General features: G+C 49.6%; 1 protein-coding gene across 1 annotated transcript; it reads right to left on the bottom strand.

The window, feature by feature from the left end:
* Positions 1-24,120: 24,120 nt before the first annotated feature.
* On the bottom strand, positions 24,121-49,535 carry Meox1 (mesenchyme homeobox 1). Its single transcript, XM_052756860.1, has 3 exons — positions 49,073-49,535; positions 26,756-26,928; positions 24,121-25,281 (listed from the first exon to the last, which is right to left on the bottom strand). The coding sequence occupies exons 1-3, from the start codon at positions 49,533-49,535 to the stop codon at positions 25,159-25,161; spliced, it is 759 nt and encodes a 252-aa protein (XP_052612820.1). The 3' UTR covers positions 24,121-25,158.
* Positions 49,536-71,376: the final 21,841 nt, after the last annotated feature.

The raw sequence follows: 71,376 nt of genomic DNA, 5'->3' as shown, positions 1-71,376 counted from the left end.
TTTCCCCATTTCCTTCCTAATCTAGCTGCAGGATAATATGGTAAGTGATGAGCATTTGGTCAGAGACACAAGAAGACAGAGGGATCAAATGGGAGGGGCCTCAGGTGACCCGGGAAGAGGTGATAAAGGGGATGAAGGGCTCTGCTTCAGCAAAGGACTTGGGATCCCAAGCATGAAGCCTCCCTTTCACACTGTGCTTTCTGGAAACACCCACATCCCCTCATGAGATGAGCTCACCCGTCTTTGGCTCTGACTGCCTTTCAGCTCAGTCCTGGCCGGGCCAAGCTACCATTTCTACAGGAGGAATATAGCAATAACAGCGATCTCATTTTTCTCCTTAAAATAATACCTGTGTGTTCTGCCAGCAAGCAGGGAGCGGTCCTGTGGGAAGCCTGTTCCCAGCCCGCTAGGATTAGGCTTTGCAGGAGCCAACAAAGGCAGCCCTCAGACGACCTGGACTCCTGGCTACAGATCTCCCCTGTCTTTCCTGTCCCCGCGGAAGGAGAGTCACCTTCAAGTCCCCATCAGGCCTCTCCAGGGCAAAGGGATGCTGTTGTCACGGCTCTACTCTCTGCCCACTGGTAACCCTGCCTCCCTTTGCATCTCTCTAGAAGCTGGGGCGATCTGCTATGAGAAAAGGATCAGTGGAAACCACCATTTTGAACAGGAAGAGTTTAATTTTTCTTTTCTTTTCTTTCCTCTCATCCTTCCTTCCTTCCTTCCTTCCTTCCTTCCTCCCTCCCTCCCTCCCTCCCTCCCCTCCCTCTCTCTCTCTCTCTTTCTTTCTTTCTTTTTTGTTCTTCCTTCCTTTCTCTCTCTCTCTCTCTCTCTCTCTCTCTCTCTCTCTCTCTCTCTCTCTTCCTCCCCCAGCAAGCCCCCCCCAACCTTTTAAAGAAGGAAAAAAAAAAAGCCCTCATTTGCGTAAAGGTCTAAGTGCCTGGAAATTTCTTCCCTGTGTGCACATTACCCCACTTCCTGGCTGGAGAGACGGAAGGACTCAGAGAATTCGAAGGATATTAACCAGATTCATAATGGACTCAGCAGTATAAACATGTCTCAAGTGCAGACAGAAATGCCACAAGCCCCTATTCGGCTTAATGTAAAACATACACCCATTGCGTCTGTGTTCCCCACTTCACAAATAAGCAAGGTGGAGAGATGGAGTCAGCAATTGTCCCTGGAGAGCCAGGTGCCTCCGTTCATGGCAATTTGGAGACTTCTACTGCCCCACAAGCAAGCCAGAAAAGAATCCTTAATGTAGCATTGCAGACCCCTGCCAAGAGGCAGCAAACAGGAGCCCCGAGTGAATGGTGCAGCCAGTCCCAGCACTCCCAGTGATGGCCCAAGTGGCAGAGGTGGGCCTGGGGACCCCTCAGAGGGTGTTGTTGATGAAATGGGTCCAAGTAAGCAGGGTCTATGGGGATGATGAACGTAGATTCAAGCCCCGATTTTGTCTCCTTGACCACAGGCTGTGGGTTCCAGGGGTGCTCCATCCGTCCGTCGCGTAGTTCTCATCTGTGAAATGGGACAGCCATCCTCATCCAGTGGACGTCACTGCAGGATTATGAGGGTGCGTCAGTGTCCTAGGAGAGAAGGAAAATGACCTCAGGAATGGTCACTTTCCTGATTGATTTATCTTTGTTTCCTCCCATGAATTCCTGCAAATCTAGACCCAGAGGGACTGTGTCCCTGTCACAAAGTCTAATCCTGTTGAGACAGGTCAACAAAGGCAGGGAGCACCAAAGCGGGCTGTGAGCTGCTCACGTGAACCAGCAGCTGTCTGGTCACCGCTGCAGGGGTGCATAAGAGTGAGGAATAGAAAGAGGTTCACAGTGGAAGGACAGGCTTTGTCCAGACTGCCCGTGTCCTGCTGTGTGACGTGAGCCAAATTCCCGAACCCTCCTGAGACCCAGGTTTTTAGTAACTGGAATAGGGAGCGACAGAGTCCCTCTTGGAAAGGATTTGAAGGCTGAGGAGATGGTCTAGTTAGTAAAATGCCTGCAGGGCAAACATGAAGACCTCAGTGCAGATCCCCAGAACCCACATTAGGAACTGGGTTTGAGGGTGGCGTCTATAACCACCTCCTACGGGTGAGGAGGATGGAGCCAGGCAGATCTGTGAAGGTCTTTGGCCAGCCAGCCTAGATGAATCAGTGAGCTCCAGGTTGATAGAGGCTGCTTTGAAAATAAAGGTGGAGAATGGGGGAAGAGGATACCCAGTGACAGTCTCTGGCCTCCATGGGCACACACGTGCACACATACATAAAACACACACCCACACACACATACACCACCACCACCACCACGCCACCCCCCCCACCGCCACACCACACCACACACATACACACACACCACACCATCACCACCACCACCACCACCACGCCACACCATACACAAACACACACACACACACATACCCCACCATGCCACACTACACACACATCACACACACACACACCCCACCACCACCACGCCACACTACATACACACACACACCACCATGCCACACTACACACACATCACACACACACACACACACCCCACCACCACCACGCCACACTACACACACACACACACCACCACCATGCCACACCACACACACATCACACACACACACACACACCCCATCACCACCACCATGCCACACCACACACACATCACACACACACACACATCACACACCCCACCACCACCACGCCACACTACACACACACACACACACCACCACCATGCCACACCACACACACATCACACACACACACACACACACACACACACACACACACACACACACAGAGGATTTAACAGGATTTGAACTTCCGATGGTGTCGTCTTTCTATGTGCTTTGGGCTGTGTTGGGCAGCAGGTATCCAGCCACGTCTATTGCTGTGTGTCAGGCAAACTCTGCGTGTTGACGGCAAGAGAACAGGAGAGATGCCCAGAGGAAGACCACGAGCCTCATGCGTGGGACACAATCTGACAAAAACCACCCGTACTTAACTAGTCTTTCTTTCTTTCTTTCTTTCTTTTTTTTTTTCCTTTTTTTTTTTAACATTTATCTTCATTCATTTGTGTGTGTGTGTGTGTGTGTGTGTGTGTGTGTGTGTGTGTGTGTGTGTGTGTGTAGTGGGGGAGGGATGCACAAGTGTTTTACGGTGTGCCTGTGGATGTCAGAAGACAACTTTCAGGGGTTGCTCTTGCCTTCCACCTTGTTGAGTGAGGGCTCTCTTGGTTTTGCCTCCCCAGGTTAGCTGGCTTGTACAATGTACTCCAGGCTAGCTGGTCTGTGCAGTGTACTCCAGGCTAACTGACCAGAAAGTTTCCTGATGACTCTCCTCCCTCTGCCTGCCATGTGGGTAACAGAGCTGGGATTACAGATGGATGCCAACACATCCTTTTTTTTTAAATGTGAGTTCCAGGGATTGAACTCGGGTCATCAGGCTTACGTGATGTTGTTGTTTGAATGAGAAATGTTCCCAGTAGGCTTGAGTATTTGAACTCTTGGTTCCCAGTTGGTGGCGCTGTCTGGGAAGGTTGTGCGGCCTGGTTGGGAGAAGCATTGTCAATGGAGTGTATAGCCTTGCCCCGTGTATGAGTCAGGGTTCCTGAAAGAACGGAACTGAGAGAATGAGCTGAATGTATTTATTAGATTTATTAGATATATTAGAGGGAGCTTACAGGCTGTGGTCTGTGTAGTTCAACAATGGCTGTCCCCTGACAGAAAGATGAAGGGTCTCGTAGTTGCTCAGTCCACAAAACCGGATGTCTCGGCAGTCCCAAACTGGTGCTGGAGTCCAGAGAGGTCCTGGAGAGCTGCCAGTAGTGGGTCCACACTGGAATCCTGAAGACGTGGGTTCTAACACCAGTGAGGGAATGCCTCAGCATAGACGAACTTGCCAGTGAGAGTGAGGGCAAGCAGGCAAAGCTTCCTCCTTCCATGTCCTTTTCTGTGGCCTGCCACCGGAAGGCCTGGCACATGTTTAGGGTGGGTCTTCAACCTCCAACAATCCAATGGGAAAACCGTCTCGCAGGCGTGCCCAGTTGCTTGGGTTCTGGTTGATTCCAGATGTCGTTAGGTTGACTGCAAAACCAGCCATCACACTTTACTTCTGCGTCGTGCTTGTGGTCGAAGATGTGATCGTTCAGCTTCCTGCTCCCGACACGGTGCCTGTTCTTTGCTGCTGCCTCCCAGCCGTGGAGAACCGGTGTCTCTCTGGAGTCACAAGCCAAAATAAGCTATTTCCTCCATAAGTTGCCTTTGGGTCAGGGCGTTTTATCAAGGCAAAAGAAAAGCAACTCATACCCATAGCTGTCTGGTGCTTTTACTCACTGAGCCATCTCTCTAGCCCTCAATTAGCATTTCAGAGACATCGGCCAGGCACTGTTACCATGGCGATAATCACCATAGGGTACCATTGACTGACTCCTTTCTTTGTCCCAGTTACAGGGCTTTATATAACTAAATCTTTACTTTGAAAAGAAAATACCACTATTCCCATTTTGCAGATAAGGAAATAGAGGGTCAGAGAAGGGAGGACTTTCAATTCCCATGGTTGGGAGCTGGCACCGAGTGATCTTGTTTCCCAGAATGCACACCACTGGTTCAGCCGGGTCCAGGCACCTGCTCTCAGCTCCTGGCCCAGACCTAAGGCATCTCTGTGTTGAGCTCTCTGTGATCTCATCTGGCCTAGGTGCAGTCTTTCTGGGTGTTGGGATCATGGTGCAGGAGGCCTTGGGGTGTCCAGGCAGGCATCACCTTCTTTCTCTGGGTCCTCTTGGCCAACACTCATTCTTCACTGAGCTTGGATCAGTCCCCCACAGGTTTTTGGCTATGCTCTTGGCTCAGGCTCTAAGGATTCTCTGCTCTCAGACAATAAATAACGAGTTCCTAAGTCTTCCAGCACCGAGGGAAAGGAGAGGCTTAGCAGCTCCCGGGTCTGAGGAGCCCTGAACCTGACCCAAGTGTTCTTGGCATCCTGGTGCATCTGTCTCCAAGGACATCTACTCTTCCATGCCTCTGATCTGCTGCTGTGTAAATTATCCCCGATCTTCCCTAAAGGAAATGGAATAGGAGTGGAGAATGGGGGGAGGGACATGACCACAATCTGGGGGAGGGATGAGATAAGAATAATCCTTCCCACTCAGAAACTTATAGCATCAAACAGAGCATGCAGTCTTTGTCCAGACCCCACACAGGCATCCTGCCACAGAATGTGGAGCCCATGGGGCTGAGAGGATATGACCTGCTGAGGTCTCACTCTGCCCTGTACTGGACAATCCTAAGTTCCTAGCCTTTCCTGTCCCAGGAGCCCTGCAACCTCTTCTGGAAGCTATAAGGGCTTTTCCTCTCAAATCCACCTTCCCAAGATGCCCCAGAGTGCACCTCTGGCCACCAGATGTTCTCTCTCTCTCTCTCTCTCTCTCTCTCTCTCTCTCTCTCTCTCTGTGTGTGTGTGTGTGTGTGTGTGTGTGTGTGTGTGTGTGTAGACATCAGGGCTGGGGTGGCTCGAGCTGCCTTGTGCGTCTCCAGGAAGCCCTTACCATGTCCTGGTGGGGTTGGAAGAGAAGAGAGGAGTGGGTATGGGACAGAGCCGAGGCTGCTTCTCCCCAGCCTGTGGTGCCTCATACTGCCTCTGCCACAAATCCAGAGACTCCAAATTCCAGTATCCCAGAATATTTATCTTTTAAGGGTGGAGGATAGATGTAAATAAATAAATAGAAAGAACAGACTCTTTGATTCTATGCAGTATTTTTATTATTTTAATTTTATGTATAGGACTTTGTTGTGGGGATGGGGTATGTGAACATGAGTGCATGTACCCACCGAGGCCAGAAGAGGGCACTGGATCATCCGGAGTTGAGTTACAGGTAGCTGTGAGTCACCTCATGGTGCAGGGAGTCCAACTCCGGTCCTCTGGAGCAGGACACACTCTTGACCACGGAACCATCTCTTCAGACCCTATGCATTGGCTGTTTTGTTTTGTGTTTGTCTCCGTTTCATTATGTCTTCTCTCATACTAATTATTTCTTGCCCATCTACTGCTTTGGGGTTTGAATTCTTCTTGTCTTTCTAGAACCTTGAAGTGCATCCTGAGATGGCTAGAAATCTTTCTGGTTTTACTTTGCTCACACTTCCGTTCTATTCCTTCTGCATTTCAGTGTCAGTGCTCACTGCTGTACTTTCTTCTGAGAAATACTTTAGTTGATCCCAACGCATCTGGTAAGTCATTGCTTCCAAGACACATTTAACTGTAAAACTTGACTTTTGGTTCTTGTTTAGACGCATGTAGATGGCTCTCCATCTGTGCCCTCTCTCCAGGGGCTGCAATTGTTTGAGGGGTCCTAGTTTCCAGACCCCTCTTAATCCACGCCTCCCCACAAGGATACAACCTCTCTTAGCCACCACCAACTAGGTACACTATAGTCCTTCTTTATCCACAGGGGACATTCTCAGGTGCCCCACAGACACCTGAAGCAGTGCCCAGTGCCATGTCCTACGTACTACTGCATGTGCACACCAGTGATAAAGTTACATTTATAAATGGGTCACAGTAGGAGAGTGACAGCTATAACTAAAATATAACAATCGTAGCAATGTGCTGTCATAAAAGTTACTTAAAACGTAAGGATTATTTCTGGAATTTTCCACTTAATTGGATCATGGTTGACCACAGGTAACTGATACCCAGAGATTATTGTAATTATTTTTCATGTTTGAGGAAAAACTCACTCTGGGCATGGTGATGCACACTGTAATCCCTACAGTGGATAAGTACAGGCAAGAAAATCAGAAGTTCATCACCCCTGGCTATATATTAAGTTCGAAGTCAGTTTGGGCTACATGAGACCCCGTATCCAAACAACAGATAGATGATGACTTTGGGGTTCAGGAGGTTCCAATGCTTGTCTGTGAGTGGATAGCTGGACGTGGCGGGACTTGTCAATCAAAGCCTTCAACATTTATCTGGCCTTTCCTTCTCCTCTTCCTCATCCTGCCATGAGGATTCCTTCTCTTTTAGGAGGGGCTTCTGTGAATGGGAAATGGAGGAGGCTCTACACTGGAGACATCTAAGAAGAGCTCCTATGCTGAAGGAAGGGTACTAAGAAGGCGCTGGCCCATCAGAGTGGCAGGTCCTAATAGTTCGTGTTTCAAATCCACAAACTCATTGGCGCTCCCAGAGCGCTCTTCTCCCAGGAAGCAGAGGTTTTCATCGTAGAGAAGGGAAGAAAACGCGACCCTAATCCCTTTGTCTCCTGATTTCATCCTTGCTCTTCTCAGGGACTGCAGGCCAGAGTTGGGAGGAGGGAAAGTGGGGCAGAGCAGCAGGGAGGGGGCTCTAGGGGTCCCCAGGGGCTTTGGGCAGGAGAGAAGAGCTGAAGAGTAATGCATCCTCTCCCCAGAGCAAACAGCTGGAAGCCTGGGAGACTTCCAGGAGGCCTTTCTCCCCTTCCTTGCTCTCTGGCTCACATGACACTGAATTTACCTCCTCCGTTGTCCCCTGTGACCCATCACAGATAACTGCTGCCTGAGAGCAGGTCTCCTCATTTCCCACAGGGTTTCCTCCAGCTGCTGCTGTGGCCTCCAGAGCCTAATGTGTCTGTCACGGGCCCATACTCCACCCAGCAAATATCCCCTGGGTTCCGTCTCAGGGTTCCGCAGCAGCCACAGGATGGAGCCTGGGTTCCAGCAAGGCACTCAAGGCCCTCCTTGTCTTTCCCCCTCTTCCCTTCCAACTCAGTGGTTGGTCATAAGCTCTTGTAACCCCGGAATCCTCTGGTACTGGCCTGGCTTCCGTAGTATGGATCCTGTTGTTTTGTCTCCTTCAGAAAATCACACATGTGCTGGTACACACACACACACACACACACACACACACACAAAATGTGGTCTACTACTTCTTGGGGTTCCTATAGTGACCTGCATTTCTTTTTACTTCTTTTCTCTCCCTCCTCCTCTCCTCTCCTCTCTGCTTCTCTTTTCTTTTCTCTAAAGACAGGGTCTTGTGTAGCCCTGGCTTCAGACTTGCTGTGTAGCTAGGGGTAACCTTGAACTCCTGACCCTCCCACCTTTACCTCCTAAAGGCTAGGATTACAGGTGTGCGCCCCCATGCCTGGTTTATGCAGTGCTCGGATCAGACCCAGGCCTCCTGGATCCTAGGTAAGCACTCTGACCACTGAACTACATTCTCAGCCCTCCCACGTCACGTTTATCTCTCTCCTGTGCACGTATCCTCCCCATGTCGTCGTCCCCCCCCCCCCCGAAGCATCCATGTATCCCTCACCTACTGAGCTCCCTGGGGAGGGAAACAGCCCCACGCTTTTACAGTCTTACTTCCCCAGATGCTAACAAAGCTTATGGCTGGCCATCTCCTCTTGCCTCTGCTTCCCCGTGCTTGAGGAATGCAGCTGGGACTGTGTTGTTCAAGCTGTGTTTGCCAGTGGCCAGGGGAAGGGGATGGAACACTGAGCTCATCCTTAGGGTCAGCTAAACCCAATAGTTAGTTTAGTCACTCATCGGGGTTTATTAAATACTGCTTTGTGCCAAGCTGTGCGTGCCTTGGAAACTCAGGGGCTAGCCTCCTAGTGGGAGGGGATAAGGCTTCCAAGCTGATCCATTCAGGTAATGCTATCCAGGGAAGGATATGCCTGGTGGCTCAGGCCTGTAATCCTTTCTACTTTGGAGGCTGAGGCAGGAGGATCACAAGTTCAAGGCCTGCCTGGGTCCCAGAATGAGTTCAAGAGCAGCCTAAGCAGCTGCTTCTGCCCAGCCCAGAGTTCTGCTGACAGGGCTGGTGCATGTTTGGCAGACCTGCACTCCAGGTTTGAGGTAACATGAGGTTTCTAAGCGTCACTTAAAAGGGACTATCATCCGCGGCCAGACCATGGATAAGCAAGCTTTCTCTGTGGAAGTCCAAATGGTAAATACATTAGATTTGGGGGTCAAGAGCAAAACCAAGGATATTAAAGACTTATATAACATCAGAAAAAGGCAACAGATATCCACAAATGCTTCATTAACAAAATTCAAAACATAGTAACAATTGAGGACTTTTTGTATACAGGTCTACTAATGAGAAGAATCCAATTGCTTTTGAAGGGTTATGATATTTTGCATAATTGTAGGGGGTTATGTGACTCAGCTTTCCATCCCCATAACAAGACACCTCAAATAATAAATTTATACACAGAAAAACTATTTATTAAGTTACACTTATTATTCAGTGAACATGCACACACACACACACACTCTACACACAGGTTTTTGGAGACAGTTTTGCTATGTATCTTGGGCTGGTCTAGACCTCATGACTCAGCCTCCAGGTCCCAGGATGACAGATGTGAGCCACCATACACAGCTCAAGAGGAAAGGCTTGTTTTGGCTCACTGTTCTGGAGCTGCAGTCTAAAGATCAACCGTCTCACTGTTGGAGTCTCTGCCAAAGGACGCTTGTCAAAGGTGGAATGTGCCATAGTGCAAAGCTGCCCACTTTGTGAGCCAGGAAGTGGCAGGAAGAGCAAGGGGCCAGAATCTCAAAATTTCCTTCATGGGTACAGCCCATGGATCTAAGGACCTCTCACTGGGAACCACCTCCTAATGGTTCTACTACTCCCCAGTATTGCCATCCTGGAGGCCACCCCTTTAACTCCTAGGCACTGTGGGGACATGAAGATTGGGCCCGTATGATGGCGTGAGTGACTTTATAATAAGAGAAAGGAAGCTGGGTAGCAGTGGTGCAGGCCTTAATCCCAGCACTCGGGAAGCAGTTCGAGGCCAGCCTGGTCGACAGAGTGAGAGGCACCAAAACTACACAAAGAAACCCTGTCTTGAAAACAAAAATAAAAACAAAACAAAAAAAAAAAAAAAGAGGAAGGAAGACCCAGGCTGGCACACTCCCATGAACTCTCATGCTCTTAGGCTTTTCTGCCTTCCACTATGGGATGGCATAGTGGGGAAACCTTCACCAGACACAGCCCCTCAGGGACTCTTGGTCTGCAGAACCGTGAGTCAAATAAACTTCTGTGGTTTATAAATCAACCAGTCTCAGTTATTGTAATGGACTAAACTACCAAGGGTCAACCCACTATAGTATGGTGGTCAAATATGGCTATCTGGCTTTGTGAACTAAAACTATTTTCCCAGGGGCTGGGGAGATGGCCCAGATGATAAAGTGTTTGCCATGCAAGCATGTAGATCCGAGTCCAGATCTCCAGCACCCACATAAAAAGCCAGGTATAGCTGTGTACCTACAACCTCAGCTCCTGAGAGGTAGAGACAGGAGGATTCCTGGGGATTGCTGGCCATTTAGGATTTTGATAGAAACGATCTCACATTCATCAGCGTTCTCCAGAGAGATAAAACCAACAGGGGCAGAGACAGACAGATGCATGGCTAGCTAGCTAGCTAGATCTAGCCAATCTCATAAATCAGTGAGCCACATGAGAGACCAGTATCAAAAAACAAGGACAGCGATTGAAGAAGAGACCCAATGTTGATCTCTGGCCTCATACAATTGCACACATGTGTACATGTACATCCATATATTTATTACATACACACACAAAGTCAACGTGGTCAAACATTTCCGAAAGGAGAATTTCTTTCCCAAATCACAATGCCATATCATAAATTACTCTCTCTCTCTCCCCACCACTCCCTCCAAACAAAATACATTCAGGATCCTAACTTGGTGGAATGTCAGGGATGATTTCTCTGTGTAAGTATCTATCATGCTTCTCCGGTCCAGCAATGAGCAGCTAGGAGGTTTATACAGTGCAAACTAAAAAATATTCTTAAAGGAATTAAAGATATAATTTTAAAAAAGACCCCCGACATTCATGGATCGGATGGTTTATTATCATCTATCTCCCTGAGTGGTCTATAGATCTGTGATGGTTAATTTTCAGCCTGAGTTGACTGGGTACCTAGAGTCTCAGTCAGGGTTTCTATTGCTGTGATAGACCCCGTGCACAAAAGCAACTTGGAGAGGGAAGGATTTATTTCAGTTTGTTTTTGTTTTTAAATCATTACTTTATGTGCATGAGTGTTTTGCTCGCATTATATATGTGCACCACATGCCTGCCTGATGCCTGCTAAGGTCAGAGAGGGTGTTAAATGCTCTGGAATTGGAGTTACAGATGATTGTGAACCACCATGTAGGTTCTGAGAATCAAACCCAGGTCCTCTGCAAGAGCAACAAGCGCTCTTAACCACTAGCCGACTCTCCAGTCCCTGGTTGCTTTTTCAGGACAGGGTCTCACTATGTACATCTGGGGCTGTCCTAGAACACACTATATAGACCAGGCTGGCCTCAAAGGTGCAGAGATCCCCCTGCCTCTGTCTCCTAAGTGCTGGGATTAAAGGTGTGTGCCACTATGCCTGGCTTTATTTCTGCTTTCATGTCTCCATCAAAGTCTTTCATAAAAGGGAGTCAGGACAGGAACCTGGAGGCAGAACCTGGAGCAGAGGCCGTGGAGGAGCGCTGCTTACTGGCTTGCTCCCCATGGTTTGCTCAGCCTGCTTTCTTTTTCCATCTTTTTGTTTTTGTTTTGTTTTTTCGAGACAGGGTTTCTTTCTGTGTAGTTTTGCACCTTTCCTGGACCTCGCTCTGTAGACCAGGCTGGCCTCGAACTCACAAAGATTCGCCTGCCTCTACCTCCCGAGTGCTGGGATTAAAGGCGTGCGCCGCCGCCGCCGCCGCCGCCGCCAGCCATCACCACCACCTGGCTTCTTTTTCCATCTTATCCCTCATCCAAGGGTGGCACTGTCCCCTGTGGGGTGGTCCCATCAACATCAATCACTAATTTAGAAAGTGCGTCACAGGTTTGCCCACAGGCCCATCTAGTGATGGGAGCATTTTCTCAGTTGAGGTTTACTCTTGCCAAATGACCCTAGCTTATGGCAACTTGACATAAAGTAGCCAGCACACCCAGACAACTGGTAGGTAAAACATTATTTCTAGGTATGTCTGTGAAGATGTTTCCAGAAGCGTTTGGATTGTGAATCGGGGGACTGAGTAAGGAAGGCACACACCCCACCAGATCTGACCAGAGGGGTGTCACCCACTGGGCTGAAGATCTGGGATAAACAAAGGAAGGGAGGAAAGTGCTCTCTCTTCTGGAGCCAGGACACCCTTCTCCTGTCCTTGGACACCAGAAGTCCAGGTTCTCTGGTCTTTGGACTTGTATTTGCACCAGTTCATTCCCCTCATGTTCTCAGGCATGAGGGTCACATGTCAGGCCACGCCTCTGGACTTGGATTGAGCCACACTGCCTGCTGGCTTCCCTGGTTCTCCAGCTTGCATACAGCATGGAGTGGGATGTCTTAGCCCGGAATCACATGGTAAAATTTACCTAATGAACCCTTCTCATCCAGTGGCCTGTCTATCTATCTATCTATCTATCTATCTATCTATCTATCTATCTATCTATCTATCATCTACGTATTTCTCCATTCATCCATCCATCTTTGTTCCCTACTGATTCTGAAGAACACAGACGAACACCAGATTCTACCACAATCTCAAATGGCTGTTTTTGTAGAAATGAAGATTCCAATTCTCAACTTCACATGAAATTGTAATAAGTTTTCTGTCATGAAAACAATATTGAGAGGGAAAAAAAAATGGAAAGACTCACACCTGTAAACTTAACTAGGAAGCTACAGCAACAGAAAAAGCTCAAGATACCGACATGAGGACAGACCCACAGACCAATGGGACGGACTGAGAGCTTTGGCTGGGCATGGTGGCGCATGTTGGGAACCTGAGCACTTGGGAGGCTGAGGAGGGAGGGCCTCTTCTAACCCAAGGCCAGCAGGGGTACAGAGCAAGACTGTGTCTCGACAACAATGGAATGGTGAGAAACTGGGGGGAAGTGTATATTTTAACTGATTTTTAGCAAGGTTTCCAAGACCATTCGGTGAGTAAAATAGTCTTATCAGTGAGTAATGCTGGGACAGCCGCACACAGAAGAACAGGGTGAATTCTAACCCTATGCTACACACAAAAATGAACTCTATACAGACACGTAGCCTAAATAAAAGAGTCAAAACATAGAAGAAAATAAATGGTAAGTCTTCATGACATTGGACTTGGCAGTGGTTCTCTCACTTGACCTGGAACTCACCAAATGGGCTAGCCTGCCTGGCCTGCAAGCCCCAGATGTCCACCTGTCTTTAATTCCCTTGCACTGAGATTACAAGTGTACCTAGGTGGTTGTTGTTTTAACACGGGGGTCTGGGGATTGAACTCAGGGCCTCACACTTGTATGGCAAGCATTTTATCAACTGAGCTCTCTCTCCAACTCTATAATTAATTCCTTTTATATGAAAAATCCAGAACTGGCAAATCTATAACCCATACAGACAGGAAGAGGATTAGTGAACTCCTAGAGGGTGGAGGAAGCAAGAGTGGGTGGGAGCTGGAGGTTACAGAGTATTCTGGAGCCATGGAAAAGCTGAAATCTGTACCCGGCTGGCCCTGCTACAGTGTGGTTCCACAGAGATCATGGACTCAGTCTGAGATCCTAAGGGGCCAGTGGTGGCTGAGTGGGAACTGGATTCTCTCTAAGGGCACGATGAGAAGAATGGTCCTTCCCCATCCTCCCTCTCCAGCTTCACATATCGAGCAAGAAGAGCTGACCAGATCCCCTGGAAGGGAGGGGAATAAACTCTCTTCCCATCTGTTGAGAATTAACCTCCGAACCATTTAACCAAACATTGGCTTCTCTTGTCATTTGATAAGGTGCATCCAGCCGAGGGAGATGGGGGAAATTGGGAGGTTATTCTTTCAAATTACGTCAGTGGGGGCTTGTTCCTGCAGCTGAGTCCAGCCAGAGTCCCGTCTGGGACATCACATCAGCAGCAACACACTCAAGGACAGGCTCAAATGCTTTCCTCTGCCTGGGAGTTCAGGCATTCACAGGGATATATAAAAAAAAAAAAAATCAAGAGGGATTTTCAAATAAAGCCCATGCTCTGAAGGCTGTCTGCCCTGAGCCAGTGCGGCAGTGAGGGGCAGTTGTGGAGGAAGGAATGGTTTGTGTCACCGTCACACGGAAATGTCCAATGGCTTTTCTGCACAGACAACACCTCTCTGTCTTCCAGAGACTATGTGCAGACTTCCGGAGCTGTCGGGGACCTCTGAGACCATCCTGCCTGCCCTCACCCCCCGCCCCCCTCGAGTCTAGTTTCTCTGCAGAATGGGCCAGCACAGTCTAGACAGATAGGGACTGTCAGCGCCAGCCAGCCTGCTTCTGCGGGTGGATCAGACTGCTCACAAGGACACCAGGCCCTGGTCAGAAGAGTAGGAGCCCAGTCAGGCCTCAGATGCTGTCATCCAGCCCTTCCTCTGGTCCCCTTTCTGTCCTCCAATCAACAGAAGCAGGGTCCCCTACCACACTTAGGCCCTTTTCTGACCCAAATGAGGCCACAGTGGAGATGTGTGGAGCACTGGAGACAGTCAGAAGTCTGTCTTGTGTGTGACCATGGGTCTTCCTCTATGGGCCTCAGTTTCCCCATGAGTCAGAGGAGCTGCATGAGATGATCTCCAAGGTCCTTTCCACTCTGCATAGTGTTTTTTTTTTTTTTTGCATCCCCCCCCCATAGATTCTTTTGGGAGGCAGGGAGGATTGTGTGTTTCTCGACACAGACTTTGGTGTACATGTGTTCACATTTATGTATGTGCACTTATGTGTGTAGGCATGTATACACATGTACGAGTGTACATGTGGAGGCCAGAGGTTCTTGTCAGTTATTCCCCTCAATTACTCTCCACCTTTTTTAAAAAAAGTGTGTGTGTGTGTGTGTGTGTGTGTGTGTGTGTGTGTGTGTGTGTGTGCCCGCCCATGCCTAGGTGGGCACCTGCCATAGCAACTTGTAGGGAAGTCAGAGAAACATTTTGGTGAGTCAACCGTTGCCTTCTGCCTTGTTGGGGCGAAACTCTTGTTCCTGCTGCTGGGCTCTGTTTTCCGGGCGAGCTGACTTGCAAGCTTCCCAGTGATTTTCCTGTCTCTGTCTCCCACCTTGCCATAGGAGTGCTGGAATTACAGATGTGTGCCATCACATCTGGCTTTTTGTGAAAAGGATATTTATTTTATTTTTTAAACAGTTATCATGTAGGAGTAGGAAAATAGTTTTTGTTTTATATGTATGAGTGCTTTGCCCAAATAAACGTCTGTGTTCTACTATGCCTGTGCCTCATGCCCATGGACTTCCTGGAACTGGAGTTACAGGTGGTTATAAGCCACCATGTGGGTGCTGGGAGTCAAACTTGGGTCCTTTGGAAGAGCAGCCAGTGCTCTTAATGCTGAGCCATCTCTCCAGCCTCAGATTTATTTTATTTTTAATTCTGTGTATGTATGTCTCTGTGTGGGTGTCAGATCGCTTGGAGTTGAAGTGACAGGTGATTGTGAGCGTCCTGACGTAGGTGCTGGGACCCATCTTGGGTCTTCTGCTTTTAACTGCTGAGCAGCATCTCCAGCACCTACACACCCAGTTGTTGGGGGTGGGGTGGGAATGTGAAGATCAAATTTGGGTCGCCAGGCTTGCATGATTAGGACCTTTATCATCCAAACCATCTCCCCCAGTTTCTGCTACTTGAGTTTTTAAAATTTGTTGAGATTTATTTATTTTCATTTCATGTGTATGGCTGTCTTGCATGTATGTGTGTATGTCTGTGTACCATGTGCATGCAGTGCCCTTGGAGGCCAGAAGAGGGCATTGGATCCCCTGGAACTCGAGTTAACAGATGCTGTAAGTCAACAGTGGGGTGCTGGAAACTAAATCTTGTCCTCTGGAAGAGCAGTCAGTGTTCTTAACCACTGAGCCATCTCTCCAGCCCCCATTTTAGTTCCTTTTTTTTTAGCCCCCATTTTAAAAGACAAGCTCTCTCCCTGGACCTGGAGTTCACTGGTTTGGCGGCACTGGCTGGCCAGCAAGCCCCATAGATCGCTCTGTCTCCTCCTCCCCACACTAGCATTACAAGTGCGTGCTGCTGTGCCCTGATTTTAAAGTGGGGGCTGAGGATTTGAACTCAGGTCCTCAGGCTTGCGCAGCAATCACTTTACCAGCTGATCTCTCTCCCCATCCCCCTCTTTGTTTTCCTTTTTCTTTCTTTTTTAGGTAGGCTCTCACTGTGTGGCTCAGACTGGCCTTGAATTCACTGTCTAACACAAGCTGACCTTTGACTTGTGAGCCTCTGGCCCCTCCCCCCTCATTGCTGGAAGTATACAGGCAAATCATTACACACTGCTTCGGCATTGGCTTTTTTTGAGACTTTTTTTTTTTCTCTGCTCCTCTTAGGGACCTCAAGCCTGTTAGTCAGATCATCTCTTCAGGACCCAACTAGCTGAGTTATTTGGTTTTCGGAGCCGGTGAGGTCTTGCCTGCCTCCTTCCAGACTCCTAGATATTTCTCATTGGTCACTTCTGCCCTGGTTGGGGAAAGACAAGAGCCCCCCACCCCGAGGCTAGAGGCCAGGCCCAAGCTACTCAGAGTCATGAGAAGTCTTAGTTCCGTTGAGGAAGCAAAGTCATGGCTTGGGATACTTGATGGTAGGATGAGGAGGGGACTCAGACTGGATCTGTTGGACCCCAAAGCCACATACCATATCATTTTTGCCTCGAGTGACCCTGTCATCCGGGTTCTTCGTGGCAGGAGACCTGCTCCTGGGAGTGAATTCTGGCTCCCTGGGGACAGGAAAAATTGATGACAACAAGGGCAGAGTCAAGCGAAGGGCTTGCTCAAAAGACCCACTCTTCCAGCAGCCGGGCCAGGAGAGCGAACACATGAAACGGGAAGCATCCAAGCCCCGGTTCACAGTTTTGTAGATCTGTAGGACTCCCTGCGAAGCCCACGTTGAGCGGCGCAGTAGCTGAGTGGATGCAACCTCAAACTCCATTTCCAGCACACAGACTGGACCCTGCGCAAGGCCCTCCCACTCTCAGTTTCTTGGCTTCTTAGCCTGAGATTACCAGCCCATCTCAAATGCGGGGGTGGCGGGGCGAGGGGGAAGGACCCTCCGTGGCTGCCATAGCAAGAACTCATGTTCCCCTTTGCAGTCACAGACCCCTGGTGTCAGCAGCAATGGCGGGAGCCACCCGCAGCTGCCAGTCTTTGGACCACTCAACATGTTCGGACCTCGAGTCTTTTATCATCCCTCCTGGAAGGCAGGGCTGCCTCTGCTCTCAGCTCAGCGGAGGGAAACTGAGGCTGATCCTTTAGGGTTCGAGTCCGAGGGTGAGCTGAGGTGTCGTTAGAGCACGCTTGCCGGCAGCTCTCTTTCCTCTGGTCCTTTGGGGAGAGTGGGGTCTCCACGGGCAGCCCAGCAACCAGCTGTGGCCCAGATGTGGAGACCCGGCTGGCCACAAAGGAGGTGGGTGTGTGGGAACATCTCCCACTTCCTCCCTTGAAGATAAATGGTTCAGGGGCCGCTGGAGGTGTCGAAGGCCACAGCTGCCCCAGGAGCTATCCCAAGACGGGAGCTTTGCTCCAGCCCTGGAAACAGTTCCTACCTTGTGAGACGGATGTCTTAGAAGACATAGTGAGAGGCCTGAGCGCCACCTCATCCTCTCACACCACGGCTCTCTTAATAATTTTGTATAGGCCCCAATTCCTGTGTGTCCGCAGCCAGGTCTATGTAAAGGCATGGATGCTAAAAGTGGATGCCATCTTGCTCTGTATTTATTTATTTGTATGTGTGTGTATATGATGTATGCACATGTATGCATTCTCATGGACAACTGCAGGGTGCATGTAAGCCACAGCTTGTGTTATGGCATGCACGTGGCAGTCAGAGGGACACCTTCAGGTGTTGGTCCTTGTTCGAGACAGAGTTTCTTTGTCATTTGTCACTGAGTATGCCGAGCTAGCCCAGTAATTTCCAGGGGTTTCCTTGTCTCTGCCCCTGACCTCACCATAGAGGCGCTGGGATTGTAGACATATACTACCGTTCCCAGACTTACATGGGTTCCAGGGATTCGAACTCAGGTCCTCATGATTGCATGGTAAGTTATCTCCCCACCCCCTTGGTCTACATTTTGTTCATTTGGCCCAACATTTTTAACCCTTTTCTCTGACCATAGAATGAGCAGAAACACACAAACACGAAAAGCAGCCACGCAGTACACCTGCGTGTGCGTACACACACACAGTCACACATTCACATGTGTGCATGCACACACACACACACACACACACACACACACACACACACATATACTCATACCTCCAGGAGCAGCCATGAGCTCCCTCCAGCCCCTCAAGAGAGGAGGGAAGGAAGCTGAGTGCCATATATCATTTCTCTCCAAACAAGCAATGTCCTTTTTGCCCGGAGTGGGATGGGGGTGGTCTGCAGCCATGACTGGCCTCGGGAAGGAGCCCCTCTGGCCCATATTTCACAGACACCCCAGACAGAAACTGCTGTCAGGAGCACTGTCTAATTTCCTCCCTGACTGCCGGCCCAGATCCCCCCACAAAGAGGGGCATTGTGTCCTCCCTTGCACCCTGGCATCTGCTCCGCAGAGATCCTCTGGGAGACTCGGGGAGGGGATTTGGGGGATGAAGGCATTACATCCTGTGCCACAACCTTTAGAAGGGTCACAAATTCTTGAGTTGAAAGAGCTTGGTCCTGGCTGAGGGATCCTCCATCCTCCCCCATCCTCTCATAGTCCTCTTAGGTACCGTAAGGCTCTGACTAGAGCCCCGAAAGGCCCTTACCATTCACGTAAAATAGGCCAGGTCCCCATGTTCTCCCAGAAGAGACATAAGCTTCATACTTACTTCCTACATCTGCAGGGAGACTCGCTCACGCGGCGGGGCACACTCAGAGGTCTCTACACCACTGGCGAGATCTTTCATAAGATGATTATTCTGGGAAGAAGCGTGGGGTCCTAGAGAGTAGAGCCGGGGGGAGGACGGAGGGAAGGAAAGGTGGACTGGAGAGAGATGACAGTGACTGAGTGAGCAGCGGACAGACTTTTTGGGAGGATGCTGCGACCTGGGCCTTTGCTCTCTCATTCTTACCAGGGACATCACTGTAGAAGCTGCCTCTCCCTTGGCCCTGCTAGTCGTAGGTCTAAGTGAGGAGAGGAGCGGAGCTCATGCCCACAGAAAGCCCTCTCCCAGAGCCAGGTACTGTGCTAGGTTCTACAGACGTGACCCTGCCATCCCAGGGGCTGGGCTGACTCTGCTTGCACTCATCCTTCTGGCTCTGTTCACTGTACCAAGGACTTGACAGAGAGTCAACACTAGAGAAACACTCCTGTGAAGTGAATGAATCTCATCCTCCTGTCACTATAACTGAAGCATGACCTCTAAGTATCACAGCTCCTACAGGCCTAGGGATAGGGAAACTGAGGCTCAGGGAAGGTAGATGACTTCATAGAGACCATACAGCTCATCTGTACAGAGCCTGTGCTGGTCCCTAAGCCTGTTAGTCTGGAGGCGTGTGGTGTGTGTGTGTGTGTGTGTGTGTGTGTGTGTGTGTGTATGTGTGTGTGTGTGGTGTGTGTGTGTGTGTGTGTGTGTGTGTGTGTGTGTGTGTGTATGTGTGTGTGTGTGTGGTGTGTGTGTGTGTGGTGTGTGTGTGTGTGTGTGTGTGTGTGTGTGTGTGTGTGTTTCTCTGCCTATAGTGCAGAATGTGAAAGGAAAAAAAACTAACTAAATCCAGCTTGCTCCCCGAGACAGTCACGGGCTCAGACACACGTCTGCAGCTCTCCAGCCAGGTGCACTGGGTGCTTTAGAGAGGATTTGTGTTCCTGGAAAACTGGGTTTAAATCACCTTTAAGAGCGCAAAGAAAACCATCCCTGTAGCCACCAGGGAACCTGCAATGTGATCCAGGAACCCTTCAGAAACTGCGGGTCTGCTTCCCTCAAACATGACATCTGTTTGGTGGTGGAAGCCAATGCCGGCCAGGAAGAGCTCCGACTCCATGGTGGGTGCCCTTCTCAGTCCCAGCTCAGCCTGCTGCCTTCCTAGTCACGATGGAGTTAAGCCCGGCCGCGGGCCCCAGCTCTGGGGACAGCCTGGAATTCTGAGCCAGCAGCTCCAGTTAGGAAATTAATAAAGACAAGCTCTCGCAGCCAGAACCATGGCGAGAGACGAGTTAGGTCATGTCTCTCTGTGTTCAGTCGGATATGACTCCCAACCCTGATGTCACCTTTAAGTTATTAAGCATCACCCTTCCAGATGTGTGGAAACGGTTGACAAGCCTCTTATCAGGCATGCCCCTGAGGTTTGTTGGTGGCAGGCCCTGGAAGCTGATTCTTTGCCAAATATAGGTCAGAGGTAAAAAGTCTTGTCCTAGCCTCAGAGAGGGCTGGGAAGGTGAGTGATTGGCAAGGAATCTCGGTCTTATGACCACAGCAAGAGAGAGTTCTCCTGGGCTGTAGAATCAGGGTGGTGTCCCCTCGTTAAGGGCATGGCCTGCCAGATTTGTGATCCCTGAAGGCCTGGACTGTGTCTCATCATCTAATTGACCTTCAGGTCAGAGCTTCCAGTTAGTGGTCTATTTGTCTTGGAGCCAAGAAGCCAGGCAATACCACAATTTAACAGTTTCTCCATCCATTCAGTCACTCAGCCACTTACCCATCCATTTTTCCACCCACCCATCCATCCATCCATCCATCCATCCATCCATCCATCCATCCATCCATCCTTCTGTCTGTTCATCCACTGATTTATCTATCCATCTGCCCTTCCACCTGTTTGTCTATCCATCTATCCATTTATATACAGTTTGTCCATCTATCCATCCATCTATCATCTATTCATTTATCCATCTGTTTGTCTATCCATCTATTCAATCACTACATTTTGATGCAATATGTTTCAGGCATCCTCACTACTAGCTAGGAATAAAATGGTCAGAGAAATACATTATCCCCCCCAATAGAAGAATGATAGATTGAAACAGTGACCATAAATGCACAGATATGACACAGGAAGACACAGATGAAGAGCCTCTGTGGATGGCATAGCAGCATTAGATGGGGATGTGCATTTGAAATCATTTTGAAGGTGTGTAAAAATATGAATAGGTTCAGGGTTTGTGGGAAAATGGATTTGAGAAGGACATCCAGGGGACAAGGAACATGGGAGGTGGCCCAGAGAGTACTCAATGACACTTGCCTCATTAGTGACTGGAAGGGAGGCTTAGCTGCCACAGGCTCCTCTGCATGGCTGGGAGAACATATAGCTCTTAATGGACAAGATTTCCATGCAAACGTAGAGATCCAAGTCACGTAAGATAAGCCAGGGCTTATCTTGATTGTCAACTTGCTGGGATCTGGAATCATCTAGAGAACACAAGGCATGTCTGTGAGCGAGTTTCCAAAGAAAACTGACTGAGGTGAGATGACCCACCCTGAGAACGGGCAGCCCCTTCAACAGATAGATCAGATATAAAAAGGCAGGGCGGGGCATGTTGCCTGGCTGAGTGTGTCTATTGCCGCCGCTGCCACCACCACCACCATTCTCTCCTGACATCGGTTCAGTCTTTCATGGACTGAATGAATCTTCTGTGCCTTCAGTGGAAGACTGGGGCTTTTGTGGACTAGGTAGCTACGGGGTTCTCAGCCTCTCCAGCATACTGAGGCCATAGCTAGACTATTCCACTCCTGTAGTGTTAATCTGATAAATCCCATTTTCTCTCTCTGTCTCTGTCTCTGTCTGTCTCTGTCTCTGTCTCTGTCTCTGTCTCTCTCTCTCTCTCTCACACACACACACACACACACACACACACACACACACACACACACACACACACAATTGGTTCAGTTCCTCTAGAGAACCCTGCTTAGTACACTTGGTTACTTGGGGTCTGGACAGGCAGAGAGGATTCATACCTGACACTGGTTTTCTTATAGGGAGAGGTATTGTCAGAAAGGCCAAGGGTGGGCAGCATTCTGAAGCCCTGAGTCCCTTGAGGAGCTCTCATTTGGAAGAGGATTCTTCTCTTTCTTCACCACTCTCTCATCTCCCCACCTCTCTCAGAAGGACAGACGTACACTTGCTTATCCTGGATGCTTTCCCAAGGACAAAGAAAGTCATTATTAAAAAGGTACCATTTGTAAATTCTCAGTTGTTTGGATTCCTATGGTTTCACCAACTCTGGTCACAGTCAGTGGCTCCCATTATGGAGTCACCAGGGGCCGGGCGGTGGTGGCGCACGCCTTTAATTCCAGCACTCAGGAACAGAGGCAGGCGGATCTCTGAGTTCGAGGCCAGCCTGGGCTGAGTGCCAGGAAAGGCTCCAAAGCTACACAGAGAAACCCTGTCTCGAAAAACCAAAAAAAAAAAAAAAAAAAAAAAAAACAAAAAACAAAAAAAAGAGTCACCAGGGGTGGCCTTGCTTCCCTGGCCGCTCCTCTCTCTCTCTCTCTCTCTCCTCTCTCTCTCTCCTCTCTCTCTCTCCTCTCTCTCCTCTCTCTGAGGTAGGTTCTTAAGTAGCCCACCTAGCCTCAAACTCTTGATGTAGCTAAGGCTGATCTTGAACTCCTGATCCTCCTATCCTCCTGCCTCAGCCTCCCAAGTGCTGGGATTATAGGTAAGTGCCATCGTACCCAGTTGGCGGATGGTTTTACCAGCATGAAGAGCAGTTGGCCCCAGCACTGACCAATCAGTTCACCCTGCGTTGATCGATCCAATGATGGGAAGCAGACAGGTGCAGGGAGTGTGCAAAGAATCCGGAGAGCATTTGTGTGATGTATATGCGAGCATTCATTTCACTGCCAGACTCAATCACAGATTTAGTCACCGTGGGAGTTTTTGAGGAATTACAACTCTCACACTGAAAGATTTTTTTTTTCTGTTTCAGAAATGAATGTTGTTGGCTAATGTTGGGCATTGCCTTCTGACTGAAAAGCAGTTGGGCCACCTTTACACAATTAAAAAATTTTTAATTACATTTATGTATGCATGGATGTATGTATATGTGTGTGTGCATGGTGCATGTGTGGAGGGCAGAGGTCAACTTGCAGGAGTCAGATCCCTCTTTCGATGTGGGTCTTGGGGACCAAATTCAGGTCGTCAGGCTTGGTGGCAAGGGCTTTTACTCACTGAACCATCTCACCAGGCCTGTTTCTAATTCTTCTCTGTGCTTGTTCAGGTGCGTGCATGTGAACACGTGTGGGTGCGCATGCATTTGTGTGCACATGCATGTGGAAGCCAGAGGATAACCTCTGGTGTCATTTTCTGGGCACTGTCCATTTAATTCTTTTTTTAAATTTTTATATTATGTGTACGGGTGCTTTGCCTACATGTATGTATATGCACCACTTCAGTGCCTAGAACTCAAGGAGGCCAGAGGAGGTATTGGATCCCCTGGAACTAGAGTCACAGGTGGTTGTGAGCCATGATGTGGGTGTTGGAAATCAAATTTGGGTCCTGTGGGTGTTGGAAATCAAATTTGGGTCCTCTGGAAGAGCAGCCAGTGTTCTTAACCACTGAGCCATCCCTCCAGCCTCACTTTTTTTTTTTTCCTTCAACAAAGTCGCTCACTGTCTGGAAAATCATCAAGTAGGCTAGCTGGAGCTGTCTCCCCAGCCCCAAGTTTGAACAAATGTTTAAATTACATTTATTTATTCAGAGAGACAGAGAGAGAGAGATGAGAGAAAGAGAGAGGAGACAGAGAGAGGAGAGAGAGAGAGAGGAGAAGAGAGAGAGAAGAGAGGAGAGGAGAGAGAGAGAGAGAGAGAGAGAGAGAGAGAGAGGAGAGGAGAGAGAGAGAGGAGAGAGAGGAGAAAGAGAGAGAGAGGAGAGAGAGGAGAGAGAAAGAGAGAGAGAGAGAGAGAGAGGAGAGAGAGAATATGCACATTTGGGTGTGGTGCCCATAGACAATACGAGACGATGTCAGATCCCCCTGGGAACTGAACTCTGACCTCTGAAAGAGCGGCAAGTGCTTCTAGTCACTGAGCCCATCTCTCCAGACCGGCACCCACCTTTTGAAGAACCTGTGGGAGGGTACTTTGGTCTAGGTGACTTCTCTCCCTTCTCTCTTTCCTTTTCTAGACACGTTCTGGGTAATCGTTAGATGAGAATCAGCATTATACATGAGAGCCATGACTCCACATTCTATAAAGAAAAAGGCCAGAAACCTTGCATTTTTCATTGATTTATTTCTTTGAGAGTTTTTTTTTTACAAATTGAATTGACCTTGCACAATTAGCTTGATGTAATCTTAGGAAAAAAAATTTGAAGTATACTTTAGGGATAAATGATACATGCTCTAACCTGCCATTCCATTTGACAATCGTTTTCCAAGCTTTTGTCTTTATGGGTGGGGGAGGGAGGGACTTGGGTTGTTTTTTAAGTACCCATGACCAAATCTACATGCAAGAAATTAAAATACTTGCTGACCTCCTTCTGCAACCTCAGCAGGGACTGGGAGGCCCAGCATCTAATACTGAGGCACACAGGGGAGGCTCTTTGCCCACCAAACCTTGCAGCAGCAGCAGCCTTAGAAGACGGGTCTGAGGTCTGAGCTGTGCATGTGTGTGAACCTGGGAGTTCTCACAAAACAGCCTTTGGAGAACACGCAGGATAGGCCAAAATGCATCCCAAGGAGGAAGGGGGATGGTTTTCCTGTCCTGGTTTGTAGAGAGTCCTTGGAGAGCACAGGATGCTGCAGCCCGAGAACCTTCTACTCCAGAGGTCCACCTGTCTGGGTCGGTCCTCGTCTGTCAGCTCTTGTGCTATCCTCTCCATCCTTAGATACAGGAGCCACATTCTAGCCTCCAGCTCAACGGTGTGAACATCTGGAGAGGGTTTTGCTTCCACAAGTCACCAGCTGGAACCAAGGAAGGGATTCTGCACAGGCCAGATGGGAGCCAGACCCAGAGGAGACCTTGATGGAAGAGGATGGCAGGATGTGTGGGGAGCCGCCAAGACCCAGAAAAAGAGTGCCCCAATGCTGTTTCTAGATCTTCCCAGACCAGTAGGTATAGTGGAGTTCAAGAGAGTGTGGGAGGCTGAAGCCCTGGGGGAGGGGTTACCACCTCTGGGAAATTCAAGGCTCCCACACACTGGGTAATTCCACATCTAAGAGTCATAAGGTGTGCAGAGGCTTCTCTGGGTCGGTCTGGAAGAGGTGACGGTGGGACTGGGTGGAGGGTGTAGGAAAGGGGGTTCAGTCTTTCTTGTTTTTTTCGTCTTTGGCGAATCTCACTCTGAAGTTGGAGAAGCTGCAGAGTCCCCATCCTCTGGGTCCTGCTCATGAGGGGACACGGGCTGACCCCCCTTCACACGCTTCCACTTCATTCTCCGGTTCTGGAACCACACTTTGACCTGGAGGAAGAAGCAGAGGAGTAGGGTCACTCCAGGGTCACTCCAGGGTCAGGGTGACCCCTCACCATGCTGTTGCTCGAGCTGAGTGGGTCCAGGATCTGGAGCCCTCACATGTTGCTCTCCATCCCCCAAGGATCCAGGGAGTGGGAGGGGAGGGAGAACAGGCAGATCTGCCCAGAGGCCTGCTTGGGTCTCCAGATGTCAGGCGGGGTGCGGGGGGAGTCTCTGAAAATCACTCTACATTGCCCCTTCCTCTACACTCACTGCCTGCTCCTCCACCATGGGCCCCCCAGTCTCTCAGTCTCTACTCCACAAAGAACTGAGAACAGGACCGCCAGCCTCATCCTTCAGCACATTGATAAATCACCTTTGACTTTCTGTAGCTCTGATCAACACATGTTTTAAAGGCTCTGACCTTCATTATCACATGACATTGGGTTTATGATCCTATTGCAGAGATGGAAACCTGGAGGTCACAGGGGCCAGGATGCGGCAGAGGCAAGATTCGATTCTAAGCCTTCTGATTCCAAACCCAACACTCTTGCACAGCACTCCGGCAACTGAAGACTGCTATTAAATGTTGTTATTACCACTGTTATGGCACACAAAAGCAGGTGCGATGCTTCAAGGAAATGCCCAAGCCAAGGGCCAGGAAACTTTCCCTCAGTGTCCCAGGACCCAGCTGCATATCTGCTACAACTGAGAACTTAATTCAGATGCAGGTTCCCAGTCCCACTCATTATTACTGCAAAATTCTTCCCTGGAATCTGCATTTTGTTTTAGCTTAAAAAAAAAAAAATGGGTCTCATGTAGCCCAGGCTGGCCTTGAACTCACTATGCAGCTAAAGATGGCCTTGAATTTGTGGTCCTCTGACCTCAGCCTCCCCAGTGTGCTGAGATTATAGACATATGATACCATGCCCTGTTTGTGGTGTCAGATTAAACCCAGGGCTTCCTGCGTGCTAAGCAAGCACTCTACCAGTGAGCTACATCCCTAGCCCATCTTTCAATTTCTTTGAAGACAGTTCCTTAGGCTGGCCTCAGCTCACTATGTAGCCCAGGGTGGCCTTGAACTCACAATCCTCCTGCCTCTATATTTCAGGTGCTGGGTTTACAGGTGGTTGTCACAACACCTGACTTTCAGAATCCCCATTTTAACAGTTGCCTGGGTGAATCAGAGGCAAACGCTGGTTCAAGTTTGGGGAAATCAGACCTCAGATGTTCTAATCCTTGTTCTCATGAGAAGTACCCAGGGGACCTTCGGAAACCTGGGCTGCTCAAACTCCATCCCAGACCAATTACAGTAGTCTCCATGGGTGGGACTCAGCTAATTCTCCCTGGGATGGTTTATTGTCAGGGGCAGCTGTGGTTGAGAACCATGGCTGGGTAGAGGACAGGAAGGGGGTCCAGTCAAGGGCGATGGGAAGGGAGGTGAGCAGACAGCAGTGGAACACTGACAAGCCATGGGCCCCACCTGCCGCTCTGAAAGGTCCAGGTTGACTGCGATCTCATATCTTCGGAGCCTGGTCAGGTAGTTATGGTGGGCGAACTCAGCCTCTAGCTCCCGCAGCTGCTCCTTGGTGAAGGCGGTCCTTTCCTTCCGGGCCTTGCTGCCTCCTTCTGGCTTTCCTCCATTCTCCTGGTTGTCTGTGAAGAGAAGGCCCCAAATGGGGGAGACGTGAGCGAGCAGAGTGGGGGCTCAGTTCCCTCCCATTAGTCTGTAAACAGCTGGGCAGCATTCTCTGGCATCTCTCATTTAAAATACACTGAAGCCGGGCGGTGGTGGCGCACGCCTTTAATCCCAGCACTCGGGAGGCAGAGCCAGGCGGATCTCTGTGAGTTCGAGGCCAGCCTGGGCTACCAAGTGAGTCCCAGGAAAGGCGCAAAGCTACACAGAGAAACCCTGTCTCGAAAAACCAAAAAAAAAAAAAATAAATAAATAAAATAAAATAAAATACACTGAAAAGCTCTGGTGTTCCTCATCCTTCTGGCATCTTGTCCCTAAGATGGTCAAGAAATGTTTTCAGTCCCAGTCTCAGGAGCACTCAGCAATCCACCCACCCACCCAGATTTTCCTTCCCAAGGCATGTGAAGGCTCTGTCCCACTGTTTAAAGTCCCTAGCTCCAGCCTGCCTCCAGGAAGGCCTCAGTAGCCTGCAGCTTGAGGGGCCCTGCACTCCAAGACAAATTCTTTAAGTTCCAAGGGACAGAGGTGTGGCTGAGGGGCACCCTGTAGCCTTGCCAGGGCATTCTGGGTATTTGGTATTCTGGCCCTGGGGCCGGTGTCTGGTCTGGTCAAGGCACTCAGCAGTGAGACAGGGGAAGGGGAGAGCTGCCGGCCACAGGACCTGCAGCAGCAGCTTTGATGAAAACTTGTGTGAAACAGAAATTACTGTTGCACCAGAAACTGCCGGCCATGGGACCTGCAGCAGCAGCTTCGACTGAAAACTTGTGTGAAACAGAAATCACTGTTGCAGCAGAAACTCACAGAAGTAGGATGGGAAACTCAGCAACCTTTGTATGTGTGTACACACACACTTTTGTGTGTGTGCACGTGTATGTGTGTGCATGGAGGCCAGTGGTCAACATTGGTTGTCTTTCTCTGTCACTGTCTATGTTTGGCTTTAAAACAGCAGATGCTTATTTAGTGTGTGGGAGGGAGTCTGAGGACAACTCTTGGGAGTTGGTCCTCTCCATTCACTGTGTGGTTCCAGAGGCTGAACCTAGACCATTGGGCTCTTCCATAAGCGCCTTATCCCCTGAGCCATCTCACTGGCCCTCTACCTTAGTTTTTGAGACAGGGTCCTTCACTGAACCTGGAACTAACCAATTTGCCTAGACTGGTTGACCAGTAAGCCCCAGGGATCCGCCTGTCTCTACCTGCTCAGTCCTAACATTACAGGCATTCATCACTTTGTCCAGAATTTTTGTTTGTTTCAAGACAGGGTTTCTCTGTGTAACAGCTCTGGCTGTACTGGAACTCTCTCTGTAGACCAGGCTGGCCTCGAACTCACAGAGATCACCTGCCTTGGCCCCTGGAGTACTTGGGATTAAAGGCGTGCGCCACCACCATCTGGCCAGAATCTTTTTTTTTTTTTTCCCAAACATGGGTACTGGGACTTGAACTCAGGCCATTGTTCTTGCACAACAAGCACTTTGTCAACTGAACGTCACCCACCCCAGCTCCTCAGCAGCCTATTTGGCAACCCCCTCCCCCTCCATCAGTCTGGTGCAGGGTCAAGGTTATACACCACTGCTTTAAGACCAGATTGCTGGGATGTTCCCCAGGCTCCAGCAGCATCACCATGACAGGGAAGCTGGTCTCCCACACACTGGAGTCTGCCCTAGAAGGCCAAGTCTGGAGAACCTTCTGGAACCCTGGGGCTTCCGTTAGACACCGGGGCTCAGTCCTAACCCATGACAGGGCCAGGAAACAGTGCCCACCTGCATTTACCTCTTCCTCTCCACACTAACCCAGCCGAGTGGTTTCAGTATTGACCCTATTTTACAGACCAGACACAGGAGCAGCTTCGCCTAAGGCTAAGCAGGGGAGGCAGGGTTCAGACCCAGGCACTTTGGTTCATACACCGTCCCAATATGAGATGTCTTTGAAGAGTTCACGAGCCGTGAAGTCTGGTGCAGATAGGAGAGACCGAATCTAGGATGAAACGTCACTTTTATTTCAAGAGCAGGCGGCTGTGCCTCTCCCTTAGCAGCGGCAGTGGCGGAGAGGCCACAGGCAGGGGACTAACACACCTGCACAGTTAACTAACAATTAACGAAGTTGGACAGGCAACTGCCACAGGAACTGTTCCTGCCTGGGGAGGGAGACCTAACACTTCAGGCTTTCTCTTCCTGCCCCTTTTTAGTCTTGGAGACCTTGGGTCAGGAAATACGCTTTCTGTGAGCTGTGCCCTATCTACTTTCATTCTCTCGAGAGAATCGGCCCCCACCTAGCTGAGGTCCTCGGTCCTCAGAGCCTTGAGCCTAAGCCACCTGCAGGGTATGTCCGTGGAAGGATGCAGGCCCATGAGTCAGGCAAGGGAAGTCGCTCAGATCCTCAGCTGGGAGGCCAGCTTGTGGAGATGGCTGGGGACCCCACTTTAACCCCGAGATCCAGTTTGCAACTCTGGTCCTGGCTGCTTCCCTTCTCAGGCAACCCTTTTGTACCTCAGTTTCTTCAGCTGTCTTCTCCTCATCCGGCTGCCTGAGAGAAACGCTCAGGAGGGTGACTGGAAGGCCAGGGAGTGGGGTGGGGGAGGGTACTTGTAGCTCAACTCTCCTTGGGGTCCGTGATGGGACCCCCCCCCAGGCTAGGGGAGGGACGAGCGGACCACCGGCTCTCTGCCCAGTGGCCGCGGGCTCAAGGCCGGAGAAGGCGGGCCCAGACCCCGCCCGGATGCCGGAGCAGCGTGGGCTGGACGGGAAGGACGTGCAGTCCCGGGCCGGTCCCCTAGGAGTCCTTCGGCCTTGGCGGCTGCCAGCGCCACTAACCCTCCTGGCGGCGGGCCCGGGAGGGTCGGTCACGCAGCGGATGCGAAGGCCTCCCCGGAGCACATCTGACCCGGTTGAGGCCAGGAAGCGGGGAACCACTGAGATCCACGGTGTCCACAAACTCCTCTCCCGGGGGCCCCACGGTGTTTCCCAGCCCCTCCTTGTCACAGCTGAGGGAGCGGATAGGCCAGGGGACTTTGCGGATTCAATCTCTACTCTCTTCTTTTCCAAGAAATTGGAGAAAATAAAGCACCTAGTTGCAAAGCTAATTTTTTTTTTTTTTAAAGACAGAATTTCATGTCGTTCGGGCTGGCCTCAAGCTTGATAGGCAGTGGAAGATGACCTTCAACTACCCATCTTCCTGCCTCCACTTCCCAAGTGGTGGGTCTATAAGTCAAGGCACCACCAGGCCAGGCTTGCCAAGGCTAATCTCAAAACACAACACCGGGGTCTTGGTCTCCAAGTCTTCAGGAAGACCCGGATAAGCTAATGTGTGTGGGAATGCTCTTAAAACCTAAGTTACAGGGCAAATATCAAGATATTAATTGTTCCAATGTTTCAGTTCCATGAGATGCCATTGAAAAATCTGGGATGGGATTAGTGACAGCTGGCTTTTTCTCTTCCATTCTTTCTTTTTTCAGACAGAGTTAATTCATGATGTCCCGGCTTTCCTCAAATTGATGATTCTTGCTTCAACCCTCTCAGTTCCGGAATTACACGGAATTACACTGGAATTCTGCCAGGTATGGCTAACCACTGGCATGCTCTCTGCAACCAGATGTACCCACTTCCTTGATCCTCACCAAAGCCCCACTGCCAGTGGCTCCTCTAATCACCCCTGTTTCTTGGCATGGTTGTGCGGATTAGCCTGGATCCTCTGGCTAACGCTCCCTCTCAGGGTTGTGACTACTACCTGGTGTATAGGAGGCATTTGTTGAAACTGCTCCTCGTTAGAGGGAGGAAGCTCAGCAGAGGCCTAGGAGCTTACCCAGCAGTGTTTACGTGAGAAAAGAGAGATTTGAATCCAGATCCACCTGACTAAAGCCAAGGTTCTCAACCATGACGTCAGAGTCTCCATCTTCAGGCTGGATGCCCCCAGGCAGGGCCTGGAAATGGGACATAGCCTGTCTCCACCTCTATGGTTCCCCGGGTCACCACTTTGGGGTTTCCATCCACATCCACCTGCCTCTTCTCCCAGGCCTGCCTCCGTGTGCAGAGCTGCCCTACCATACCTCACAGAACAGCGTCTTATGCCCCTAAGTCCTGAACACAATCCTCTCTAGAAAGAACTGGGAGAAAGGGAGGGGGCCCCTCTGCAGCCGGTTGTGGACAGATTGCCATGGAGACAGCCTGTCTCCGGCATCTCACTGTCCTGATTTGGATTGTGACATTTCAATACAACATTCCTCCTACAATGAGGACACTTGTGTCCCTCATCAATTTCCCAGAGTGGGACAAACTCTTGTCACTATCACAAATGATGAGATGGCCAGAAGAGGGGATTTGTGTTGCAATAGTATGAAAAAGCCTGCAACATTTTATCAAGACAAGATTGTAGCTAGAGTTTTCCTGCCTGGCCCACAGTCAGGACAAATCTCTCTCACCCGCCAGTCCCACAGCCACTCAGACCCAACCAAGTAAACACAGAGACTTATATTGGTTACAAACTGTATGGTCGTGGCAGGCTTCTTGCTAACTGTTCTTATAGCTTAAATTAATCCATTTCTATTAATCTATACCTTGCCACATGGCTCGTGGCTTACCGGCATCTTCACCTGCTGTTTGTCATCATGGCGGCTGGCAGTGTCTCCCTGTCTCAGCCTTCCACTTCCCAGCTCTATTCTCCTCCTTGTCCCGCCTATACTTCCTGCCTGGCCACGGGTCAATCAGTGATTTATTTATTGACCAATCAGCAACACATTTGACATACAGACCATCCCACAGCACTTCCCCTTTTCTTTTCTTAAAAAGGAAGGTTTTAACCTTTACACATCTCCAAAGTCAGCTTGGTATATTTGGGAATTTGGGCGTAGCTTCTCTTACTACTTCCTGCTGGAGGGGGGCACTGTATCTTCTGGGGAAACAAAGAAAATTTTAGGATCATGGAGTAGTCCATGAGGCTGTATCGTCTGAGCCAGTTGCCTTGAAACAGTTCTGGATGTTGGATCATCTGGGCCTTGGTGTCACCTTTCAGGGGGTCTTGGCTGGTCAAACCTGATGTATCTTAATCTGGAACAAATCCGTAGCCTCTGGCTTTCTGTGGGAACAAAAGCAGAATCTCCTTTCCAAAGCAACATATCCTTATATCTAAATTTTGAAGTCAAGGTACCTTTAAAATATACATTTTGGCATAACTCAACAGCTTTTGTAATCAAATGTTTTTCTTTAGTTACGAATATCAAAGAGAACATAATCCAGATTCTCTGTGTGGTAGCCATCTTTACGTGGCTTATTTTTTTATATTAGCTTGAGCCTATTGCTTTGAACTGCAGCCTTCTAAGCCTGAAACGGCGCTGGCGCTGCTGGCTCCACCCACTTCAGCTTCCCAACATGGCGGTGATACGTTTTCCGCCAGCTCTGGGAGCCATCAACCCTGACTGTGGGCCAGGCAGGAAAACTCCAGCTACAAATGGCATCCAACGTGGTGGCAAGAGTTTCCACCTAAAAACTGAGAAAAAAGATTCTAAAATGGAGCTAAAAACAATTCCTAATTGTCTCTCTCAAATGAGCGGCAGCTGCTGGTTTGAGCTCCTTGTGGGTTTCTGGTGTGTGTGCTGGACCTGTAGTTTGGCGGGAATGAGGCCTCTGCAAGTGGCACATTAAGCTGCATGGTGGATTTAGCTTTTGGTGGTACAAAACAAAAAAAGAGGTTTCTGGACTACATGCTGCTTGGATAAAAGCATAGACCCATGATAGCTCCCAGATAGCTCCCAGAGCTCGTGGTAAACCACCGCCATGCTGGGAAGCTGAGGTGGGCGGAGCCAGCAGCCACAGCTGCTGCAGTTTAAAGCAATAGATTCACAATAAGACAGATTCAGATGTAATAGTTTACAATGTGTGTAAAATATATGTAGACTTGAAAGAGACAAAACAGGTGATATATAAAGTTATATAAACAAATACATAGTTTTAAAAAATATAGTCTTTAAAGAGACAGTAAAATTAATATAAAAAATAAGCCACGTAAAGATGGCTACCACACAAAGAATCTGGATTATGTTCTCTTTGATATTCGTAACTAAAGAAAAACATTTGATTACAAAAGCTGTTGAGTTATGCCAAAATGTATATTTTAAAGGTACCTTGACTTCAAAATTTGGATATAAGGATATGTTGCTTTGGAAAGGAGATTCTGCTTTTGTTCCCACAGAAAGCCAGAGGCTATGGATTTGTTCCAGATTAAGATACATCATGTTTGACCAGCCAAGACCCTCTGAAAGGTGACACCAAGGCCCAGATGATCCAACATCCAGAACCGTTTCAAGGCAACTGGCTCAGACGATACAGCCTCATGGACTACTCCATAACCCTAAAATATTCTTTGTGTCCCCATAAGATACAGCGCCCCCCTCCAGCAGGAAGTAGTAAGAGAAGCTACGCCCAAATTCCCAAATATACCAAGCTGACTTTGGAGATGTGTAAAGGTTAAAACCTTCCTTTTTAAGAAAAGAAAAGGGGAAGTGCTGTGGGATGGTCTGTATGTCAAATGTGTTGCTGATTGGTCAATGAATAAATCACTGATTGGTCAGTGGCCAGGCAGGAAGTATAGGCAGGACTAACAGAGAGGAGAATTGAGAGAACAGGAAGCTGGGTGAGAGAGACACTGCCAGCCGCCATCAGGATAAGGAAGATGTAAAGTACTGGTAAGCCACAAGTCACGTGGCAAGGTATAGATTAATAGAAATGGATTAATTTAAGCTGTAAGAACAGTTAGCAAGAAGCCTGCCACGGCCATACAGTTTGTAACCAATATAAGTCTCTGTGTTTACTTGATCGGGTTTGAGCGGCTTGGGACTGGCGGGTGAGAGAGATTTGTCCTGACTGTGGGCCAGGCAGGAAAACTTTAGCTACACAAGATGCTGAGGACTTCCCTGACTCTTCCAGCCTGAGATTCACACACAGTTCATGTGCACAGTACTGCAATCAAGGAACTCATGCGCCCTGACCACAGAGTTCATCGTTCATATTTTTTTAATGTTATATATGGAGGTGTTTTGCCTGCATGTAAGTTTGTGTGCCGTGTGTGTGCCTGATGCCAGAGGAGACCAGAAGAGGGCATGAGATGCCCTGGAACTGGAATTACAGAAGAGTGTGAGCCTCCATGTAGGTGCTAGGAAATGAGCCCTGGTCCTCTGGAAGAGCAGTCAGTGCTCATAACCCCTAATCCATCTCTCCAGCCCCTGTGAAGTGTATCTCTATTAAGAGTCTCCTGCCCCTCCCTTTCTGGATCTGTCTCCCCGTGTATAAAGTGATAGGATTAGATGGGATCCTCATTCCCATGAAGAAGTGATGTCAGAGTTCTCTCCCAAGCCGTGAGCCCAACACCCTCCCCGGCTTCCCCTAATTCTTTTGCTTTTCCTCACTGGCCCAGAGGAACCGGAGGCCCTTCCAGCCTTGGACACTCTTGTTTAGCCCGTCCCCCTTGCTCCCTTGAGTCACAGCTGGTGGTCTGCTCATTGTTTGCTCACAAAGCCCCTCTCATCTTTCCATGGCCCTCAGCCCACGATCAGAATATCCCAGGGAGTTTCTCTTCCGTGTGCAGAGCTTCTGTCCCTGGCCCAGGCGAGGGGAGTGGAGGGAAACTGTGTTGGCAAGAGGCATCTGAAAACCCTTTGGAGAGCCTGGGTCTTGCCACCTGCAGGTACTGGCCTCAGGGAGGAGCTTCCTGACCTCAGCTGAGTCTCCCTGCAGTTCTCCAGGCCTCAGTTTCCTCATTTGCAAGGCAAGAATAGCTACACCCATCACAAGCATAAGGCTGCTCAGAAGGCAAAATGAGACCGGTGACGTGTTAGCCCGTTGGATGGCGCTTGGCAAATGGCACACAGTTGAGCCTGTCTGAAAGGACGGGCAGGAGACACCCTGTTGGATGTGATGTTTGAAAGATGATTTCACAGACTTAGAGAAGGAGATCAGAGGGTACCACATCCCCAGATCTGTGTACAAAAGATGCCTGCCTGCCTGCCTATCTACCTGCCCACTCTCCCTGCCTCCCTGCCTTCCTCCCTCCCTTCCTTCCTTCTTTCCTCGAGACAGGGGATGGGCTGTCCCAGAACTTACTATGTATCTCAAACTGTCCTTACATTTATGTTGAACCTTCTGCCTCAGCTTCCCGAGAACGGGAATTACAGGTACGATCTAAGGATGTCCTTCGAACATCCATCTTTGGAGTGCCCCTTGCCCATTTTCACTCTTTTCGGTGGGTCGGCAGCTGTGATCACTCTCCGCTGCTGTTGCTTGAGTCCTCTACGGGACTCGTGCTTCCAGGCACCGCGACCGAGTAACCGTCCACTGCTCAGGTCTGTGTCGCGAGGAGGTGAGCACACTGATGACTTCCTCTGTGGTTAGTGAGAAGCTGCCCCCCCCCACCCTCCCCCCTGTACTGCACAGCCCTCAGATCAAGCAGAACCACAAGGGGACACTCAATAGTGCCCAGCGAAATGCAGACAGGATGTATGTGTGATTGTGGTTCCCACTGTGGGCTTTTACATCATTTCAGAAGTAGCTGTCAGACCTGGCAGTGTTTCCTAAAGTTAGCGGACAGCCATATCAGGGTGACAGAGAGGCTCAGGCAGACTCAGTGGGACCCGCCTCTCTGGAGTACTGTATCTCTGCTCTCCAACTCTACCGCACCGTTTTGCATAATTTCTAACAGGCCGGGCAGAAACCATGATGCTCTAGACTCAAACAGCATTTTGCAGTGAATAAAGCATTTCTTTCTACCAGACAGAAACTTCGTCTGGGCTTTCAAATCGATACCTGGACCACAGAATGGTGGAGCAGGAAGAAAAGGGGACTCAGGGATGCCCTTACGTCCTTTGCTGATTTTACAGCTGAGCAGAGGGTTGGCAAGGGACCTGCTTGTGGACACACAGCAACCTAGTGGTAGAATGGGCCCAGCACTCAGGTCTCTTCCACAGGAAGTCATTTACACAGAGATCAGCCTGCTTCCTGTTACAGCCTCTCACTAGGATTATTATTTTTTTCTTTTGTAGTGCTATGGACAGAACCCAGAGCTCATACACTAGGCAAGTACTTTCCCACTGAACCACACCCCAGCCTCTCCTGTTAGTTATTCTGTGTGGCAGGAAAGTACACATGAACCCATTGAACAGATAAAGAGATTAAGACCCAAAGACCACATGGCTTGCTAAGGGACATGGGGTCAGTTTAAGGCAACAGCCATTTGTCACACTACCTCAGGGAATGACGAGTATATAGAGTGTACTTCAAGGTGCTCTGGGAGCAATGTCTGGGTCAGGGTCTTGGTCTGTCTCAGTGGACGCCCCAGGGAGGAGAGAGGAAGGTCTATCTGGGGTGATACCCTGGCAAGCCCCTGAAAGAGGAGTCTGTGGTTTCCTGAGCTGTCTCGAGGCTGATACTTTGCCACACTCCTCGGGTCCTGACACCTTTAGCTGCAGACGGAGAATGGAAAGTCCCCTGAGGTAGGCAGGAATCAGACCCAGACAGTGAGAGGCCAGTTGGATGCTCACATCTGGGACCTGCCTGTCCTCTGAGCTTGGCTTGACTTTTTCACCAGGTGCTACACCATCCCAGTGTCTAGACCCCACCATGGTCCTGCAGGTGCCAGGGAATTTACAGCGGGGAGGGGGCCCTGGGCTCTTCTGAAACAGGAATGTCAACCAGGGGAGTCTTCACTGAGAGTCCCTGCTGGGGTGGAGCAGTGAGGGTGGGCAGTATTGATGGAGAGAGGAAGACCAGGCCAGGAGGGGCCGGGGAATTGTAGACAGGTCCAAGGTGTAGTGAGCTGAAAGAGGGGTCCAGGAGGGGGAGGGGATGGCGAAGGAGGTGGGAGCATCAGCGTGTGTGTGTGTGTGTGTGTGTGTGTGTGTGTGTGTGTGTGTGTGTATGTGTGTATGTATGGGTGTGTGTGTGTGTGTGTGTGTATGTATGGGTGTGTGTGTGAATGGGTGTGTGTGTATGTGTGTGTGAATGGGTATGTGTGTGTCCACCCCCTCCCACCCCCCAAGTATGTTTCTAGAGAGCAGGCCCAGGTCCTCACAATCCAGGTGAGCATTTTATCACTGAACTACACCCCCAGTCTGGGGAACAGCCTTTGAGATAAACTGGGAAGGTAAAGGCAGTGCTGGGCTTTGGGTTTTTAAGTTTCAGATGTCATCATTTGCTGTCACCGAAGAAAGTGTGGCCCTCAGGACCCAGGCCGCTATCCACACGGTTCCTTTACAGAGAGCGAAGAGAACAGGAAAATACCATGAAACAGTCAAGGATGGGGTGCATCTGGGCCAGAGGCAGAGAGATGGATAGGAAGGGCCAGTGTGGGGGTCAAGAGGGGACTAGGGTAAGGGGCTGCCTCTGGGGCCTGCAGGGAACATAAGACCTGCTTCTCAATCAGCCACTCCTCCCTGCACCTAGGTGTCCCTGGTTTATTCAAGCCAGAGTGACAGGTCAGTGAGCAGGCAGCCCCTGAGCTCTACCCCACCCAGGCAGTGGGCAGCCCTAAGGTTGTCCTTTGGCTGGCCTTTTCATGGTCTAATGGTTCTTTGGACCGTCCCATCTTAAATGATTGGTAGACTCTGCTACCTCAGCAGAAACTCACTCTTTCTAGAACTTTGCAACTATGCATGGTCAGGAGCCTGAGCAGGTGCAAGAATTGTGCTCAGGTCTCTGAGTTCAGACGTGGTCAGGGCTGGAGGGCCTATCTGGACCCTGGTCTGTTTTTCAGAGGATGAGCAGGGCAGTAACTGTAACTAAGAGACAAGGGACGCTAGCAAAGTATAGTGTTGTCCTCTCCTCCCACACTGGCCACGCAGGGCTCTAGGGCTTCTCCTTGCTGGGGGTTCTGGTTCTGAGATGGAATAAGAGGAGTGACAGATCTATATGTCCCTCAACACTCACCCTGCCCGGCACTGCACCTAAGAACCCAGTGGGCCTGGCTGAGAGCAGATGGCAGTGACTCTCACAGAGCTCAGGTCACTGTCCATGGTCACCCAGGACGCAGCCTGTCTCAGGGAGAGACTGAGAAGAGAGAAGGGTGCTTTGGCTCATCTGAGCCCCTGCCCCGTGGGGGATCCGTCGGTCAGCTCAGCCCACGTGTTTATGTACCTTGACTCTGGCCTGGTTTTGGGATTGAAGTTTGTTGCTTTTGAAAGCACCCTTCTAAGTGAGACTTTCAGAGTCCTGATGCATTTCAGATATGCATGGCACAGAACGGAAACCTTCATGCCAGGCAGTGTGGCATGCTCTCAGAGAGAGGGCAAGACAATCAAGAGTGAATGAAGGAATGAAGGAATGAATGAATGCTGGGCTTCAGATGAGTAGATGTTAAATGAGTGCCTCCTGTGTGCACACGTGTCACCAGGAAGACTTCACAGAGGAATCTGACCTCCTTCTGGCCCTCTAGATCTTTCTATTTGAGGGAAGGTGTAGAGTCACAGGCATCTGGATACAAGGCCACCTGGGGTTGATGACATCATGGAGCTAGGAATATGGCCTAGTCCAAGCCTGCAGCAGGGAAGGTCAAGAAAGAATTCCTGCTGGGAGTAGTGGCGCACGCCTTTAATCCCAGCACTCGGGAGGCAGAGGCAGGTGGATCTCTGTGAGTTCGAGGCCAGCCTGGTCTACAGAGTGAGTTCCAGGACAGTCAGGGCTACACAGTGAGATCCTATCTTGGAAAAAAGGAAGGAAGGAAGGAAGGAAGGAAGGAAGGAAGGGAGGAAGGAAGGAAGGAAGGAAAAAAAGAGGAGAGAGAGGGAGAGAGAGAGATGACCTCAATCCCATAAAGGCCCTACATGAAAAGTCCACTGCTAGTATCATACTCAGTGGTAAAAAAATCTCAAGCTTCCCCTCCAAGATCAAGAATAAGATAAAGATAGCTGGGTGGTGGTGGCGCACGCCTTTAATCCCAGCACTTGGGAGACAGAGGCAGGTGGATCTCTGTGAGTTCGAGGCCAGCCTGGTCTATAGAGCAAGTTCCAGGACAGGCTCCAAAAGAAGCTACAGAGAGAAATCTCGTCTCGAAAAACCAAAAAAAAAAAAAAAAAAAAAAAAAAAAAAAAGAAAGACTAAGGTGAAGAAACCCACCACGCCACCTCCAGCACTCCGGCACCAGAAGTTCCAGACAGAGCCATCAGGCCAGAAAAGAAATGAAAGAGTGAAATGAGGGGCTGGAGAGATGACACAGCTGTGAAAAGCACTGGCTGCTTTTGCAGAGGTCCTGGGTTCGGTTCCCAGCACCCACACAGTGGTTTACAACTAACTGTAACTCCAGATCCAGGGACTCCCTCTTCCGGCCTCCACGAACACTGCACACATATGGTGCATGGATAGACACGCAGACAAAACACCCATACACAAAAAGTAAAAAGTTTTAAATCTATTTTTAAAAATGAGCAAGGTAAAATTATCTTGACAGGTGCCACAGTCTTACACGTAGAAAATGTTACGTGTCCCACAAGCAAGAACTTAGAGTTGATAAATTCATCAAAGTTGTAAAAGAGAATACAAGAAGTCACTTGTGTCTAAGTATATGAACAACCCAAAAGATAAGTTAAAGTAATAGCATTAAAAATACTTCAGAGTAAGTTGAGCTAAAGAGACCAAAGATCTCTATCCTGAAAGCCACAAGATGTTGCTGGAAGAAATTAAACATTGATAAACAAAAAGACATCATGTGCACAGACTAAAAGACAATATTTCTAAAATGTTCACACTATGCAGAGCACCACAGGAAATTCAGTTTAAACCCTGTCAAAATCCCAATAACATTTTGGACCATAAACAAAATCTTCTTTTTTTTTTAACATGAACGTTTAAAAAATAATTTATTTAACTTTATTTTTCTGTGTATTGGTGTGAAGGTGTCAGATCCCGTGGAACTGGAGTTACAGTTGTGAACTTCCATATGGGTGCTGGGAATTGAACCCGGATCCTCTGAAAGAGCAGCCAGAGCTCCTAACCTCTGAGTCATCTCTTCAGCCCCCAAAACTTAAATTCTTATGAAAATGGAATGTCAAAGGACTCCAAATAGTCATGATAATCTTCAGAAGGAAAGAAAAACTGGGAACCTTGGGCTCCTAATTTCAAAACGTATTATAAAGTATGATAATCAACTAGAATACAGATGAATGGGATAGAGGAGAGAGGCCAGAAGTTCATTCTCAATAGGTGGCCAGGGCTGCACAATAGGAAATAACAGACAGCTCTGTGACAAATGGTAATGGGGAGACACACACACACACACACACACACACACACACACACACACACACACACAAATACACACAAATGGTGCTGAAATTCCACTAGAATCAGGAATAAAACAAAGCTGCCCACTCCCTCCATATCTATTCAATATAGTGCTTGATATTCTAGCTAGAGCAACAAGACAACTGAAGGAGATCAGGGACATACAAACTGGAAAGGAAGAAGTCAAAGTATCGCTATTTACAGATGATGTGGTAGTATACATAAGCTACCCCAAAAATTCTGCCAGGGAATTCTGACAACTGATAAACACCTTTAGTGAAGTGACCGAATACAAGATTAACTAAAAAAAAAAATCAGTAGCCCTGCTATATACAAATGATAAACGTGCACGCCTTTAATCCTAGCACTCAGGAGACAGAGGCAGGCAGATCTCTGTGAGTTCAAGGCCAATCTGGTCTACAGAGTGAGTTCCAGGACAGCCAAAGCTACATAGAGAAACCCTGTTTCGAAAAACCAACCAACCAACCAACCAATCAAACAAACAAAAAAACAACAAAACAAACAAACAATAAATGGGCTGAGAAAGGACAGCTAAAACAATCCTGTACAATAAAAGAACTTCTAGAGGTATCACCCTTCCTGACTTCAAGCTCTACTACAGAGCTGTAGTAACACAAACCACATGGTATTGGCATAAATCAGACAGGTGGATCAATGGGATGTAATCGAAGACCCAGACATACATCCATACACTATGGACACCTGATTTTTGACAAGGAAGACAAAATTATACAGTGGAAAAAAGAAAGCATCTTCAACAAATGGTGCTGGTCTAACTGAATGTCAACGTGTAGAAGAATGCTAATAGATCCATATCTATCATCCTGCACAAAATTCAAGTCCAAGTGGATCAAAGACTTCAACATAACTCCAGATACACTGAACCTGATGGAAGAGAAAGTGGGGAATAGCCTTGAATGAACTGGCACAGGAGACAACCTCCTGAACAGAACGTAATAGTCATAATAGCACAGGCACTAAGATCAACAATTAATAAATGGGACCTCATGAAATTGAGAAGTATCTGTCAGGCAATTGTCAATAAGATAAAATGGCAGCCTACAGAATGGGAAAAGATCTTCACCAACCCCACATCTGACAGAGGGCCGATCTTCAAAATATATAAAGAACTCAAGAATCTAGACATCAACAAACCAAATAATCCAATTTTAAAATGAGATACAGATCTAAACAGAGAATTCTCAACAGAGGAATCTCAAATGGCTGAGAAGCATTTGAAGACATGTTCATCTTAGGCTCCTCCTTGCTAGCTAGCTTCCACAGCTCCAGAGAAGCTAGCTAACAAGGAGGACCCTAAGAGGGACACATGGATCACCCTGGACAGAGGAAGTAGATGAGATCTCCCAAGTAAACTGAGGGTGAAGGGGAGCAATAGAGGGTAGGGGATGGGGGATGAGAACACAAGGGAACGGGATGGTCGAGCTGGAACAGGGACAGAATGGGAGAGCAATGAAAGAGATACCATGATAGAGGGAGACATCATGGGGATAGGGAGAAACCTAGTGTTAGGGAAGTTCCCAGGAATCCACAATAATGACCCCAGCTTAGACTACCAGCAATAGTGGAGAGAGTGCCTGAGCTGGCCTACTCTGGTGAATACCCTAACTGTCATCATAGAGCCTTTATTCAGTAACTGATGGAAGCAGGTGCAGAGAGCCACAGCCGAGCACCAGGCCGAGCTCCAGGAATCCAGTCAAAGAGAGGGAAGAGGGGTTCTATGAGCAAGGGTCATCAAGACCATGATGGGGGAAATCTACAGAGACAGCTGAACCAAGCTCGTGGGAACTCATGAACTCTAGACCAACAGCTGTGGAGCCTGCATGGGACTGACCTAGGCCCTCTACATATGTGTGACAGTTGTGTAGCTTGGTCTTCTTGTGGGGCTCCTAACAGTGGGAGCAGGGCTGACTCTTGCCTGCTTTAGGGACCCTTCCCTCCTACTGGGTTGCCTCGTCCAGCCTTAATACAAGGGGAGGTACCTAGTCTTACTGCAACTTGATATGCCATGTTTGATATCCATGGGAGGCCTGCCCTTTTCTGGAGAGAAACAGAGGAGGAGGAGGAGGAGGAGGAGGAGTCAATGTGGGGGACAGAAGGAAGGTGGGAGAGAGGGAGGAACTGAGAAGAGAGGAGGGAAAGGAAACCGTGGTCAGGATGTAAAAAAAAAAAAATTTTTTTTTTCATTACTCCAGTGAGAGAAAAAAATGGTTCTGAGTCCTTACCTCACACCAAATAAAAATGAACAAGATAGGTTAAGACCTAAATGCAACTCCTAGAAATATAAAACTCCCTGGGGGAAGTAGAGGGCAAATCTTAATGACTTTGTATTTGGCCATGTCTTCTTTGGTATAACCCCCAAAACATAGGCAACAAAAACAAAACAAACAAGCAAACAAAAAACCAGTGCTGTGGAATAATCCTTTTGTACACTGTGAAGATGTGTTGCTCTCACTGGTTTAATAAAGAGCCAACTGGCCAATAGCTAGGCAGGAAGAGGTTGGGCAGGAGAGCCAAGCTGAGTGAACACTGGGAAGAAGAAGGACAGAGTTGCCAGTCAGATGCAGGGGAAACGGGACATGTAAACAATGAGGTAACAAGCCATGAGCCATGTGACAGCAAGTAAAGGAATAAAAATGGGTTAGTTTAAGATGTAAGAGCTGGTTAGTAACAAGCCTAAGCTATCGGTCGAGCATTTATAATTAATAATAAGTCTCTCCGTGGTTATTTGAGAGCTGGCTGGTGGGATGGAAAAGTCCACCTACAAAACACGGTGAGGGAGGTGGCTCAGGGGTAGAGGCACTTGCTGCCAAGCCTGAGGACCCGAGTTCTGTCCCCTGGACCTACATGGTCAAGGAGAGAACTGACTCCAGCAAGTTGTCCTCCAGCATCCACATGCATTCTGTGACATGCTTGTGCCTCCAGCCCCACCCCATGCACAGGGAGGGAGGTCTACAAACAAACAAAACCAGAAAATAAGAAGTGTTGGCTAAGATGTGAAGACATCGAAACTCTCATGTGCACTATTGAGGGGACTGCAAAATGGCACACTCGCTATGACAAGCACTCTGAAGGTCCTCAGAAAATTAAACATAGGGCTGGAGAGATGGCTCAGCAACTAAGAGTACTCGCTGTAGTCCGGCAGTGGTGGCGCACGCCTTTAATCCCAGCACTCGGGAGGCACAGCCAGGCGGATCTCTGTGAGTTCGAGGACAGCCTGGTCTACAGAGTGAGATCCAGGACAGGCACCAAAACTGCACAGAGAAACCCTGTCTGGAAAAACCAAAACCAAAAAAAAAAAAAAAAAAAAAAAAAAAGGGACTCGCCGCACAGCCATGAGGTCTGAACCCCAGCAGCCAGATAACAAGGTGAGCACTTTGCAAATGCCTGGAACTCTAGGTCTGAGGGAACCGACTCCCTCTTCTAGCCACCTTACACACAGGCACATGCATGCATGCAAGCAAGGTGCACAAATGCACACACACACACACACACACACACACACACACACACACACACAAATCTTTTTTTTTTAATTTTTAATTAAACATAGAATAACCGTATGACCCAACAGTTGCACTTGTGGGTATACATCTGAAATGAAAAAAAAAAAAAACCAGTGAACACACAAGGTCAAAGAGGTACGTGTACACGTTTCCTGAGGCCTTACTCACAATCCACAATCACCTAGTGATGGAAGTAAATGTCTATCAACAGATGAGCAGATAAGGGAAATGTGACAAAACACACAACGGAATATTACTCAGTCTTAAAAAGAAGACATCCTGGCCATGTGCTACAATGTCAATGAAACTTGAGGACTGACCCGTTCAGACAGTATGGACCTGATGAGTCCCGGCCACGGAGTGGAATAAGCCAGTAACAAAAAAAAAGACAGCTGCTTCGTGAGTCCACGCCTGAGGCACCTACAACTCCCAAACTCTTTCTGAGAGGCAGGCCACTGCCAGGAGTTTGGGGCATCTGATCCAAAGGGAAGCTCCATTTTGCAAGATGAAACGATTCTAGACATCTGTCCTACAACAGTGGATCTGTGGTTGGCTGCTGCAAAAGGTCATCTCAAAATTGTAAAGATGCCGGTTTTTCTGTTGTGTGTTTTGGACTTTGAAAAGATCGTCCACAAGGAAAGAAATCTCAGCCAAGTCCCTTTGTGAAGTTGCAACAGCCAGGGGATCGGCTCGGGCTCTAGAACCACAGGACAGTCTGGAGTGTCCCTGTTTGTTTTGAGACAGCTCTCTCTGCTTAGCTGAGGCTAGCCTCAACTTTGCCATCCTTCTATCCCCGTTCTGCTGGGGTTTCACGTGTGGCCACCCCACTCAGCGAAGCTGAAGCTTTCCGACTATTGTTCTCGTTGATACAATGCTGTGTACAGTTAGGGCCACAGACTTTAAACAGGGAGAAAGTACGACCAGAAAGGGTGGCCTTTGAGCTGGATATTAAAATACGTAGACTGGGGGAAGGGAGACACCAGGGCCAAAGGGCCAAGTCAGGGAGGGAAGAGGAAAAGGCAGCATGTGTGTGTGTGGGGGGGGGGGGGGGCAGCACAAGGTGTGGCTCTGTAGGAAGGGAGGAGGAGAAGGAGGAGAGGGGGTGAGGGAGAAAGAGAGGAGACAGAGGAGGAGAAAGAGTGAAAGAGAGAAAAAGAGGGGGGAACAGAGAAGAAATGGGGAGGGAGGGAGGGAGGAAGGGAGGGAGGAAGGGAGGGGGAGAGAGAGAGAGAGAGAGAGAGAGAGAGAGAGAGATGAAGGTTTGGATAGTTGTGCGGGGCATTGGAGAGAAGACCTCAGAGGACAGAATTCGGTGCCACCGCCGGAGTCTGACAAAGGCGCTGCTTGGTCGACTGAGGGGGGCGTCGGGACCCAGGGACCCAGGGCAGCCGGGCTGGTCACACGCAACCTTCCCTTGAACCCCGTCAGGAAGTGACCGAGAAATCCCCCATTCCCATAAATTAAGGACGACTACAGTAGCAGCCTGACAGTTTACGGGAAACAGCAGTGGCTTCGCAGCTGTCCCTGCCAGTAGGGATCTTTAACACCCCTGGCCCGGGCTGGGGATGGGTAAGATAAGACTGCACGGCGGCGGGTCTCCCGAGACCTCTTAGGGAGCGGGAGGGGCACCCGGCTCCCTTGATCCTTTTCTACAGAGACTCAGCTTCTGCTTCCAAGGGAGCAAGGTCGGGGAGTAGCGGGTCGGGTGCGCTGGTGATGGAGATGGGCGCAGAGTCCGAGGCTGGAGCCTCCTGGGCCCGCCAATGTGAAACACAGTAACACCCGTCCCTACCCTTCCCTCCACAGCTCAGATTGAAGCACTAATTGGTCACTACTGGAGTTTAGGACAAAAAGATTGCAAGAAGTTCACATATCCCACGGACCCAGGAATTTCTGAGTCACTGTATCTGCCATATTTAATTCTACTGTTCCCACCATTTTTTTTTTTTTTTTTAAAAGACGGGGTCTTATGTATCCCAGGTTGGCCTGGAACTCTAACAAGCAAAGGACTGTCTTGAACTTCTGATTCTCCTGCCTCCACCTCCAGGCATTCACTATGACATCTTATTTATGAAGTATGGACCAAACCTCGGGGGACTTCAGGCATGCTTGGGTACTCTCCCCACTGAGCTCCACCACCAGCCCTCACCCTATGTTCTTAAGCAGTGGTTCTCAACCTCCCTAACGCTGTGACCCTTTAGTACAGTTCCTCATGTTGTGGTGACCCCCAACCATAAAACTATTTTCATTGCTTCTTCATAACTGAAACTTTGCATCTGTTGTGAATTGTAATGTAAATATCTTTGTTTTCCGATGGTCTTAGGTGACCCCTGCAAAAACGGTTCTTCAACACCCAAAGGAGTCAAGACCCACAGGTTGAGAACCACTGTTCTAAAGGCTTAGGTCAGGAAATATGGACTCGAAACCAGCCACAGCTGCTATGGAACTTTCGTTATGCACCAGAAGCAATGTGAAATTTTCAGATCACTGTACTCAACCCACCCAGCTGCTCTAGGTGGTAAGTGACATCATTACATTCCCATTTCTCAGCTCCGGAAGTAGAGGCTGCAAGAAGGTAACAGCGTTCCTGAAGTTACAATGACCCTGTCCTTCCATCTACCTGACCATGAAGCACAGTGGGCAAGGCTAGTCATCTTTCCTGGGCTGACTCATGGGGACTGGGATGAGGCACCCTGAATCCCAGCAATCAAGATAAATAATGTTTGAGTACATCGGGAAGTAGAGACAGAGAATCAAGAGGTTCAAGGCTAGCCTTGGCTATATAGTGAGTTTGAGGCCAATCTGGCTTATTTGAGACCCTGTCTCAAATAAACAAAATAAAACACAAACAATCAAAATTAAATATCTTGGGATGTAGCTCAGCGGTAGAACCCTTGCCAGACATGTACCAGGCTCTAGGTTGGGTTCCCAGGCCCCTCATGGTAATCTGTGATGAACAATAACAAAAACATTAATTAGAGGATCCGGGCCTGACTTCAGACCCCAGGGTAGCTCAGGGGCTTTTCTGTGGATTTGTCTCTTTTGAGATTTCCAGATTCTGCAGTCAGTTGTGAGCCTTGCCTGTGACGTCCCCTCTGGTGAGGCCCTTGGGAAGCTGACCCTCCTGCCTCCCCCTTCCTCTGCAGTTAAATTCCAACACAGGCACCTGGGCAATAAAGATCTCCCTGCTGACCAGCCACATGGGATGGAAGGAAAGCCAGCTCACCGTCCTGTTCCTGTGGTCTGTTTCCACTGCTGATCTGGGAGAGCCCCAAGTGGGGGCCCCCAGGGCCCCCATGAGCGGGGGGGTCTTTCTGGGTCAGGGGCTGACTTTCTGATGAGCCACGTGGATGCTCCCTGTCTAAAGCATTGCTATTGGCTACTTGCCAAAAGAGAAGATGGTTGGTCCATTGGGTTTTGCTGAGACTTTGCCGGAGTCCAGAAATCTCCCAGCTCCTTTCCCCACACCCTTGGCCCTCAGTCTACTGGAAAGTGGCTAGATGCTTCAAGATGTCAATGGAACTGAAGGAGCAAGAGTGGCAGGTACTGCCAAGGAGAGAGCTGTAGTCCTAGGTGGGAGGGGCCGGCACCTGCTCTATCCATCCCAATACTCACTCAGTTGAGTTAGTCAGAATGGCTGATCCCCCCTGCCAGGTTTAACCACTGGGGCTCTAAAGGGCCCCTCCCCTTAGCCATGAGGATGCACTGTGGTCATCGCCACCCACTGTCAGTACATCCAGAAGGAGCTTCAAGCCTTGGGATCAAATACCATATGAAGACTGGGCGGGGACTCTCCTGAAGGTGTGGAGTTTGGAGTTTAGAATCCAGGGGCTCATTTTACTTCTTAGAGGACCGAATCTGATTTGTCTGATTTCCCAGATAAGAGACTTTCATCCCCCAAATAGAAAAGTCCAGGCTAACCTGGGTTTCAAGATCTTCCTGCCTCAGTCTCCTGAGTCCTGGGATTGCGGTTTTGTTCCACCAGGCCCTGTTCTTGTAGTGTTCTCTCAAACTCGGTCTCTCCTTTTTCACAGTGCGGAATGGGGATACCAACAAAACCTGCAGTCCCTATTCTCATTGTGGGACTCAAAAAAACTGCTGTCTGCAGCTCCTACCACTTGTAACTTCCTTCCTTCATCCCCCCCCCGCCCCGCCCCCACGCCCCTCAGAGCACAGCCTTCAGGTCTCCCTTTCCCCTCAGCCTGAGCTCTCCAGAGACAAGACCTCTTTTCTAGAATCTAGTGCTCAGGCAAGAGGTGGATACTCCTGATATGTACACTAGGTCAAAGGGGGCTTACGAAGAGAAACCCAGCAAGTTCTCCTTTGTCAATTAGTGCCCCCCCCCCCCCCAATTAGGCCCAGAGAGGCCCTTTATATGTTCAGATCAGTGAGTATTCGCTATCGGGAGTGTAAGGGTGATGGGTCAGTGCATTCTGGGCAAGGTGGGAGAGGAGGCAGGGGTCCAGACAAAAGGTGACTAGTGGGTAAGAGGACCTTATGGGAAGATGAGGAGAAGCTAGGCATGCTTTACCTCCAACCTCTGGGAGCTTCAGATCTTTATCATACGCCCTGCCATAGCTGGCCTTGGCCCTTGCCTCCACCCACCTGCCTCTCTGACTTTTCCAAGGCTGCTGTGGTCCGAAAAGAGAAGCCTTTGCAGCACAGACCTCTCCGAGGCCCCACCAGACCTTGTCAAGGTGAGCTGTCCGCTAAGTATAGGCACCACCTCTGTGTGGTGATACCTCTGGGCAGTTTGCCCCAAACCCCACTCTCCCTCTCGTCCTCATCTCTCCCATCCCCACCACAGCCCTGCTCCTCTGCCTCTGGGCTCCTGATAGAGGGTCCTGGGTCTGGGTGGACACCCAGAGACCCAGCCTCACTCTTAACTCCCAAGCCTCAATCCTGGCTGAATGACAAGCTTCAGCTGTGGCTCTGGGACCATTCGGAGGCCGCCTGAGTGTGGTCTCCGTGTGCAGAGGCAGAGGCAGCCCAGCTCAGCAAAAGTTCTCTGCAGACCTTACCAGTGTGAACCCCAAGACTCCATCCCGTGTATCCTCCAAACCCTCCTTGACCCATTAGTCATTTTCTCACACACACTCTTTGCAGAGACCCAGAAATACTGGAGGAAAAAATATCATCCCCACCACCAGAGAGTTCTAGAACTCCTGCAGTATAAGCCGCCTTGTACATTTGAGCAAGTTAGACCATGCCTTTTGAAGTTTACAGTAAGGGTCCCTAGGCTCTGAGAAGAGAAACAGCTTGCTCAGGGAGACGCAGTAAAGGAAAGGTGAGTCCTCCCCACCACCTACCTGACCGCTCTTTTTTCCTTCTGGATGATTTCTTCTCCGACTCACTGGCAGTGCTCCCAAGTACCATGTAGTCCTCACCCGATCCTCCGGTGCCATCCACCAGGCCTGGGCTGCCGGCCCCCATCTCTCTGGCGCTCCCAGCGGGGCCTGGGTTGAGCCTTTGCCCAGCTTCAGAGATGGGGAAGTGCCAGTCAGGGGTCTGTGGGAAGGCAGGATGTTGCTCATTGAAGATGCGCTCGGCCCGGGGCAGGCTGTGAGGAGCGGCTGCCAGGCAGGAAGCAGAGAAGTCGGGGTATGCTGCTGTTGCTGGGAAATCTGGTTTTTGGTGGAAGGAAAACGGGGTTGGTGGATAATGGGACAGCCCTGAAGCGCTGCTGCCTTCCGAGTGAGGGTTTCGAAGGCAGCCCCAGACGGGGGCCGGGGGGTGGGGGTTCCTCACGCAGCTGTGGGCTACTGGATCCATCTGCTGTCTGCTGCCTGCCTCAGTCCGTTCAAAGGTTTGCACTGCACTTTCTCTGTTCAGAGTTTTGTAATTAAAAAAAAAAATTAAACAGTAGAGGAAAATATTGAATGGAAAATTTACCCCTGGAACCCAAACAAAAATTTTGCCTCCAAGTCCACAAACACGTGGCCAGTAACACACATGTGCATGCCCACACCTGTCTAGGCTTCGCGGCTGCCTTCCTGCCCCCTGACACACGCTGACTACTGGGGTCCCTTGTGCACGCATTTGTTGCCTAGGGCACTAAACATTTTGACTGTCCTGCCTCTGACCCACCCACACTGACAAGCTCTCTTCGCGGGGACCCTGAGTGAATGCCTGCAGAGGGCTGGACCCGGTTGCCCAGACACACTTTTAAATCCTGCGGTGGGGAGAGAGTGACAAATTTCTGAGGTGAAATGTGAGAGAGGAGAGGGAGGGGTCAACCCACTCACACAAGGTCCCCTCCAACCAAAACCCGAGCAGGCAACATTATCATCAGAAACCTTATACCCACGTCTAATGGCATTTGCAGACGTAGACTTTTAAAGAAACATTGTTTTATTTTTTTTTTAAGGAGAGAGAGCGTGCGTGTGTGCATAGTACACACACACACACACACACACACACACACACACACACACACACACACACACACATCCATGCTCTTTTGAGTGCCTCCCGTAACACAATAAAGTTATTTTTATTGCCTTGTTAACAAAATTCCCCAAGTCTTGGTTTAGAAAAAGCCTTCAGTGGAATCCAGAATCCACCAAATGCCAAATTCTGGGGAGGGAAGGGGGAACTGGGTGCAAAGGACAAGCTTGGTGAGGGCGTTGGTTTAAAGCGTTTCTACCTCTCCCTGGGGGAGCAGAAAAGGGAGGAGAATTATAAATTATAAGTAATTTTTCCTCTCTCTCTCTCTCTCTCTCTCTCTCTCTCTCTCTCTTTCCCCGGTGAGTCTTGGCACCCCAGTGGTGTGGTCTGGGGCGTAAAGAAAGATATACTCTAGAATAACAACAAAAAAAGAAAAGAAAAGAAGAGAGATAGAGAGAGAGAGAGAGAGAGAGAGAGAGAGAGAGAGAGAGAGAGAGAGAGAACAAATTACTGTCTGTCTGTCCAAAGTGCCTTTCTCACCTTCTCAGTAAGGAGAAGAGAGAAAAGCAAAGCCCCCATCTCTTGGCAGCCACCTCTAAACTCCAACCTCCGTGCCAGTTCGCCACACTCTTCTCCAGCGACCCTGACTTGTCTCCACGGCCAAGGCTCTTAAGTCCTTGAAGTTTCTAGGGGTTATTCCCACCTGTTGCCTGTCCCCCGCCCTTAGCCTCTCCCACCTGCTTCCCTTTCTCAGGCCCTGCTGGCATCTTTGGAACCTGGGGACCTCCATCCCCTGAGAGTTCCCCCTAAAGGGAGTTCCCAGGGTCTTCCTGGCCCACACGCGTGTGCATGTGCGTGTGCGTGTGCGTGTGCGTGCGTGCGTGCGTGTGTGTGTGTGTGTGTGTGTGTGTGTGTGTGGTATGTGAGAGGGTGACCAGCCCAGGAGCCATCTCACCCTGCTTGCCAGTCTAGAGCAGCGGTTCTCAACCTTCCTAACACTGCCACCCTTCCACACAGTTCCTCGTGTTGTGGTGATCCCCAACCATAAAATTATTTTTGTTGCTACTTCAGAACTGTAACTTTGCTACTGTTACGAATCATAATGTAAATACCTGTGACCCCTGTGAAAGAGTCTTTTGACCCCCAAAGGGATCGAGACCCATAGTTTGAGAACCACTGGTCTACACTATGGGGATACCTGGCTAGCTTCTCAGTCTCTGGAGATTTGACCTTGTTTTGTAGAGATTTCCACCAGCTCAGAGCAGCGGGCCTCTGCAAGGCAGAAACCCCCATGTGCTGTGAACCCTGTGCTGGCTGGTCTTAGACACCAGGACTCCAGGAGAGGAGCAGCAGGTACCAGTTAAGTCTCTGAGACAGCACTCTTCACCTCTCTGGGCCTCACCAGCTGATTTAGTCCCAAACCCACAGTGAGGTGCCCACCCCCCACCCCCCATCACTCCCCATCTGCAGCAGCGCCCTCAGCAGCAAGCACTGTTCTAACCATCAGGGAATGAGGAACGTGTACCAGGCCACATTATAGGGAAGGGCTTCAGGACCCAGGCAGCCTACACCGGCAGTACCCGCCTACCTGCCTGGGAATTTTACTTTTCTAAATTAACATATTTGTAAGCGAGGGTTGTGTGTGTGTATCTTTTTTTTTTTTGTAGATGAATTTCTAAATGGTCTTATTAAATAAATAAAAAAAATAACCACGGAGCCAAATATAGGGGTGAAAGCCTTAGATCAGGGAAATAGGAATAGCCGCCAGCCAACCTCACCTCACCAGCTCTGCAGCTTCCAAATGCTGTGTGTGTATCTTTGCATGTGCATGTAGAGGCCAGGTGTCTTTTTTGATTGCTCTACACCTTTTGTATTTATTTATTTATTTATTTCTAAGAATAAATTTCCTAGAAATTTATTCATTTCTAAGACAGGGTCTCACTCTGTAACTCTGGCTGTCCTCGAACTCACTCAGTAGACCAGGCTGGCCTTGAACTCACAGAGATCCGTCTGCCTCTGCCAATTCCTTGTGATTGACCTGTCTCTGGCCCCAACACCAAGGCTAGGTTTCAAGGCAGCACTGCCACCACTGGGCCCAGCTTTTCCACGAGTGCTGGAGACTCAAACTTGAGTCCTCTTACACGTGAAGCACCTGTTTTATCCACCGAGCCTGTATTTTGTTTTTAAGGGTTTCATTATGTAGCTCAGACTAACCTGGAATTCACTTGGTAGCCCAGGCTGGCCTCAAATTCACAGTCCACCTGTCTCAGGATTCTAAGTACTGAGATTAGAGTTGTGTGCCCCCAGCCTGGGTCAAATGAAATTTTGAATGAAACTTTTTGTGAAAGGCAGCGTGGGCAAGAGATGATGGCCCAGGCTCCTATGTCTGCTTGCTAATCTGGTGATTCTAAAGGGAGGCATGGGCAGGAGAGCGCAGAGAGATTTCCACAGGAACACCCTCGAGAGGCCCTGTATCATGGAAGGAGCCCACAGGAGGGGCGGGCCAGAAGGAAGATGGGGCTGTCAGCTCCTTAGGAAGCCCCGGGGGCCTGACCTGGCAGCCTGTAACCAGATCCCTGTTGGGCTGTCCTTCTCACATCTGGCTCAGGGTCCCCATCCCAGGGAGGCCCCCTTGGCCCTTTGCCCTGGGAAGGGGTGGGCACTGGGTCATGGTGGGGTGGGTGGAGAGGTCAGGAAGGGCATGGGGCGGGCACACAGCAGGATGCTCTGTGCTGGGAACATAGGCCCTGGCACCCCGGTGCCCCAGCAGCTGCCGGTGTCTGTCAGCCCCCCTGGGGGAACCACAAGGCCACCACCTCTACATCTTCCTGACAGGCCCCTCTTCGGAGGCCAGGAAAAAATAACAGCCCCCTCCTGCAGTCACCCATTTGTCAGATGAAGGCTGGGCACTGCGTCTTTAACCTCCTCAAAGTCAGCAGTTCCCTGTCAAGGCCCTGTGGGGGCAGGAGACAAAGATGGATGGAGGTGACTGTTTGCAGGGAAGGCTGCAGCCGAGGGGAGTGCTCCAGAAGGGAGGGCCCCTGGCTTCTGGTGTTGCTGGAGGTAACAGAGAGGGAGAGGAAAGGCGAAAGGGGCGGGGGAGGTCCCAGGGACCCTGGAGGTCTTCCAGCTGGGCCACACCTGAGCCATCCCTCAGAATACTAGGAATTTCCTTCATTGCTCATTACCTACTTATGTTCCTGGACCAGACAGGCCTGCTTCTGAGCTGGCCACCTCAGCTACCTGTGTCTGGTGATGCTCAAGATAGGCAGGAGGTCCCCATTCAAGAAATCTATCCTTGCCATCCCAGGGCTTTGTGGTCAGAAGAGAAACAGAGTTTTTCTCAGTGATGAAATGACATTGACAGGACCGGCCTTGTAGGCCTGTATGAGTATAAGTGAGCTGATACCTGAGCCAAGAGTAGGCTGGCAGAGAAGGCCAAGGCATAAGGAAAGCATAGACCTTCCCTTTCTTTACCTATGTGGAACCCCCATCTGATCGAAAGATGCCCACCTTAGCCCCAAATTATTATTATCTTCCCCTCTGTGTGTGTTTGTATATGTGTATGTTGGTTTGTGTGTGTGTGCGTGTGTGTGTAAGTGTGTGTGCATGTGAAAGTCAACCTCTCATGTCGGTTTTTGAACTAGGTCTCACTGACCTGGAGCTCACTACTTCAGCTGAGGTGACTGATCAACAAGCCCCAGGGATGGGTTTGTCTCTACCTTCCCCGTGGCTGGAATTGGAACACACACCACCACACTCAGCTTTTTACGTGGGTTCTGGAGCCAAACTTACAAGCACTGTGCCCACTGAGTTATCTCCCCAGCCCACAAATTCCTTCTTCTATAACACATGTAACAGAAGCATGGTTTTGGGAATCAGGAGGGTGTGGGTTCAAATCCCAGCTCTGCCGTTAATAAGTTGAATGGCGTGGAGCAACTTATTTGATCACATGGGCCTCATTTTTCCTTTCTGTAAAATGGAAATAAATTTCTTCCTCATTGAGTTGCAAAGTGAGGTCACTATGAAAACTCCTGTGGCAGCCCTATACATGATTATGGCATCTCACCTTACTCACTGTTCTATTGCTGTGAAGAGACACAATGACCAAGGGGCAACTCTTATTAAAGAAAACATTTAATTGGGGACTTCCTTACAGTTTCAGAGGTTTAGTCTATTATCATCACGGCAGGAAGCATGGTGCTGGAGAAGTAGCTGAGAGCTACATCCTGATCTGATGACTGAGAGAGAGAGAGAGATATTCTGGGCTTCGCATGGGTTTTTGAAACTTCAAAGCCCACCCCCAGTGACGCACTTCCTCCAACAAGGCCACACCTCCTAATCCTTTTAATCCTTTCAAATAGTGCCCCTCCCTGGTGACTAAGCGGTCAAATAGGAGCCTATGGGGGACGTTCTTATTCAAACCACCACAAATCCCATGATAAAACTAAGATTGCTGCCTTAAGGACAATGCCAGATGTGAAACACTCAAGAGTCACATGAGAGGGTGTCAGTGGCGAGCAGAGGGAGTCCCTATCCTCACTGTCACCCTCAGCAGCCTGAAGAGCTCTCCTAATCTTCAAGGGATTAGCTTGGGCCGGATTGAGGTTTGGCACTGAGAGGAATTTCAGGACTAGCCTTTGTAAAGCAGAGCCAGGAGTTGGGATTTTATTAAAAATGTTTTTTTTTTAATATAGGCTGAAGCACGAGGCTGAAGAGGAAGGAAGTCATGCCTGAGAGCACCAGGGGAGTATGTTTCCCCGGGGGAGAGTGAGAGAAAGTAAGACATGCCAGGATGTCTTTTCCAAGAAAGAGTGAACAATGATTGTCTTAGTCTCTGCCTCAGTTTACATCCCCAAAGGTTACTAAGAAACCCTTCCTCCTCTTTGATAAGAGATAGATGAAGTGGCCCCAGAGATGCCTTGGATGGAATTATCAGCAGATGAGGCAAAATCGGAAGCCACTATGGTTGGACATGGGCTTTAACGGGTGCTTTTCCTGTAATGGAGTTTCCAGTGAGATTCTTGGAAAACAACAGCTTCTGGCTGGGAAGAAAGCCTGTGAGTGGTTAGGGATGGTGCTGGGGTTCCTGCCTCTCTTCTGGTAAGATGCTCCCGCGGGATTCTAGGGTGAGGAACGTCTTCCTTTCTTCTCATTTGCCCCCAAACTTTCCCTGCCTTTCTAGCCTGCGTCAAGGGGACAGCATAACTGTTAGCATCCACTCCACATGACAGCATGCCAACCACACAAGCTGGCACATTCTGAGCAGGCCACCTGCGGTGCCCCCCACTCCCCGACAGGGTATCACTATATATCCCTGACTGTCTTGAAGCTCATTGTGGAGACCAGGCTGACCACAAACCCACAGACATCCTCCTGCCTCTGCCTCTCAAGTGCTGGAATTAAAGGCTCGTACCATGTCCAGGTCCCAAGCAGGATCCTGAGGGATGGGATAGGAGACAGAACCAATTTGAGTGTATTAGGACGGCTGTGGTTAGGACTAGGAATCTGAAAAACTCAGACGACCAAAGGGGGAGGGCACAGAGGTGATTACTTTGCCAATAAGCCAATCCTCAGGTGACAATCCAGGCTGCAGTAGCAACCCCCCCCCCCCCCCCCGTTTCAGTGAGCTGGCACTGCATCTTTTTGAGGTTGGTTGGTTTGTTTTAACTGCATGTATATCTACATACTAAATGCATGGTGCTTGTAGAGGTCAGAAGAGGGCAACAGATCCCCTGGAACTAGAGTTACAGATGGTTGTGAACCACCATGCTGGTGCTGGGAACCAAACTTAGGTCCTCTGCAAGAGCAAAAAGTGCTCTTCACCACTGAGCCATCTCTCCAGACCTGTGTATTTTTCTGCCCTAATCTACCTCCAGACTGGTGTTCTTTACACACAGGTGGCTGTTCACACTCATGTCATATTTGGGGTACTCTGAGAAAGGGGGCAAGACTGGTACCCTCTTTGTATCTCTGCCCACTGCAAGGAGCCTTTCTGGAAGTCTTGTTCAACCTTGGCATCTTGTTGCATTGACCAGACCTGTGCACTTGACCATGTAGAGTTCCAAAGTGGGTGGAGAAGCTGGAACCCAACAAACCTTCCCTCTTCCTCCCCACCAGAACTGTTCTTGAGGAAAGGGGGTAAGATGAGTTGCCAAATAGAATACAGAACACCCCATGAAGTGTGTGCATCAAATTCTTGGGATGTACTTAGACTTAAGGAGAAAAAAAGCCTGATGTGCATCTGAAATTCAAATTTAATTGGATGCTTTTCTTTTTCTTCTTGGTCTTCCCATCTTTGTTAAGATCTGACTCTTGTTTCACACGGGAAAGGCTCTGGCATTGGTTTTTGGGGCAGGACCTCACATTGGACAGAAGGCTCTAGAAGGAAACTTTAAATGGGGTCATCCAGGGGGAGGTGTGGTGATTGGACAGTCCTTAACAATGGGGTGTCTACGTGCTGGAAGAGTCCTGGGTGCTCCCAGGAAAGTAAGAGAAGCTGAGGGTGGAGAGGAGGGAGGAAAGATGTCCCAGGTAGGGAGTAAGGACGCTTGCAGTACCATGGGCAGGAAATACGGCTGGGGGGGGGGGGGGGAGAGCACCAGGCCTCAGTAGGAGCCGGGATACTGGCCACTCCCTTCTCCAGGCCTCCCTTTCCAACTCTTTCCAGGCAATGCAACCATTATGTGGGGGAAACGGTTAAGTAGATAGGACAGCAAGCCAGCGATTTATGTGGTGTGGGAACAGCTCCGGTTTCCTCCACTGTTTACCCAGCAGTATTTTTCAAACCAGAAATCAGCATGCGGGGAACCACAGCTGTGAATTATGGGCTCTGGCTGGAAGGGTCAAGAGGACGCCTTTTCCAGAGGTGCTGGCCACCAGACTGCCCCCTTCCAGCTTTGTCCAGGTGGGAAGTGTGGCCCTGGCCAGGTCCTAAGAGGAGATCCAGCATCCCTGGATTAAATCCCTGGTTAAGGCTATAATGATCATTTTGTGTAGACACTGAGAACCCCCACGAGAGCTCAAACCAGCTGAAGGGACACTTAGGGGGATACGGGAGATGGGGACCCTCAACCATATGGCATTGCCAACTTGGCCTTGCATGAACGTGTACTCAGTTTTACCAGGCCTTTCCATTTTTCAAAAGAAGCCAAAAATTCTGGACTTTTAAAGTAAGCAGTCTTTCGATTGTTTTTACATTTATTTATTTATTTAGTATGTGCGTGTGGTTGCATACACAAGCATTCACACACATGCACACATGCCACGGTGCACAACTTTCAGGAGTCAGTTCTCTCCTTCCACCATGTGAGCTCTAGGAATCGAACTCAGGCCATCGGGCTTGGGGCAGTCGCCGGTACCTGCACAGCCGTCTTGTCAGCCCTCAAATGTAAGTGTCGAAATGAATTTAAAGCACTGCTGATCATGTCAGGGGCCTATGGGGAGCCAAGAATAGTGAGTGGTGCATACCTTTCAATCCCAGCACACAGGAGACAGTAGCAGGCAGAGCTCTGTGAGTTCGAGACCAGCCTGGTCTACACAGCAAGTTCCAGGCCAGGCAAACAAACAAACAAAACAAAAACTTAAACAAAGAGGCTTATGGGGCTGGCTGAGCATGGTTCATGTCTGTAATCTTAGTACTTAGGAAGCTGAGGCAGAAGGATTGTGAGTTGTGGGTCATCCTGGGCTACAAAGCAGAGCCTGTCTCAACAAACAAAACAAATCAAAACAAAAAGCGCGTGAGAAAAGACCATCAAGTCAAAATCCATGGTCTTGTCCCTCTCCCTGCTTCCTGGAGCCTCCCACTGACCACTTGGAAACCACTGACCAAGAACCTACCCCTGTTCCCGGGGCTTTCCCTAGGGGCTCTCACCAAGCAGTTTCTCAATGGGCCCAAGGGGTTCTCATGTGCAAAGATGAGACATTTACAAACCCAACATAACCCACTTGTGTTTGGCCTTGACCATGAGGGAGCACAGCTGGCGAGGACCCTCGTTTTTACTGGTGAGGACATAAAGGCTCAAGGCTCAGGCAATTTGGTTATAAAGTTACAACAGCCTTTGAAGAGGTTGGGGCCAGGACCTCTAATTACAGATGTAGGTCATTCTGCACCCAAACTCTGTTATCCCATAAAAAAAGCCAGGCTCCTTGGTAAGGGGGCGGGGTACAGCCTGAGCCAAATCAAAACTCCTGGATGGGACCTGCACATGAATGAAACTCTTGGTAAATAGCACAGTCGTTGTAATTTAAAGTCAATTGAAGATCCATAGGTTATAGTTCTTGGAGGGGAAGAATATGATGGAAGGTATTGGAAAGAGCAGTGACCCTGGGCAAGGTTTGATGGCTCTCTGCTGGCTCCAGAGAGCTTGTTGGATGCTCTAGGACAGCGGTTCCCAATCTTCCCAATGCTGTGACCCTTTAATACAGTTCCTCATGTTGTGGTGATTCCCCCAACCATAAAATTATTATCGTTACCACTTTATAATTTTGCTGTCATGAATCATAATGTAAATATCTAATAGACACATTGTCTGATATGTGACCCCTGTGAAAAGGTCCTTCAGCCCAGAGTTTGAGAACCACTGCTCTAAGGGCACTGTAAGAATCCTGTCTGCCTCCTGTTATCTTATAGCGCTGTGAAGGAGCTCGCCCCCAGCCCCTCCTGGCTGGCTGTGGAGAGGGCACAGTAGCAGAAAGCCGTGAGGTACTGGCGCCTCCACACCCTCTGTCTTTGTCCATTGCAGAGCGGTAGTGTAGGAATAGCAATAGCCTGGGAGGACTGGGGACAGTTAATCTTAACGAGCTTCCTTTGCTTTTGCAAGCTGCTTCTGTACTCAAGATCCAAGCTTCTCCTAACCCAAGGGCCTCGGAAGTGCACAGTATCAGAGTATCGGAAATCATAGCAGGTTGGAGATTCATTCAATTGTGGAGAAATCTGAGACCCAGAGAGGCTAGGACATTGTCTAAGAGATGGGATGTAAAGAATTTGGGTTTCTGATTTCCTGACTTTCTTCTTGGAGTCCTACATAGAAGCAGAAAAAGATTCAGGGGAGCTTAAGACCCACACACCACCACCACCACCACCACCACCACCACCACCACCACCACCACCACACACACACACACACACACACACACACACACACACACACACACACACACCTTTCAGGGTCTTTGGCTACAGAGTGAAGGTCAGATCTCCCAGGCTGGTGAGTGGGATCGGTAGAATCTTGCGGAGAGTACCCTTTAGTTCAGGGCAGGGAAGAGTCAGGGCAGCTGAGACCCCATGTAGGGTTTATGGTTTCTTGAGTGTCAGAGTGATAAAAAATGTGGTTATTTCCAGCTTGCAGCCTCCCAGAGTCTGTCTTGTTCTAATTGAAGAAATAAACAATCTCTGTAAGGCATGGTTAGCTTAGGACAGAGGCATGTGGGATATCTGCCTGGGAGAACCGCAGCCTAGAAGGACTTTGTGTTTAAAATAGACTACCCAGGCTGGCCTCACCTGAGCCCAGAGAGGGCATGGGTGCACATGCCAGTGTCCACAGCAGAGGACCTCCTCCTTGGACCCTGTGAGTCCCTGCATAAAGTCCACATATATGGATCATAGAATAGAGATGGGTTCAGGGCATCAGCACACTTGAATATTCACAACAAATACTCTTGACATGTTACTACTGTGTGTACCTGTTCCCTACATGGCAGGGCCTCTGTCATCTGGACGAAAATACCAAAGCAGACACACACACACACACACACACACACACACACACACACACACACACTGTCCTGGTGTTATTGCTAGTGCTGAATGTGTGCACTTATATTTTCTTTGCCCCCTCCTCCTTAGGAGGACTGGGGACAGTTAATCTTAACGAGCTTCCTTTGCTTCTGCAAGCTGCTTCTGTACTCAAGATCCAAGCTTGAAAACCCCCAACCTAGGGTTTTTCGAGGGCTCAGCAATCACTCTACCTCTGACCTACACTCCCGACACTTGGTTTTCTGAGCAGAGTCTTGCTGTGGAACTTCCATTCCCTCAAACTCGAAGTCCTGCCTTAGCCGCCCAAGTGCTGACATTACAGGAGTGTGGGATGCTGCATGATGGCTCATTTTCAAACAATGGCACTGGAACTGTCAACCTAACTCGCACCCTAACTCTCACTTTCGGTACCTATCTAGTGAATTTTCTAGTTCTTACAACTTCAGATCATCTCTTGCTCTGGTCAAAAGTTCCTGCTCTGCAGTCTCTCTGTAGAAGCCATAACTTATTCCGGTGGGAGGAGGAAGAGAACAGGGTCTCCCTGTGGGACAACATTTTAGCTCAGCAGCTGCGGAGCATGAGTCAGGGGGCGCCATCTGGTGGTGACAATCGGAACCACACCAGGCCTGCAACAGGCCCAGGTCAGACCTCATTTCAGGGGGGACTACCGAATAATAATTCTGACTCTAGAATGGTGTCCGATGGGAGGAGCGTGATAGAGGTGTTAAGTAGGCCACTACTGATCCTCACCACTGCTTGACACACAGAACAGAAAATAGAGTTGCCTGCAGAATGCTGAACCCTGCCCCTCCAGAAGAGCCTAAGTGGAAGAAGACATGTGGAACTCCAGTGAACTTGATGGCTGTCCTGGATATGAGCCCACGATGTCCCCTTCCGGTGTCAGAGCTGGAAGACATGGCTTGAATCTTCACACATACAGGCTAAGAAAGTCCCTGGAACAGGACCTGGCAGACAGGTGCCTCTAACACAGAAAAAGCACAAGGCATGTCTGAGATGAAACTCAGTAACAGATTTATCTATCATAAATGCCTCAGTGTAACCAAAGGCGGGGGAGGTGGGCACCAAGTTCAGCAGTGTCTTCCCATAACCCCAACCCCCGCCCCCACCGCGATGGTTTTGAAGCAGCCACTGACTGTGGTGGTATTGTGTTCCCCAAAATATTGTGCATCCTAATAAACTTATCTGGGGTCAGAGACAGAACAGCCACTAGACACAAAGGCTAGAAAATGGTGGCACTCACACCTTTAATCCTAGCACTCCAGAGGTAGAAATCCCCCTGGATCTCTGTGAGTTCAAGGCCACACTGGAAACAGCCAGGCATGATGACACATGCCTTTAATCCCAGAAAGCGAGCCTTTAATCCTAGGGAGTGGTGGTAGAAAGCAGAAAGGTATATAAGGCGTGAGGACCAGAAACTAGAAGCATTTGGCTGGTTAAGCTTTCAGGCTTCTAGCAGCACAGTTCAGCTGAGAGCCATTCGGATATGAGGACACAGAGGCTTCCAGTCTGAGGAAACAAGACCAGCTGAGAAGTTGGCCAGGTGAGGTTAGCTGTGGCTTGTTCTGTCTCTCTGATCATCCAGTGTTCACCCCAATACCTGGCCTCAGGTTTGATTTTATTAATACGTACCTTGTAAGATTCCTGCTACAACTGACTACCAGGTTGGTTTGGGTAAGCAGTCTTGAACATTGAAAGCCTGAGTCCCTATGTTATATAGTGTGTGTGTGTGTGTGTGTGTGTGTGTGTGTGTGCGCTCAAGCACTAGAGGTCAACTTTGGGTGTCATTCCTTAAGAGCAATCCACCTTGGGTTTTTTTTTTTTTTTTTGTTTTTGTTTTTTAGTTATGGTCTCCCTCACTGAGTCCTGGGGCTCATTGCTTAGGCTACACTGTCTGACCAATGATTTTAGGGTACTCTGGCTGTCCAGCAAGTCCCAGGGATCCACCTGTCTCTACCTCCCCAGCTCTGGGATTACAGGAAGACACCACCATGCCTTTCTCTGTAACGTGGGTTCTGGGGACCAAACTCGGGCCCTTTTATAATAATCATCAGACTGCTGAACATTATGAGTCAAGATTGGGGTTCCCAGTAGAGTTCTTCCACTCAGCTCAGAGTCTAACCAAGCAGCCATTTATCAGTCCTTGGAGTGGCTAATGTGTCAAAGACAGAATGACTAGGCCGCCAGACTGGAGTGGAGTCAAGTGCTTGCTGACTCTCGTTATGAAGACAATTTTTAATGTGTTCACTTATTCTTTTAAAAATATGTTTATCCTATCAGTTGGTGGGAGTAGAAAAAACAATACTAACAGTTGACTCCCTCCATTTCACAGACATTACCCTATCTGCCACACAGGCTCTGGGAAGTGTTACCCCCAATTGTGTCTGGAAGTCTATGGGCACCCCCTGAACTCATGGGTCAGATGTAGTCAACACCAAGATCCCACCCTCCACCACCCACCCCTTACAGACTTGCTCTGTGTCGGCCTGAGAAGCTATTTGAGGGGTTCCCTGTCTGCCTCTGCTTGGAGAGAAGGCAGTCTCAGGACTCACAAACTGCTGTTTCAGGAGGGCTCTGAGCCATATCATTCCCCCTAACCTATGTTATACTTGGTCACAAGGGCCCTGCGGCCAGATCGCACACTGAGATGATGTGGTGGTTGGTGTTAATTGTCAACAGTATCTAGACTCACCTAGAAGACAGGCCTCCAGGCACACCTGTGAGGAATTATCTAGATTAAGGTTAGCCCCTGAGAATGTTTGGGGATGATTACTTAGGTAAATTGACATGGGAGGATCTATTTTAACTGTGGGCACCATTCTGTGAGTGGGGATCCTGGGCTGTCACCGAATGCAGAAAACAAGCTGATCACATCACCGTCTATTCCTGACTGTGGATGGTGTGGGACCAGCCCCTTCCATCTCTCTCTGCCTTCACTTCCCCAATGTGATGGGTTGCGTCTTGAGCTGTGAGAGGAAATAAAGTCTTTCTCCCTTTCCATACTTTAGTCAGAGTATTTTATTACAGTAACAGAAAAGTAAATAAGAGCTATGAGAATATAGAAACACAGAACCAGGTACCCAGTGATGGAAGAACAGGGTGGCCAGTATTTCTTCCAATGTGACCCTGGAAGAACCAGCCTGATACTCCATGGTGTGGGATCTGCTTTGGCAGCTCTGCAGGAGAATCAGGTGTGGATGAGGGGCTATTGTTCAGAGGGGGCCCCAGTTCTCTTCTAGGCTGGCCTGGGCAGGTCTAGGGATGGATCTGGGAGACAAGACTCAGGGGAGTCTGTCTGGGAAGAGAAAAGCATCTGAGCCAGGCGGCGGTGAGCTGAGTGGCGGTGGCACATGCCTTTAATCCCAGCACTCGGGAGGCAGAGCCAGGTGGATCTCTGTGAGTTCAAGGCCAGCCTGGTCTACAGAGTGAGATCCAGGACAGGCACCAAAACTACACGGAGAAACCCTGTCTTGGAAAGAAAGAAAGAAAGAAAGAAAGAAAGAAAGAAAGAAAGAAAGAAAGAAAGAAAGAAAGAAAGCACATGAGCAGTGCATGTGTGTGTGTGCATGCTCATGTGAACACAGCAAGGATGCACTGGGACAGTCAGAGCGATGAGCACCAGGAACAGGACAGCTTAGGTAGCAGGGAAGGTTCTGGAGGCAGGGAAAGCAGAGAATACAGAAAGGGCCACCGGGAGCCAGGAGGCAGGTGCAGAATGTCAGCTGGGTCAGAGGACAACTGCAGGGACCACACTTGGAGGAAGAATGGTGATGAGCATCAGTGTTGGGACCTGGGATGAGAGTGAGGGCTGGGGAGAACCAGCCAGGGAGAGGAGGCAGGAGAAAGGCAGAGAGGGAGAGGGAGAGGGAGAGGGAGAGGGAGAGGGAGAGGGAGAGGGAGAGGGAGAGGGAGAGGGAGAGGGAGAGGGAGAGGGAGAGGGGAGAGGGGAGAGAGAGATGTGCCCTGGGGTAGGCTGTAGGCCCGGGAGAGGAGCTAGCTGGGCAGAGGGAATGCTCCCCAGAGTCCCAGGACTAGCTATGTCCTTATAAAGCTCCCTGGGGGAATTTTGCTGCAGTGCTTATGGGTTCAACAGGTCTCTAGGATTTGCTGTGAGTCACTGTCACGGGGCCCTGTAGGTCTAGGGTTTCATAAATCAAAGCAGGAGTACACACTCACATCTGGGCCAGCAGCCCAGGGTGGCTCAGTATTGTCACTGCATAAGTTGCCAACTCAGAGCAATCAGTTCCAGGGCAGACGGCAGAGCTAGAAGCAGTGACCCCTTCCCCTCTCCAAGGAAAGCGGTCTTGCCTGGTGGGTCTCCTAGCAGTGGCCTCTAACACATTTTACTCTGTTTTCCCTTTCTCTCTGTCCCTGTCTCTCTCTATCTCTCTGTCTCTCTGTCTCTCTCTGTCTCTGTCTCTCTGTCTCTGTCTGTCTGTCTCTCTCTCTCTCTGTCTCTCTCTCTCTCACACACACACACACACACACACACACACACACACACATCCTTTCCCCCTCCATTCAGTAGTCTGGAACTCACCATATAGCTCAAGCTGGCCTTGAACTGGTGGGAATCCTCCTGCCTTATCCTCTGGAGGGCTGAGATGGCAGGTGGGAGCCACCTTTCTTTCTTGACACACTATGAGAAGAAGCATAAAGATCTGGCTCTACCCCCTCACTGCCTTGGTTAAGCCTCATGCCACCTGAGAGTCCCCAAGTCCCGGAAGCCCCCAAACTGAACATAGCCATCACAACACCTGTAAGCTGTGGAACTATATAGGAGCCATGGAAGTTCAGGGTAAGGGGTCACAATAGCCACCTTGTTGGTGCTTTCCTGGGTGGGTGGGTGGATGGGGCAAGATGGCCTGGTGCCTCCCTGGAGGCTCAGATGCCGGCACAGCCCAAGCAGAGGTTATCTGGGGGTCAAGTTGGGGCACCTGGGGTGACCTTGAGGACTTACTTATCTTCCCTCCACTAAAGGGGGACCCTATAGCAGCCACTTCAAAGTCCTTCAGGGTCCTAAGGTGTCGATGAAGCTGGCTGCTTCCTGTCTGGTCATCTGCCTCTGAACTGTGGCTTTGGCAGCAGAGAGAACCACTCTGCCCGGGAGAGCTGTGGCAATATGACGGATTGACAAGCTTTGGAGATCTAGGAGGGAGGGAGGTCTCACATCTCTGCTGTGTCTGAACCCCACCCTCAGGGAACAGACCTGGAGGCTTTTATTTTTCTAAAGAATCTGGGTGAGGGCTAGAGAGGCAGCTCAGTGGTTCAGAGCACCTCTTGCTCTTGCAGAGGACCCAGGTTCAACTCCCAATACCCACATGGTGGCTCACAACCATCGCTAACTCCAGTCCCGGGGATTTGATGCCCTCTTTGGACCTCCATGGGCACTAGGCATACATGTGGTGTACAAACATACATGCAAGCAAGATATTCACACATGAAGTAAAATGAATAAATCTACTTTTTAGAAGAATAAGCTGGGTGTGTGGTATTCAACTCTTTCCCATATTTTCCATCAAAGATATTTCTGAGTTATTAATCCACCAGACATTACCAGTGTCTGCAGGGTGGCTGGCCTTGGCACCTTGGCTACCTTATAGTCTTATAGGTATGGTCCCCTTAGGGTTTTGTTTTTTGTTTTTTTAATGGAAAAGGAAGCTGCTGCCTTTTGATGAACTCTGGGGCCACTATTCCTGTGGTTTTACAACTAGTAAAACCAAGGCACCCAAAGCTGGGGCTAGAACCCTGGCAGCAGTGAGCGACACACAGACACATGCATGCACACACACACACACACACACACACACACACACACACACACACACACACACACACAGACAGATAGACACACAGACACATACACACACACACAGAGACACACACCTGGGAGCTAGGCCTAAGAGCAGCGCTGACTAGGTAGGGCATGTCCAGTTTCTGGATGCGAGAGGAACCAACAACGCCTGGGTAGAGTTTTGTCCCGAATGCCCCCAGATCTTGGCAGTTTGTGAGAGATAAGCCCCTGGTCTCAAGGGCCCATCCGCGGTCGCCAGGAGCTCAGCTCCCCAGGCTGACTTGGTTCATGCTCAGCGTCTTTCTGCCGGGACCTCTGCGGGTCGCTGGTGCCCCCTGCCGATCAAGCTCAGTATGACATCCTTGCGCGGCCTCAGGTGCCACTACCCAGCTCTGGGCAACCGCAGCTAGCTCAGCCCCCGCGGACCCACCCACACCCACTGGCGTAAGAAGGCCTGCTTTGTCACTAGGAGTGACAAACCCCCCCCCCCCATCCCCAAACCTGAAGGGGTCGGGTTTCTACTGTTGCTGGTTTGAGCTCAGCTTTTAACAAACCAGCAGGATACGTCAGGAAGAAGGAATGAAAGAACGGCGAAGCTGGTGTGCGCTGGGACCTGGGGAGAGAAGAAGGCAGGGCATTCTGGTGAGGTCCTGGATTCAGTGATCAGGCCTGGGGACCTACCCTAGGAAGGGCAGGTGAGTGGACAGTGAGAAGGGCCAGGGAAGAGAGTGCACCCGAGTCGCCACTGGCCGTGACAGCCTGATCAAGGCCTGTGCTAGGGTCGTGCCAGTTTTTTCTCCTAGCTGGTTCCCAGAATGGGACCTTCTGCTCTCCCCCACCCATCTACCTTTTCCTGGGATGCCCAGGAAGGCATGAGAAAGAGGCTCCACACTTGTCAAAGGACGCACAGGCTGGTGACTGTTCTTCCCAGGACCTCCGGAGTGTTTTATACAGGGACTGAATCCCTCAGGTCACTTTCATCCAAGCTGCTGCTCAAGGGGTGCCCCACCCCCCCACCAGGGAGGCCCCAGGGGTGAAGGGAGCAGCTGGATAGGGGGGCTAAGGAAGTGAGGAGGAGAGGGAGGAGGGGGGATTTTGTAGTTCTGTGTCGGTGGGCAGACGGCTCCGAGACAGGCCACACCAGAATTGCCTTCCTGCCAGTCCTCGGCACCCTGGACCCCACTGGCCCCAGAAAGTTTCTTACAGAGAAGAAAGTGGCCTGTGGGCTGTGAAAGATACTTCAGAGGAAAGAAGGCATGGGCTAGTCCTGGGTGTTAACATGATTTAGGAGGTACACAGGTCAGCCCTTCATGACTGAGAGCCGTCCTGGAATGGACCTCGGTGGCTATTTCTAGGCAAAGCCATCTCATGAGATGAAATAGCTCAATTGCTGACCATTAAGTCAGGAAGGCCGTGGCCGTTGTAAATCTCCATTTCACAGCAGCCTTGGTCCGCATGGAGTACACAGCGCTGCCGGGGGCCGGCCACCTTTGTGGGAAGGATACACACACACACACACACACACACACACACACACACACACACCCTGCAGTTCTGTTCCTAAGGACCCTCGCAAGCTGCAGTGGCAAAGGCTGGCCCTGCCCCTCACCTGTATGACCCCTTTTGGCAAGTAAGTTCATTTTTCTGAATCTGCATTTGCTCACCTAAACCCAGCATCCTTAGGACTGGGGGGATTTCTCGGCTAGTAAAAGGCTTGCCTTGTAAACATGGGGACCTAAGTCCGACTCCCAGAACTCACATAAGAAAAAATAACAAAAACATAGCCAGGCATGGGGGCGCATGCTTATAACCCCAGTGCTGGGGAGGTGGAGAGAGGTGGGTCCCTGTGCCTCGCTGTCCAACCAGCCTAGCCTAATTGTTGAGAGACCTTAACTCAAAATAGATAGATAGACAGATAGATAGAGATAGAGATAGATAGATACATAGATACATAGATAGATAGATTGATAGACTGATAGATTGATAGACTGATTGACAGATAAAATATGAGCAATGCCTGAGGAAAAAATACCTAAGGTTGTTCTCTGCCCTCTGTATACATGGACATATACCTACAAGAGAACACACACACACACACACACACGAAATTATGTCTCCTTGGCAAGGTGGCTTAGGGTGAGGTAAAATTATCATAGAGTTTGACCTCATGTCCTTTCTCAAAAGTCACAGCTCCAATTCTGTCTCCTCTTTCTGAAATGCCTTTCCCTGGCCAGTCCCACCCAACGGCCTCCTCCCTAGCGATCGTCCACATTACCCCAGCATAGCCCATCTCCTGCCGTCTGCAGTGACCACACATGGTACATTCTGGCCTGGGGACTTTGTGACTTAGATGTGAGATGTCTCTAAGGATCATGAAACAGCTGTCTGCTTTGTGTGTGAGGAAATTGCAGCCAAAGACAGGGGTACAGAAGTCACTGGGGGCAATTCCAACTGGGGGATATGGGATTATGGGACTGGGAATTCTTAGAATTGAGTTTCTCTCCTAGACCAATAAGAAGCCGACTCTGGATCGTCCCCCCCCAGGACACTGGGCCTGCAATTCCACCTGTAACCACTAGGTGGTGTGAGGTTCTCAGGACATTATGATAGGAGCCCCTGCAAGGGAATGCCTGGTATCTCTCAGCACCCAGCCTTCCTCCAGTGCCAGGCCCGTCAGGCGGGAGCTTCAGTCCTCGCTGCTCCCGTGCAAATTCTGTTCTCTCATAATGTGGTCGCTGTGACGTCTGTGGTGGCACTAACTGAAAGGCAATGCCCTGGACAGATTCTTCCATTAAGCCCTGGAAGGTGGCAGTTGCTTTTCTTCTCTTCATAGCCTGGGAAACTTAAGCTTCAGAGAATCCTTCCCAAGATCCCAGAGTCGGCAGAGGCAGCCCAGGCCTAGGTCTTCGGGCCCTAAGAACAGGCCTCTCTTTTGATCCTATAGCTGGTGTGGAGTGTGGGACGCAGTTCTACATCTCCCCCAGGGAATTTGAGAAAAAAACAAATTGCAATCTCAAACTTTCTTCCCAGAAAAAATTAGGGTGTGTGCATGGGTTGGGGTCTACTCAGTGGTGTGGTTAGGCCATGGGTGGTGGTGTTTCTAAGGGTTAGAGAGTCTCTCCGGTTTCTTCTCTTGGGCCCAGAGCTCAGAATTGTGTGGACTTCTCCTGCCTCCCCTAGCATCCCTGCCCCCTCCCATCTGCCACAGGCAGGCGACACCTGTATTATTGCTAAGGGTTAAAAAGCCTCCAAATCAATAAAACCCATTAATGAGTGTTGGTCCCTCGAAGGCTACAGATAAATCCCCTCTAGCCCGAGAGTTCAGTCCCATAAAACAGCGCTCCCCTCTCCATCCCGGCATCCATCTGAAGGAAAATGTGGAGAAATTTTAAAAAGGTGACTAACTAATTGCCTGTAAAATAAAAGGCAGATGGAAGCTTTTATTACAGTCAGAGGAAGTCGGGAATATTAAGGTAAAATGTCAAATAACAATTGATTTTCCTTAGACATAAAGGGACGATTTATGGCTTCCTAGTTAGTACAAATGAGAAATTATTTGAAGTTCTAAAAAGTATGAGGAGAAATAAAGATTAAAGAGAAGATGAAATCATAGAGATTTTTTTTTTCTGGGAGGTGACTTCAGTGTCCCCAGAGACTAGAGTACATGTGGCTGGGGGGTGGGGGGAGCGGTGCCAAGACAGATCGGGTTTGGCTTGGCCGGACAAGACTCACCCTGGGGTATCTAAGGAGTCTGTGGTCTGCTTTCTGTTTGAATTAGGAAAAGGGAGCTTTGGGGAGAGAAGATGGTAGTCGGGACATTCAGACTAAGGAATCTGGGACTAGGGGAGCTGGGATTCTTGGAGATGGGGATACAGATCTTTCTCCCCAACAAGAAGATATTGGGGACCTATGTGAGGGAAGAGGGATTTGGTTTCCCCCGAGGCACATCCTTTCGGTCAGGTGGGCGCCATCTTGCCGGTGCCTTAGACAGCCATGGTCATGTATCTCCCCTTCAAGCTGCAGTGCCACCTAAGGCCCCATGGTAGCTTTGCCTGCTCTAGGCCAGCCTGCTCTCTGATTTCAGTGTTAGAGAAAAGGAACTTACTCCCTGGCTGCCAGACCCTGTACTGAGGCTGGCCTCGGCCTTGGTCTCTGAAATCTGATCGGAGAAAGGAGCCAAGGGGATGTTGTTGGCTTTGCAGATTCTCGCAACCACACAGGAAATGTGAAGAAAGGAGAGGTGGGAAGGGAGAGGCGGGTGATCCACGAGGGAACAGGCCCTCAGGACCCAGTGTGGAATCTGCACTCCAGAGTGACCACACCCAAAAGCCACTGATAGAGGCTGCTGAGGGGGCGTGAATCCCCCGACACTTTCAGGGGCCCACAGTGGGTCAGAAATGAGGTCTGAGATGGGGGAGACTGTAAGATGATGGGGCCGTGGGTATGTGGGGAGGACACATAGAGTATGTCTGTGTGGGTGAATATGCATGTCTACTAACCCACTAGATTCTCCCACAAGTGCATTAGAGGCTCCAAGTTCCCCAAAGAGAAGGGCTGGAGCCTGGCAAGTTTGCATAACATCCCCATAGTCAAGAGGTTGGAGGAAGTGGGGTTCATCCCAGAGCAGCCTGACTCTAGGATGTATTCCAGGGTCCTGGCATAGCCTTCCTAGAGTAAGACACATGTGAGGCTCCAGGTTCCTGGGTCACCCGAGAGCAGGTTGATGGGAGATGTGGGTATCGGAGTATGTGCTTGGAACCCCCAAGTGGGCTAGGCATACCAATGGCCAGACATCAAGAAGGGCTCCCTCCCGCAGCCACCCTGGGGGTTCGTGAGTCTTGTCACTATCCCCAAGAGCCCAACAAAGGAAAAAGAACTCTACAGGCTGGTGCAGGCCCAAAGTAGACATGATTAAGGAGAGGCATCTGCATTGTGGCTCCCTGGGCCGTGAAAGGTGACCTATCTCAGCATTTACTGAGTCCCAAGGAGATGCTGATAGGGACATGCCTGGGACATAGGGTCCTGTGTCCTTAGCTATTTGGGTTAAGAAAAGTGTTTGAGAGGTGGTGAAAAAACTTGATCAGCTCTGTTCCACTGGCCACTTCCCAAATAACCACTCAGTGACTTATTGTTAACTATAACTGTTCGGTTGACAGCCCAGGCTTGTTACTAACTAGCTCTTACAACTTAAATTAACCCATTTCTATTAGTCTATGTGCTGGCCTGAGGCTCATGGCTTTTACCTCTCCTGCATGTCCTGTTTCCATTCCGTCCGGCTGGCCACTCCTCTGACTCCACCCTTCTTCTTCCCAGCATTCTCTCTGCCCCGAAAATCCTGCCTAGCTATCGGCCAATCAGCTTTTTATTAACAACGAATTTACAGTATACAGAGATTGTTCCACAGCAGAGGGGAGATGAGGGAGCAATGGGGATGAGAGCAGGGTGACTTTCTCCCTGAGACAGGTGGGTCAGGCTTCAGAATAGCTTCAGGGGCCTCAGAGACCAAGGAACCCACAGAAGACCCAATATAGCCTACCAAGAGAGGTGAGTCCCTGGGGAGAAAAAAGCAGCAGGCAGGTGGCAGACCATGGACTTATGCTCTCTGGTTCAGATGAGCATCCTGAAGACAAGAATAGCCTGGGCTAACCCGAAGGAGG

The sequence above is a fragment of the Peromyscus californicus genome, unplaced genomic scaffold (assembly GCF_007827085.1).
Source record: "Peromyscus californicus insignis strain IS unplaced genomic scaffold, ASM782708v3 Scaffold_3__1_contigs__length_106647218, whole genome shotgun sequence".
Lineage (NCBI taxonomy): Eukaryota > Metazoa > Chordata > Mammalia > Rodentia > Cricetidae > Peromyscus > Peromyscus californicus.
The sequence above is the reverse complement of the archived record's forward strand: the minus strand, read 5'-3'. Positions and strand labels throughout refer to the sequence as shown.

Bases quoted from the DNA above. Each gene is read 5' to 3' on its own strand.
- Meox1 (XM_052756860.1), bottom strand. From the start codon at position 49,535: ATGGATCCAGTAGCCCACAGCTGCGTGAGGAACCCCCACCCCCCGGCC. The intron at 26,929-49,072 runs GTAGGTGGTGGG...TTCTCTTCACAG, and splicing joins AAGGAAAAAAGAGCGGTCAG to ACAACCAGGAGAATGGAGGA. The intron at 25,282-26,755 runs GTGGGGCCCATG...TTCTTCCTCCAG, and splicing joins TGGACCTTTCAGAGCGGCAG to GTCAAAGTGTGGTTCCAGAA.